Below are 72,089 nucleotides of genomic sequence, written 5' to 3' on the forward strand. Positions count from 1 at the left end.
AGCGGAATGGTTATCAGTAGGAATTTCATAAAAGTTGGGAAATTGAGCCCATTCGCCAGTTTAAACCGTATTAGCTGCTCATGCCACTCTGAACTACCAGGAAGCATTGTGAAATAGCTTTTATTGTGGCTCTTGACTTTGTTTTTTTTTACATTTGCTGGCATGCATTTCATATCTGACATTGTCATTTTGGTAAACTGAAGAAACGAGTGCACATGTCCCCGTCTAAGAGTTTGAATGCTTGTCAAAAGGTCACTTCGATGTTTGTTTTTAATGTTGTCGACTATGTTCCCACTGCCAGTTGACCTGAGGTTACAGTGCTGGTTTATTCTCTGGATTTATACCAAATGTGATTCTGTCCACATTGTATTATTTTTGTATAAAATGAAATCAGTCTTTTAAAATCATTATTTATGCTTTACGAAAAAAAGAAAGTAAAGTTTTTTTTTTCTCAAGATTGAGAATTGCGGTCTGTCTCTGATTTCAGACGTAAAAGTAGATCATATTGTATGAATTTCCTCATACTAAATTTTATACTAGTGTTTGCCCAACTATTAAGCAGTTTTACTGTCTATTGCATCATTTTTCTTTTCAAGATGATTATTTCTCTGACATGGGTTTTACTAGCCGTTCCCTCCTGCAACAATAAATCTTGTTAAATCATGTAAACCTAAGGATGAAGAGCTTGTGGTAATCTCAAGCTTAAAGGTATAGTTCACCTAAACATGAAAATCATCTTCATTTCTCATTCCAAACCTGTAGGAGTTTCTTTCCTCTGCTGAACACAAAAGAAGATATAAAAAAAAATGTTGGCAACCAATCTTTTAAAAAGCAGACGGTACCCATTGACTTTCATTGTATTTTTAATATGCAAGTCAATAGTTACCGCCAACTGTAACATTCTTCAAAATATCTTTGTTTTCAACAAATGAAAAAAATTCACACAAGTTTGAAACAATGTGAGGATGAGTAAATGATGACAGAAATTTCATTTTTGGGTGAACTATCCCTTTAATAGTCCATTTTAGGAATTAATTTTAGGATTTTTTTATATCCTGGGGATTAGGATCATGTCAGGATTGAGTCTGGGAAAAATGCTGGATATTTCATTTATTTTGTGTTGTATTTTCTTCGGCAGCTCGAGTGAGGATAAAGAGCATGTCTGGAAGAAAACCTCCCTGTTGCATTTTCTTTTCCTCCTACAGGTCTGAAACAACAGTTTTTCAAATTCTCCACAGAGAATTAGCTATTACTAAACTTGGAGGATGAGCTGCATATTGTTAATGGGAATGAACTCAAGCCAATGCCACACAGTGAGAGTGGCCACATTGTTGGGGTGGAAGAGTATGCTGGGAAAACATGGCTCCCTCAAATGAATTTACCTCATTCTGCTCAAAAAAAAAAACACACAACATTTGCTTATTATACAAGAGCCTTTTTAATAAAACTCTATTTTTATTTAATTAACTCCATATTCAAAGTTACACATTTTGTCTGTGTATATAGAAATTACTCAGATTTTACTGTTGACTCTTTTGTCTTTCTAGAGGAAATTTAATATTCAGCTAGCATTTATTTCATACTTGTGAATACATACAGCTTGACTGGAAATTATGCTCATAAAAAAATCCATACAGTAATAATATTTTCTGATGTTTCCTTTCTTCAAACTTCACATCTCACTTAAACTGTTTCCTTTTTAATGAAGTCTACTAACCATTCAAAGTTTGTCAAGACAAATGTGGGACAGTCGTATATTTGTTTTAAAGTCAATATAAATCCGTTTTATACAATACATATTAAAATAGTTTGGGTTGATTTTAAGGGTTAAAAAATTAATATGTGTGTACGAGGTCTTTGAAAGTATAAAGTAAAATAAAATAAAAAGTTAGAATAAAAAAACAATCTGTAACTAAACTGAGTCTGTTAGTTGTAATAATCAGTCAATAGCACATGAAAATGACTGAAGACACATCCAGAAGCATATTTTGAGTAAATCAGTTAGCTTGATGCTAATGCTGATCGCAGCTCAAGCTGTAGCCATGTTACACTTATTCTGACTTTAGAACTTTGTTCTGGGCTTTTTTTGTCTTCATTTGAATGTGCCTTAAAGACACTCAGAGTTATGAAAGAGAGCGTCCTGCTGAGTATACACTTGTAACCCAATGATGTTGCCCTGTTTGGTTATCAATGAGGCCTTTGATTTTGCTCCCAGGGAGCCACTAAATATCTTACTGCTGCTCTCTTTTACTGCACTGCCCTTAAAAGAGCAGAGAGAGAGAGAGAGAGAGAGAGAGAGAGAGAGAGAGAGAGATGCTCATTAGCATTCTGAGGAGGTGCTGAGTTAACAATGCTACAACAATAATACAGCAACAACAATGATTATAACTATTATTTGAATTAAATTCAAGGACAGCACTGTAAATGGAGGCCTGTAATTCTTGTATTTAAATAAGACTAATGGCATAAACACAATTAAGTATTAATATTTGCAAAATGATTGACCAATATTCTGCTGTTAATTACTTTATTCAGCACATGATTATTTGTCAGATTTTTGTCAGTCAGTATTATAAGCGCTTACACACAACTGCAGTGCCTGTGTGGAGGTACATCTTTCTTCAATCTCAACATATGTATTTGTTTTATAAGCAATTATTGAGAAAAAACAACAACCTTTTTTCATCTTCCCATTTCTTGTAAGATATTGTATGATTCAAGTGACACAGTGGGGAAGGACTGGATTTGTGCTTCCGGACAAGACTCAGAGGTCAACATGAGAGTGAGACGGACACACAGAGAACAGAGAGAAGGGACAGAAAATGGAAGTTACAAGCTGAATGTAGCTGTGTGTTTAGTGGTCAGAAGAGAATGGGCACTACATCAACTCCAGCTGGGCCCCAAACGGGTTTTAATGGACAGGAGAACCCAGCAGGGGTCAGAGGTCAGGAGGCCAGTCTCTGCCAGGACTAATTGGTAACACTGTTTCAAACTGAGATCAAAATTAGCCTTTGAAGTGTATATTTTTTCATAAATATATACTTGCATATGTGAATATTTATATACACATAATAAATACACACAGTACACACATATATAATGCAAACAAAAACCTTTATTTCGGATGCGATTAATCATGATTCATCATTTGACAGCACTAACACACACACACACACACACAGTATGAATATATGTATATATTTACATACATATAAAATTCAAATAATACATTATAATACAATGTATATTATATATTATATAAAATAATAATATACATATATTAATACACATATAAATGCAAAATATACACACATATGTACATGTATATATTTTTTCAAATTACTGACAGATATATATATATATATATATATATATATATATATATATATATATATATATATATATATATATATATATATATATATATATATATATGTTGTGTGTGTATTATCATTGTATTTTGTGTATAGTGTAACAGTGTATAGATAGATAGATAGTCCAATGTCAAATAGTTCACAAATCCCACTGAATTCACACAGTTCATAAATATCTGAAAACACAGTCAGTGAAATGCATTGACATCTTGACAGCGTTTGGAAGACTTGAGACAAATGAAACAGAGAGGAATAAAAATGTCATTATTAATCACTCATTGTTCCGGGTCTATGAAGAGGAAACACACTGCATTCAAATGAAATCCTTACAGCTGAGAAACTGTATGTAAACAGACATTTTCATGACCCCACAAACTGTGTGACGGAATTGATCATTCCTGCCTTCGTGACACTTTGGTAGTTTATTGATCGATTCTCTACACAGACACGCATAGTGGATTCTGGAATGAGAATGGATCCATTCGGGCTTTGTGTCTAAATGGGAATGAATACATTCGGCCTTTCAGCTCAGAGACGGATCATACTGTAAAAGGCAATCCTGACAGATAGCAGTGTGTTCTGGTGCTGGAGCTGGACCTGCTGATTTATGGTGATTGGTGGGATGCTCTGAGTCAGTCATGGGTTAATGTTCACCTGTGTCACAGAGCCACTGCTGGAACCTGACTGTATTCACATCAGACCCTCTGACAAGACCGGCCTCAAGCTAAACCCACCGCTCTCAGCAGGGAAACTGCGTCCTTCATTGCTCCTCAATGGATCCTAATGGTTATGTAAGGTGGCTATTCAGAAAGCTGAATGGACTTCAGTGGAAGAGAAATATCAATCTTCTCCAATGCATTAACATCTAAGATCTATCTATCTATCTATCTATCTATCTATCTATCTATCTATCTATCTATCTATCTATCTATCTATCTATCTATCTATCTATCTATCTGTCTATCTATCTATCTATCTATCTATCTATCTTTGAAATCAAATGTGTTATTATTTTTATTACTCAAACTTATATTTAAAATAATAATAATAATAAAATAAAATATAATACCTAATTTATTTTTTGACCATATAGACATGTTAAAAATAATATCCTTATAAAAAACCTTATAAAAATGACAAAGCACACCGAAATTGCTAAAATTTTAAAACTAAAATTAAAATGGAGACGAAAAATAAAAAATAAAAACTAATTTGAAATATGAATAAAGCTATAGTAGTATTTCAGTGACATTAAAATAACACTTGTTGAAACAAATCCGAGTTTTTAGAAGTGTTTCGTCACGTTCCACATTTTAGTAACTGGCTATTTATTGAAACCCAAAGGTAAAACTTTTCAAGCCCCATTTTAACTCTGCTGGTGGGAATTATTTACAGTGTTTCGGAGTCGCATTGGTGAATTTCTCGAATTATCCTTAAAATTTGCAAAAAAGTATGTGCATTTCTCAAAAAAATTCGTACAAACAGCACCACAATGGATTACCTGCAAAAGCCTGTAACTTACTCAAAATCTTTAGTTCATCCAAAGTAAGTATCAATGAATATATCAGTGCCATCAGAATGAAAAGTCCCTCTGTCACTGTTCACAAACAAGATGCTTAGTCGTGTTGTCGATATAACAGTGGATTTTTTTAGTATTACCTGATGTAAACTATAGCAACATTTTGGATGACATTCACGAACAGTATAGATTATAAGATTAGATTAGATTCAGCTTTATTGTCATTGCACATGTGAGGGTTTACATGATTATGTATTCCATTTGCTTTTGATGCCATTATGTATGCCATATATCCATTTCAAAAGTACAGATTTACACATTACTGTATGTGGGATATTAATTGAAAGAGACTGGATAGAACTCCCAGTTACACTTTAACTAGTGGTCTGACCAAACAAAAAAGAAGCAGAAGAAGAAAAAAAAAACATTTCAATGTCATTGTCATATAGAAAAGGGAAAATAAATGTGGGCAAAAGATGAAAATAAAAAGAAGTAAATTTTCAGAGTTTGTTATTCTTGTTACAAATTATACAGCTGCTGTCTATACAGTATATGATTTCCAACTAAAGTTTCATATTTCCTTCCTTTTTCAGAGAAATGTTTTATCACTGTTTGATCTACTTACTCTTCATTAGTCAAGATTCACTTGCACTATTAATTATGTTTAATAATGTGCAAAAAATGAGCTTGACAGTTTATGACAACTAAATGAACTATTTTGGATTTAAAGACTTATAGATGAACTGAAGACTAGATGTTTTGAGACGTATTGCACAGAAACTATATAATACATTTTGAGCAACATGACATTAGCAGCTGATAATGGAGGAAACTGCAGATATACACATAATCAATTGCATGAATGTACAAAAGCAATCGCAACATGTTCAAAAGAATGAGAAACTGCTTTGTCCACCCCGGGGACAAACTAGAGCCCATTTAAGATCTGTGGGACAAACACTACAATGGCGCCACCACCTGGGCGATATAGGAACTACATCACCGCACACTGTGCCATTCACAAAACATCGACATGATAATAACATGTAAGATACACACAGTATAATGACTCAAATCTATGTTTACAACTTTTTTATAAAATTGCTATTATATTAAAAAATGTACAACCAATTCCTATATAAAAGGTACTGAACTGAATTGTATCAGTTTAGATGCTTTCCATTATTTCAAGTCACAATGAAACGCTGTTGTAATGGAGGTGACGCAGCTGATGGCGTGACCCGGAAGTGGCGCAGAGCTCAGCTCTCCTCCCGGATGACGTCACTTCATTGAGTTGTTTAAGATGGCGCTTCGGCCCGGATCAGGGGGAGGTGGCAGGTACAGAATTGCACGCTTTAACGCTCCTATATCTATTTCTGTGTACATGTATACACCTGCTAAAGTCAGTATTTGTTAATTCACGAGGCTGTCTGATAATCCAGCGGTTGGTGCCGCGCGGGTTCACTTTATTCAGAGCACCGCGTCTGCTGTGTTAATGGCTGATGCTGGTCAGCTGTGATGTGATGTGACGTTTGTCATACTGCATCGCAGCGATCAGTCGTCACGGTTATATTCCTTTATATTCCTTTTCTTTCCTTCCTTTGTCATACACGGGAATGCATAGCGATTTGTATGGTCAAACATTATTATAATACCGCTTGTGAACCGGCTGGCGACACCCAGAGAAGTGCATTTGTTCTGTCGATTTGTCCTACCCTGTCCGATTTCGTTACCTCCCATTAAAACAGTGGGTAACGTTAGTACAATCCGACAGCCAAAAATGCTACGTGTGAAGTTATGGTTTATTAACCCTAAACTTATTCTTACAATAATGTAAATACAGTATTTGTGTTTCATTCGAGGTTGTAGCTAACGTTATAAGTGGTAAAGTTACAGTTACAGGAAACCAACAATAAATATTTAGTTCTACCTATTAGATTGTGTTTTATCAACGTCTACACCTCCCCCAACCCCAAACCTACACTTAGAGTAATGAAGATACATTAAATATTGTTCAGCATGAGAAAAAAACCATAGACTAGTCTGTATAAGGAAACAACCTGGTGTCAGAACCTGGTGTACTGTCTTCATAGACCGTCTTTTGGAATCCTTGTTTGAATCTTCTTGTTTTTTTCCTTCCAAAATATTTTGTAGTCCTGTCCACCTTTCCCTATACACACGTAGATGATACACATATAAAAACCTACACATAAGTGTTCAAGTGTTTTAATATATATTTTTTTCTTTTATTGATATCATTGCAGTTATCTTTAACTAAATATTTTCATATGAAAACCAGGTTCAGTATCAAGTAAGGATAACTGCCTGGTTTAAGTTTCACAAACCCTAAATATGCAAAATTTTCTGAGAATTTGCGGTTCGTTAAGTCATGTTAATTTATTGAGTTGGTTTAGTTGATTATTGCTAAGAGTTCTGTAACTGCTAATTGTGTGTGTGTTTTCAGAGATTAATTAAAATAAAACTGGTTTCGTAAGAGTCACTTGATCACCAATCGGACTTCACTGTTAGCGCAGTATATATACATTTTTTTCATGCATCTGAGGCACCACTGTGAATGTTCTAACATGTCTAATTCAATTGATTTCCAGAAAATGGAACCTTTCAGTGGAATCCATGCTTCCAAAAGCTTGATTGTTGATTTACAAAAATTTAATTTAATTCAAAATTGTTATATTTATATAACAATATTTATATTTTTATTTAATATTGTTATATTTATTTATTTTTATTTAAAATTGTTTCCTGGTAGATGATGAACATTCATCATAATTTTATTGTGTCATATTGAGGTTAAAAGGAATGGTAGACCAGACCAGAGTCACCCTGACCGGCATGATTTATGCTTGCAGATGAGACTGACTGTGATGTGGATCTTAACAGCTCCCAAATATATTCATAGGTGTACTGTAACTGCAGTGCTGCATTTCTTGTTGCATATATAATTAACCGTATCATCGTCGTATCGCCCTCATGGGTGTCACTGAGCTTACAGATTTTAATATCGGGCCAGTAGGGCACTTTGAATGTTCCAAAGTTTTCATGAAGTAGACCACACCTGTCAGAAAGGATCGATAGGCCAAATTCATGTTTTATTTACCCAAAGGGCTTTAGTGTCTGCTGAACATCTTGAATAATGGATGTCTAGTTTCAAACGGCGCAGCAGCAGGTGATGATGATACCTGCCGTGAAACTAAATGACCACAGGGCTCTACCTAGAGCTGCTTTGTTTTGGAATTATAATAAAAGTTCAACAGCATTATCTGAATTTACATGGAAGCACTTTGGCACTTTTGGAAATGTTGTGGAGCATGGTCATGTGAAGTCAGTGAAAAATTGAATGCTGTTTAGCTGCTAAAGCTGTTTATTAAATGAGAAAAATTGCAAATTGTTTCTAAGAATGAATTTCGATGTAGTTTTTCAATAATTATGTAAGAGGATTTAGCAGTTTTAGTCCATGAAGTTATGATAGGCATTTTCCATATGGTTGCGTCTCTCAAACAGCTGCAGTGGAGGGCATAGGGAGTTTATAGGAACAGGTGTAACTGTATTGTTGCTGCCAACACCCTGAAAGATGCTTATTAGGTCTGAGAGTTCAGAAAAAGGACTGAAGACAGCAATGTCAGAGATGCAACCTGTTATTCTTTTTGAAAGTCACTATATAAATAAGCCTGCCCACCCACATGGAGCCAACACAAAGGTTTTGACAGTTCTCATATTCCCATATCTAGTGCTGGAAGGTAAGAGCTGATAATCACCGTGAACATGATTTAGGGACTCCTGCGTTTACTATTTAGAGCTTTGTTTGATAAAAAAGTTGAATATTAAGTATTTAACGTAGGCTTTAGTGTTGGGCGATATGGTCATTTTTCAAATCGTCATATCATCACCCCATGAGATCGACGATACACTATATTATCGTACATGGGTGGAGCAAGAGAGAGACTCTTTGTTCTTGTCATAGTATAACTATTTGGTGTTTTAAACCGCGCAGGTTCGCGAGAGCCTGTTGAATCACCAGTAATCGAAAAAATATACTTTCAAACATACTGATAAACTAACGTTAAATATAAAAATTCTGTATTTAAAACAGCTAGTTCATGTATAGTCAGACACAACTGTCATATCGCGCATCCTGTGACAAATTTGCCGCATCTGTGCACGGAAGTTATCAGTCTAAATGTTCTGCAAAATCAGTCAACGGTGAAAATCAATAGTAGATTTCTTTTAAAGTCCAACAGTTTAACACTAATATTGGAGATAAACGTACGTGTTAAATATAAAGTATTCAAAACAGGTAAGTTGATATATTTGGAGTAAAGTTGAATTGAACTGATGCATCAGTCATACAGCACTTAGCTTTTTTTGTATGGTGTGCATGAAAATAATAACAAGGCGTCAGAATGAACTTATTATCCATAGTGGTTCTTACGTCTTGTTATTATTTTGTCTTTACTTTATTTGTAACGCCAAGAAAGAGTTAATCGCTCATGTATGAGAAGAGTGCGTTGCCGGGTACCAGCCATTAAATGTGTGGGACACCAAATCCTCGTTTTCTTTCTTTCATTTAATTGATTTAACGAATTATCGGAGTCAAAGCATTGCAACTTCACAGACTACAGGCTCTAATCCTCTTTTTTGCATGCACGCTGTGTGTGTGTGTGTGTGAAATGCGGTGCTGAAGTGAAATAGCTGGGCAGTTTGATAGCCGAATTATAATTGGCCGCCTAATAAAAATAATAATAGTTAATTTAATACATTAATAAGGAGAATGAGGCTAATATCGTCTTGACAACCGAAAGAGACATCTGCTTACGTCAATATCTCTGACTATCGTTGATACACGATACTATCGTCTATCGGCACAACCCTACTAGGGTCTTTGGAAAAAAATGTCCCTCTATCTTAAATTTAGCAAAATTCCCATTTACTGTAGTTTTTAGCTGAAATCGACATTAGAGGCAATAAAACGGCAACCACCTCTATTGCTTTTCATACAAATTGTAATCACATGATTGGATTATTTTTGTGTTTCTTTGCAGAACATCAACATTTTGTTTTGATGATTGCATCACAAAACCAGCTCTATATGTATAGCCAACCCGATTTCACACGGATTTCGTACATATATTACGAGGTGGCTAATTTGTACAAATGCATACCACCTCACTCGTACGAATTTGTATGTTTTTTGCTAAATCGTATGTATTTTATGAGTTCCCAAATGTTTATGGATTTGTACGAATGAATTACCCCTACCCCGCTCCATAACTTACCTGTCACTGGGGTCTAGACAAATCATAAAAAATCGTATGAGTGAGGTCGCACAAATTTGTACGAATTAGGGCTGCATGATTAATCGCATTCGATTGTCATGTGTGTCTCTTTAGTAAAGCTGGGTCTGTGATTAGTTCTAAATATCCATCACCTGCTGACAAGCTACACAATATCGCGTTCATAATTGCAGATGAATCGCATTCGGTTATGAACGTGATATTGTGTAGCTTGTCAGCGAACTATGGCTCTGTGTAGTAAGTGCCGCTCGATTAATCATGCAGCCCTAGTACGAATTATCCATCTAGTAAAATACGTACGAATTGGTCATGAGATAGCATTGTTATGGCTGGTCTGATGTAGTAAACTTGCTCGATACCTCACCTAGTAAAGCACTGCGCTTGCGATACTCTAAAATATAGAGTGAATTATGGTTTGTGGTCAGTCAAATTTGTCTTTTTTTTATGCAGAGAAAGTGAGTGGGAAAAAAATAGTTCATAAAAATTAAGGAATAGTTCAACCTGAAATTCTGTCAACACCTTTGTTATGGATGCATATAATTTTATTTTTATCTTTGTTTTTTTTTAATGATAAGATATTTACGCATCTGCTACCATTATAATGTAAAATGATCTCCATAAAACTTTTGTCAGCTAATATTGATATGATTGATTTTATTTGATTATAACTAATGGATTGACTTAGTATTTAGTAATTAATAATAATAATATATTAAAATTGATTATGTACACGTATAATTAGATTTAAGAGCTGTGATGAGAGGTAGTCTTTTTTGATACAAAAACATATCAACATTATAAAGGCTCTGCTTAAGTGTTATGGAGCCATTAATATTCTGTATCAAATCTGCTGTTTATATGTGTTTCTCAAAGACAAAGTTCTGTCAGTTAAGCTGATTCTCAGGTTTTATAACCAGGTTTGCTCATGGATGGATTGCTGGATGGATGTTGGCAGTAACAGTTTAAAATGGTGGCTAGACGTGATCTCCCCACCCTGATGTCACAGCCCATCTCTCTTTGAATGTTAATCTGCCTTAATCCACTGTGTTATTTTTTTTCTTCGCCTTCTGTTGTATCTCAGACAGTCTCTGTGAGCGCTGCAAAGCTGTGTGCCTGCAGGCGAACAGATGCAGCACAGACAGACACATCGACTCTGAGCCAGAGAACCTCAGTGGAGTGTTAGCCCACATTTCAGACTATTGGCAAAGCAAACAAAACTAGGCTAACTCTGGATCAGTTGCTTCTGCAGTTAAGACGCCGAATGTGAAATAATGCAAGAGTTTCAAGTTGCAATACAACTAGAAATCTGTATTACGAATGTTTTTTTTTAAAGTTCTTAGTAGTGCTTTTTGAAACATTGGTCTCTTCAATTTATCAGGTACAATATACCATAGTAATACCGTGGGATTGTTTAAAGTATTTTTTATGAATATTATAATTCGGCAGCCACTAGTCAACTAAAACGACTTGATTTTGGTCTGGTGCCTCCTTCAAATTGAATGGGATTTTTTATTCACCAAGTTTATTTACCGCATCACCAGAAAAGGGCTAATTAAACATCACTGACTTAACTCCATAAGGAATCTATTCTATTGAATATTGTTTTTACCTATGAAAGCTGCCAATATTGGAATGATTTGATTTCCACTGCGGCACAATGACTTGAAGTACCTTCTAGAATAATGGACTTGGGCTGTTTCATAAACGTTTTCTCCGTTGTATGATTGATTGGTTGCCTTCGGTCAGAATTTTCCTCCGTCTCTTGAATGCGGAGGGCAGTAGTGTAAAGACATTAACTTCACACTGAAATGAGCTTCAGGGCTTTGAAATGGGCAGCCTGGTAAATGACTATAATATTGAGTGTGTCTGTCTTTTCTCTTTTAGCTTTATATACCCTGTAGGAGGGGGCGTTGGACCACCGCAAGGTAAGCAGCTGACATTTTGTCTGTATTTAGCCTCTTTTTACATTAGATCATTTTGTTGAATAGCTTTCTCCAGTATAACATTTAAATGGAAAAACAATATTTATGTTCTTAAACTTGTAATTTTTTAATGGCAGGAATGATGCCCATGCAGCAGCAGCAGCAACAGCAGCAGGGCTTTCCCATGGTCCAGGTCATGCAGCCCAACATGCAAGGCATGATGGGAATGAATTTTGGAGCACAGATGCCTGGTGCCATGCCAATACAGGTTTGATTTCTTTATGTTAGCCGTCAAAAATGTGGACACCAGAATCACTAATCTCTCATGATTGGGATGTCCCTTATTGACTTGATCTCGTGCTTCTAGGGTGGGATGGCGATGGGCATGCAGACTCCTGGGATGCAGTTCATGGGTCAGCCTCAGTTCATGGGCATGAGGGGCCCGGGGCCACAGTTCCCTGTGGACCTACAGAAACAGATGGCCGAGGAGCATCAGTAAGGCTTTATTCACATATTCACTCTGCCGTAAAGTTGTATGAACACCAGAACTCGTCTCTGATCAGTGTGTGTCTACAGAAAACGTCTGGAGCAGCAGCAGCGGATGCTGGAGGAAGACCGGAAGAGAAGACAGTTTGAGGAGCAGAAACAGAAACTACGTCTACTGAGCAGCGTCAAACCCAAAGTGAGCAAGGCAATGTGATAAAAAAATGACTCTACTTTCCAAATGATAGACCTGTTGTAATTCTAAAATAATTGCTTGGTTAGTATTATTTGGTTTAACCATGATTATTGTGCAGTTTATTTTACAAGAATATATTGGCATCCAAAAAAGGTATTTGGTAGGGAATATAAAGGCAGGTTTATTAAAGTAATATTGAGTTATTATTGCTGCTTTATCACTGTTTGTCTTACAAAGTGTTATTTCAATATCACTGAGATACTATTATAGTTTTTCCTAAATATTTGAAATTAGTTTAATTTTTTTCTGTTTTTGTTTTAATTTCAGTGAGTTTAATTTTTTTTAACATTAAATATTTGTATCGTTTTTTTTAATTAATTTCAATTTAGTTTTTGTAATCAAAAATATAGTGTATAAATATATTTAAATAATATACAAATACATAATATACATTTAAACTAACATTTAAGCAAATAATTTTTTTTTTTTAAATATATGGAATAATATATATATGGAATATAGGGATTTTTTTGTTGTTTTAGTATTACGTAACTATAATAACTTTGCAATATATACTTTTTCTTGCATATAAGCTTCACCAAACTCAACTAATCCAAAATTGCTATTTTTGTACAGACTGGGGAGAAGAGTCGTGACGATGCCTTAGAGGCCATCAAAGGAAATCTAGACGGGTTCAGCAGAGATGCCAAGATGCATCCAACACCATCTTCACAGTCTAAGAAACCAGGTACATCCAGTGACACTGCCTTCAGGCCATTTGCATTTCAAGTCCCTGCTCATGACGTCAAGGGGTGGCCCAGACAGCTTTTGACAAGGCCACGGTGACTGGCGAGCGCTGAAGGACATCACCAGGGGTGCACTCACACACTGTTAAAGGGATAGTTCACCCAAAAATAAAAATCCTGTCATCATTTCATCACCCTCATCTCTGAATTAACTAGAAGGAGGATTTGAAGAACTTTACTGGATGCTGTTTTCTGTGCATTTTCCTACAGGTTTGGGCTGACATGAGAGTGAGTGAAGGATGACTATTTTATTTCTTCAGTGAACTATCACTTTATATTGTTTCTATTCCGTCTCAGTGCAAACACGTCACATCTTTATCACATAGCTGTTTTATTCCCAGCAGCCACCAGGAGGCTCTCCAGATGTTTCCTTATCCTCCATGTATTGGAAAGAAAACTAGTAGTCAGGGTCCAAAATGTATTTGTTGCCCCCTTTGCCAATCGCTGGTGAATTGAGGAAATTGAACTGATAATAAATATTTATTACAGGCTATTTTTGTTTTGGTGGCTTCATGTCAAGTTTGGGATCAGTAAGTTTTTGAAAGAAGTCTCTTATGTACATCATACTTCACTTATTTGATCAAAAGTTCAAAAAAGAGAGAGATTGTTAAATATTATTGCAATTTTAAATAACTTTTCTATTTAAATACATTTTAAAATGATGCAAACTGAATTTCACCATCATTACTCCAGTCTTTAGTGTCACCTGATCCTTCACAAATCATTCTAATATGCTGATTTGCCTTTTTGGAAACATTTCATATTATTATCAATGTTAAAAACTGTTGTCCAGCTTAGTATTTTTATAAAAACTATGATACTTTTTTTTTCAGAAGGAATCAAAAGAACATCATTTATTTGAAATAGAAATATTATGTAGCATTACAAATGTGGCTTTTAATATATTCACACGAAAAATAGTACTGACCCCAAACTTCTATATGGTAGTGTAGATGGGAGAAAGTATTCTATGTCTAATACAAACCTCTAACGGTACCTTTTGAAATGTACCATGTTAAAAAAAAAAGGTTTTAGATTTGAATCGCATGTTTTATCAGTCGGAGGTCAGATTGTCATTCTTAAAATTGGACTTAAACCATGTAATGTTGCGGTTGGTTTATACCTGCCAAATGGCAAGTAACTTTATTCACTCACCAAAGCCACTTAACCTCCGATTTGGTTTAAACGTACACATCTTGTTTAGGGATGCACGATATTGGATTTTGGCCGATATTCGATATGCCGATATTTTCTAAATAATTTTGGCCGATGCCGATACCGATATCGATATATATACAAATATATACTGATAAATTTAAACTTTAATTTTACTGAAGAGAAATTCATGTATCTCTTCTGTACTGATTCTACCATAAATTTATTATTTTACAAATGTAGACAGACATTCACATCTGAAAAACAGGTCAATTATTTCACTTGGAGAATATCGGTTTGGCTCATCGGCAGAAATATTCATATCGGCCGATACCGATGATGGTCATTTTAAGCTTTTATCGGCCGATACCGATGTTGTGCCGATATTATCGTGCATCCCTAATCTTGTTTTACATCCATAATGCCTCATTTTTTAGCAAAACAAAATATAAAAAAAAAAAAATGTATGGATGGTAAGGTATGGATGTTCCAAAGCTGACTGCAGTCATGAATGAGAACGAGACTTTGCTCAAATAATGCTTAAATAGTGATGTTAGCAGAAAAGAAAGGACAAGCATTTCTTAGTCAATCATTCATGTTATGAACAGAAAAGAGTGGCAAGTAAATGGTAAAAAAGGTCAATTTTGTTTTCATGTTGACTTGAATTTATAGAAGTAACTGAAAAATGTATAAACAAGTACATTTCCATTGACATTTTCATTTAAAGGTTGCTTTTGTTTCTTTATGTAAAATAGCAGCCCCACACCTAATCAAATTCAGTACCCTCCCGTTGTTCTTGTAAAGCTGTTTCTCATTGTTTCAGTCTGTCTGTGAGGTCATATCTCATAATGTGTGTTTTGTCTGTCTCACTCTCTTGTTTGGTTTTTGCAGACTCATCGCCATCTCATTCCTCTGTCACCTCTCATACCCTTCCTCCTGCTTTCCCTGAAGAAGACGATGAGTTTAGTGACTTTGTGCAGGGCCCCGTCGATGCCTCCTCCTCGTTCCCCTCTTCATCCCTCTTTCCATCCTCCCCTCACACTAGCCAGCCATTAGACACGGGGCCTGGCCAGCACCCCACTTCCTCCTCTCTCCCTCACTCTGTCCCTTCATCTCTCCCTGTCTCACCTGCCATCCAACACTCTTCTGTCATCTCCAGCTCCCAATCTGCATTCCAAGGTAACGCCCCCTCACGGTTTCTCACTTTGTCATGCCATCACTTGTTAGTACCCATAGTCAATGTTTAGATGCCATAACTACACAACTTAGTGTGCAAAAATTGTTTCACTAAACTGGTAGATTCGGTTCACAAACTAGTTGTAATTTTGAACAATGAGTTACATTTGAAGCTCATGTAAGAGAACCAAAGCTAGCCAAGCAACTCCCATTGACTTGAATGTGAATGGTAAAGGATACCTTTCTTCAGATCTGTTAAACCGTTTTGCCCATAACCGCTATCTTGCTGTGTAGAGTCTTTGACGTAGAGTCAAAAGTCTGTTGAGGTTTGTGATTCAGATATGATGGTCACCATCTGTGAGATTTGCACAGTGAATCTGACTCAACCATCACCCTCCACCTCTCTATGGATTTGTCAGGTTGCAGATTGCATCCCATATGCTCTTAGGATTTAAGCTGGAGTTCTATCAGCATGACAGCACATGCACACTATGGCGATTGTGACAGCGTACTGATAAGGAGCTCAGAGTGAAGCCTGCATGGAAACGTTTGATCGATAGTGTTACCGGTTCAAGTTAAAAACATTTAGACAGAATTTATGCCGTGGTGTCTGTTACCACAGGAAAAAAAAAAAATTGAACTAGAACTTAGAGATGACGCTTTCTGAGGGACATCTACCACTGACTGTGACTCATATTTCATACTTTTAACATACTGTCACTAGAATAAAATGCAAGGCTTTAAACTACTCGTACAACATTTATCAGCCAATTATCTCATTCCTAAAAAATCCTGTTCCACCAAGAGGTCAGTAAATAGAATAGAATTGTAATAGTTAATTTATTGTTATAATATTGCTACATTGCAAGTAAATCACTCACATATGCGACTAAATTATGTCTACTCTAGTGATCTGTACTTTTCAGTTCAACTCAGTGGAAGCACAGTACACCTGTATTTGCCGAACTGTAAACTCTTTGTGAATGCGCATGACTCGCCGTCGCTTTGTGATTAATATTCATGAACCCAGCAGCTCATCAATCCATAGTGCATTGTATATTGTTAGTATGGTTGTAGAATTAGTAGTAGTATTATCTTTTAATAATAATAATTAATATGATCTATTCTTTTTTTTTTTTTTTTACAAAAACCCTCAATGACCAAAAATAACAAATAAAATAAAATCATCACCACCAGTCTTAAGTTCAGTTAAAATGACAAATATGAATTCATAAATGGTTATCAAGTTTTAGTTCTAATCACTTAAATTCTATCATTAAATATAATATTAAAAACATAATATAATGCTTGACTGACTGAATACGAAACGTTCCATAAAAGACTCAACTTACTATTTATTCCAGAAGAGCATCTTGTTAATCTTATGCTCTAAAAAGTTAAATGTATAATAAATTACAAATGTATTTTTAATTAGTTTTTATTTGAATTTAATATTTATACTTTATTAAATGACATTTAAGTATTTATATATTCCGAATTTTCTTGACTTTGTCCTCGATTTTGATTGTTTTTTTCATAAGTGTTGTCATCCTTTATTCTTGGATTCTGTATTATATTCTGTGCAAAGGGAAGCATGTAGTAATGTCTTATTTTAAAGGCAGAATAATGTTGCCTACTTCTTGGAAAAGCTTTTGCGTCTGCATCGCAACTTTGATGCATTAAATGCAATTGGTTTTGGTCTTGTACATTCACATAGTCATGTTTGGAACTCATAGTTAAAATATAAACTACTACAATTCAATATGAACTCTGTCCCTAACTGATTCAGGCCCATCTCTGGAGGAGATGATGTTCACATCTTGTGATTTGACAGCTGATAAGAAGGCCCATGTTAGTTTTAAGCCTCACCAGGCTCTGTCTGAACTGAGTCCCAGAGTTCATGTCACAGCTCAGTTTCACAGCAGCACCAGAGCCCGAAACTGGGCCCAAACTCAAGATGACTTCAATTCAGCCTTCATCTTAGAGACGGCACCTGAGCCTCTACCTGCAACTCAGGCTCCCCCTGCAGCAGATAACCCACCTGTCCAGCCCACTAGCACCAGCGGTGAGAAGAAAACATCTGTGATTTCAGTCACGTCTCTTTTTCGAGCTTCTTCAAATTAACACAACACGCAGCTCGAGACTTCCTGCCCTGCCTCTATTTGCTAATCATGAGATACGCTTGCTTAAGAAGGGCTGATTTCTTACCTGGTTCTTGTTTGAAAAATCTTAATCTTGACCTGATTATATCTAACACTTCTCAATGTATATCCAAGTAACCAAATCTGTCCTCTTACTTCAGCTGTCTTTGCTAAAGCTTCATCCAAGGCATTCATGGAAGAAAATGCATGGGCCTTGAAGACGATGTGCTCTTGAGCATGAACAATTTTCAAAGTTGAATGGAAAAATAGACTAAGATGAAGATAACGTAATGAAAATCTCTGCTGTATAAAGAAATGCCTAATTCAGATCTCCTGCCTACTCTCTTAGAAACTCTTATTTTCTGTCCTGAACATCTGAAATTATCTGAATTTCTAAAATATGTGCATGTTTGGGATATAACATGTATTTACTAGTTTTGATTTGTTTACATGTGGTGCTCTATCAATTCTTGCATTCTCGCACATTTTCCAATGTCTCTGAAATGATGGTTCTGTTTTTTTTTTTTTTTTTAAGTCTAGGGGTGTCCAGTCAATGGAGTGCCACCGTTCTTTAGGATTTGGCTTCCAACACACTTTCCTAGAAATTTCTGGTAATCCTGAAGACTTTGATTATCCTGTTCAAGTGTGTTTAATTAGACTTGAGGCAAACTTGGTAAGAAGGTGGCCCTCCAGTATCAAGATTCGACACCCCTGGTATAGTCTGTCTACTGAGCTCATTGGTGTCACTAAAGGAAGGATCAATTGCATGATTCTCTGCTGTTGATGCTTACTTGGAGGTTTAATCACCGTAGCCCCATTTTAATCATTTGCCTAATTTATTTCTCCACAGGACTCACAGTTTTAGCACTGATTTCAATGTACACATTGGCAGTACATGTAATGAGATGAGTGTCAATGCCAATACAAAGCAAAACTCTCTTCTCCGTATGTTGTCAGTCTGTTTATACTATAAGCCCACAAGCTCTCGGCTCAAGACAGCTGAGCTTACGGCAGAAGCCGTGGGAGTCTTTAGTGTGTCTGTGCATGGTGTCAGTAGTACATCTGTACGGGGCTTTGCTGTCAGCAGGTGTGGGGGACGTCTGACTGTGCAGTAGGCACATGGGATATATGCTTGATCAAGCACTCTTAGCATAAGAGTCCACAAACATCTCACTGTTTCTATGTCCATCACCAACAGGTGTGGGTGTCTACCCTCAACAAGACATGCAACCCATGGTGCCAGCCTGGTTGTACAATGACTCGCTCATCCCAGGTATATGCTCTTGACGTCACTGGATTTTCATCATTTCATAGTTCTGTTTTTCACGGTATCTAATGATTGCAATGGTTGCTCTTCACAGAATTGTTCATGAAGGTCCTTGAATACACCATGACACCAACAGGTATTGACACAGCCAAACTCTACCCAATTCTGATATCATCGGGTCTGCCACGGGAAGCTCTCGGACAGATTTGGGCCTTGGCCAACCGCACCACACCTGGCAAGCTGACCAAGGAAGAGCTGTACACCGTTCTGGCTTTGATTGGAGTCGCCCAGGTAGATTTTGCAATTTCAAAAATTGTACATATTAACTTTTAAAGAGTATGTAGGTTTGCAGTGATAGGAAGTTAGGTGCATCTTTAGACCAGAGGTGTAGGGATCCTATCATATTCCCTTGCTGCTCTTGGCAATTACAGTCCTGTGAGTAGAAACTGGAGCTTTTCCAGCAACTCATGGGACCCTTTCAGTAATAACACATTTGTTATGCAAATTGAAAAGCTCAATGAGGAGCCACTCTTCCAGTGCTTCAGTTTTGTAGAGCTATAAAGAAAGGAAAAGCTCTGGAGAATGGCAGAAATGGCATTGAAAATGGAAGTTGACTTTAATGAATATTTTAGGCAAACAAATCAGACAGCCTCTTGGTGGAAGGGGATAAAGACATCTGGATGGAGAAGAAGGTCTATTGTTTGACAGGCCTGCTTTTTAATTTAGTTTCCTTGATGAAAGACGTGTCGTAAATTCAATGTTCCTGCACAAGGCGTGTTGAAGCGCTATTGTCTAATAGTACACTAAATCATTGTTATGTGTAGGGAGAATGTCAGTTTTAATTGAGTGTCTTATGTTTATAGCAGTGCCTCATCTTAATGACTGTCAGTAATCAGCGTTTATCAGTCAGCTTTCAAAGATCTGTGCTACTTGTTATGGTCGATGTTATCATTCTGCTTTAACGCTTCGCTTCTATAGCTTCTCTTTAAAGATATTTGGTTAACAAGGGATGGTATGTTGTTCAACTCCAGTCCTGGAGGGCTATTATCCTGCAGAGTTATGTATCAATGCAAATTTATCCTGGCCACTGGCCTTCCAGTACTTGAGTTGATGAGTCCTGGTTAACTGGTTAAAGATCTTGGCTTGTATCTAATAGCTTTTAGTTAAAATTTATTTTAGATCCATCTACTTAATGAATAGTTCATCCAAAAAATTTAAATTAGTCATCATTTACCCCTACCTCATGTCTTTCCAATTCCACGAGACTTTGGTTAAAGGGATACTCCACCTCAAATTGAAAGTTTTGTCATTAATCCTCTTGATTCGATTAACGCTTATATGCGTTATGAGGCATTTTCTCCTGATAATCCCGATAATAACTTAAATTACACTTTCAGTTTTGATCGTACAGATAAGAGAAATACATCAATCGAATCTGTAAAGGGTCTACTTTTTTGTATACAGACATAATAACAACAAAACTTTGTGCATTTATAAAATAAAGATAACAAACAAGGTGTGCTGTCTGCAGCCTTTGTCTGCGTTGATCTTCATTTACAAACGGGTCATTAAAATGAACTCAGTGAATACTCAACGAAGAGACATGAGAGATGCATCTACAGAAAGCCTGACATGTCTACTTTTAAACTAAACAAATGCTGCCAAAAAAAAATATTCTGTGGTCAAGTAATCCATATGAAAACAACGCGATGTCCGTTTTTTTCACATCTCCCTTCATTATCTTCTAATGTGAATACACCCCCGCGCTGAACACTATTCAGATTCTAATGATTCACTGAAGCCCGCGGCTTGAATACGCCCACACAACTGAAGACAATGCAATGAGACTGGGGGATAGTTGACCCAAAGTGGAAAATTCTGTTATTAATTTCTCTCTATTAATGTTGTTCCAAAGATGTAAATCCTTCGTTCATCTTCAGAACTCAAATGAAAATATTTTTTATTTAATCCGAAAGCTTTCTCATGGACTATTTTAACAATGTCCTTACTACTTTTCTTGACCTTGAAAGTGTCAGTTGTGTTGCTGTCTGTGCAGGGCCAGAAAACTCTCAGATTTCATCAAAAATATCTTAATTTTTGTTCTGAAGATGAACAAAGGTCCTACAGGTTTGGAACAACATAAGGTTGATTAATCAATGACGGAATGTTCATTTTTGGCTGAACTAATCTTTTAAATGACTTACCCGTAAATAAACCACTCTGTCTAAGTTGCATATTGTGGTTGTATTCTCTAGAGTGGTCTTACAGTCATGAGTTTGGACATCTTGAGTCAGTTCCCCTCTCCGCCTGTGCCCAATCTACCTGCCATGGCTATGGCTATTCCTGCTGTCCTGCCTCAGCACCAGCAGCCCATCATGACCCAGCCGCCCGTGTCCATGGCCATGCCGGTTGCTGCACCGCCTGTCATGGGCATAACCCCAAACCCGCCCGCACAACCACCGGCCAGCTTCATCACCAACTTCCCTCCTGTCCAGGTAAACATCAGACACTTTATTATAGATAATAACTGCACTTTTATTGCTCAGCTGATTAATTGTTTTGTTGGCTTGCGTTAGGCTACGAAGGCTGATGATGACGATTTTCAGGACTTCCAGGAAGCCCCTAAAGCTGGCGCTGGAGATGACTCATTCACAGATTTCCAAGGAGAAACTGGAGGAGCATTTCCCAGCATGACATCATCATCCCAAAGCAGGTACGAGTGCAGCTTTTCGTCTATGCGTCATGGCATATTGCACGCCTGCAAAAGCATATTTTTTTATGTAATGCAAACTGCTTCGAGAAATGCATCGTAAAGCAGCATCCTGTCATCTCTCATTAGTAGTTTCTGATATTGTTTTTATGCTTCGTTAATTCCTCTAGACTCGGTTTGCTCATCTGGAGCATGGAATCGTTCTCCATTTTGTAATGGCTTGTAATAACTTGCCCAGCGCAACAATTAAACCCCTGCCATCTTTTCTAATGAACCCATTTCAATGGACAGCTGATAAGCTCATTCCATTTTATTTCTATTCACATCTGCTTGATTTTATGCTCCCAGGGAAAAATGACGAAAGGCAATTATGGAAAGCAGGGAGTGAGAGGTTGGAAAGTATATTCGCTGAGTGTCACGGCCTTTACCGGTCGATCAGCTTCACCGAGCACAAAGGATCCTTTGTTTTAGAAGAATATTTTGGTGCTTGAATGTGTCAGATTGCTCGCTAATTAAATCAGTGAAAATGAGAAGTGTTGAGAATAATACAGGTAGTGAGGGTGAGAGCAGAGGTTTTCTTCTATGCTTGGAATATTGCTGTTATGAGGGAAGTGATCCAAGACGGAGAGAAGGGGAAGAAAGAAACATTTGTTTAGAAAAAACTTGAGCTAAATTTCAAGTTGCAGATTAGAACCACACACTGAAAGTATGTATTTTGCCAATGTGACCAGGAAGATTGTTTTCTTTTAAAGAAACTGATGCTTTTCCCATTTCTTACCAACCTTAAACAACTGAAATTCTAAAAAAACAATGGGATACAATATATTTGTCCAACTTTGGATTTCTATTTTCATTTTAGTTTAAGTTAGTTTAGTTTTAAAATGGGACGCACTAAATACTAATCTTGCACTGTATTGCAGGGATGGTATGCAAATTAGTATTGTGCCTCAGGCTTTGTGTGTTTAGTCTACATTTAGGAGTATCAAAGAACAAAAAAAAGTATCTCAAAACTAAATATAATGTTTTGGCTTGTTAACTCTTTGTAGCTTGTAAAGCACTTTGATCTGTTTGGGCTAACTGCTGTATGTTTTGTCTGCTTCATGCAGTGTTCCTGCCATGCTAACTCCAGTGTCAGGGTCTTCATCCTCCTCCTCCTCTGATAAATACGCAGTGTTTAAACAGTTGTCAGTGGAGCAGCCTGCAGAGCCCACACCTCCGGTCTCAGGTAAAACACACGCACACATACCCATTTGGCTCTATACACCTCATTAGCCCATTGAGGAAGGCAGATCTCTCAGAAGACTGCTTTCATATCGGTTTAACTTTAAAGAATGATTCTCTTGTCTAAATGCTTTTGCGATAAGATTGTGTGGCCCACAGATGTGTTTAGCATAAAATTATCCTGCTATTTATCACATTCCTTCAGCTCCTACCATTATTATGGTCTAGTTAAAAAGCACACTTTACTGCCTCTACACTCAGGCATTGTTTACTGTTTTGTTCCAGATTCAGGCGACAAATACAGTGTTTTCCGAGAGCTTGAGCAGCCTTCAGACAGAAAAACAGTTGGTAAGAAGATACATGTCTGACACAGCATGAACACATCAAGTACACAACCCAGATCAGCTTTTTACAAGATTAATTTAATACAATTGCACCAGGCTATAGTGTGTTAAGTTTATTGAAGGGCTTCGTACACTGATGTAGGCATGTGTGCGTGTCCCTGTCTCACTAGAGCAGAGTCCAGTGAGGACAGCTCTGAGAGGGCCAGTAAGTCAATGGTTGCAGTGATCTCTTCTCCAGAATTCCTCTAGTTCTGTTCTGTTCTGTTTTCTCTACCTTTGATTCCTTATATAGGCTGCAGCTGAAATAGAAAAAGTTTGTCATCTGTGTGTCATTCACTTCTAGTGTTTTTTTTATTGGCCTTTATTAAGAGGGCACAGTGGTTAATGGTTGATATATTGCTGGTATTTATGATATAATACAATTTAGTCAATGCAAAATTGAATTTGAAATGTAATATTGCATAAACATTTGTAATGCAATGTTTAATAATCAATTTAATATTTATTTCACAGTAATTTGTGTTTGATTTAAGACAGAATATTACTGACTGTTTACGTGAACACTTTCCAAGATGCAAATTTTAACAATTTAGTGTGTATTTTTGCATTTAAGTGCAATCTGCTGCGAAAAAAAACTGAATCCGCGATTGCATATTGTCGTGTAATTGACACATTTATTTTCTTGGCTCATTGCACTCAATAATGTTTTTTAACATCAAGCACATCCCTCATTTATTTTTTCAGTAAATAGTTTTTCATGCATCAGTTGTCAGTGATTTTAAGCAGTCCTACACTGCACTGAAACATTTACATACCGCAATATACATGACAAAAGGAAATTCAACTTTTCACTTCACTACAAGTGAAATCAGAATTGATTGTTTGTGGATAAACTGGATTGTGTTATTGTGTGCAGAAACTGTGTTGTATTCTGTGCCAGGTTGATTTATATCTTCACACTAAAAGTATTCTGTTCCATTGTATCACCTTTTAATTTCAATTCAGCAGTCAAACGCTGACGCGTTAAGCACTGCTAATCCGTTTTTCTCTTTTTAGGCCCATGAAATTTGAGCTCTGGGCAACTTGTTGGCAAACTCTGCTTTGTGCCGTGCCAGCTCTCTGTTCTTTGTTGTTTTGGTGTGAAATGCAGTTCGCCTTGCCCTTCAATTGTTTTCTTTTTGTTTCTCCACAGGGGAGGGATTTGCTGATTTCAAGTCTGTCAGTGCCGACGATGGCTTCACAGACTTTAAAACAGCCGACACCGTCTCTCCACTAGACCCACCAGACCAGGCCAAGTTCCAGCCAACTTTTCCTCCTCCTTTCTCTTCTTCTCAGTCTCTGTCCCATTCGCAGCCAACCTCTCTGGCTCAACCTAGAAATCCTCTCAACATGGCAGACCTGGACCTCTTCACTACAATGGCTCCTCCTGCTCCCACTACCACTGGTGACTCCAAACTCAACCTGTTCCCTTCAGCGCCGCCATCCCTGGTATTGCCCTCAGTTACAAAACCTCCTAGCATAGGGGGTGATGATTTTGGCGATTTTGCTCTTTTTGGCTCCTCGGCGTCCTCCGAAGTAGCTCCCACCACCTCTACAGTAGGGAGAGGAACTGGGATGGCAGTTCAGGACGACTTTGCTGACTTCATGGCGTTCGGGAGCTCGAGAGATCAAAGAAACGAGACCAGCTCTGGAGACGGGGGTGGAGAGGCCCAGACGGAGACGTCCCAGCAGAGGCAGCAAATCGGCACTGATAAGTACGACGTCTTCAAGCAGCTTTCACTAGAAGGTGGCCTGGCCTATGACGATAACAAAGAAAGCGGTGGGGGCTCGTTCTCGTCACTCAAGAGCGACAATGACGACTTTGCAGATTTCCAGTCCTCCAAATTCTGTACGGCGCTGGGCGCGTCCGACAAGAGCCTGGTGGACAAAGTGGCTGCTTTCAAGCAGGCCAAAGAGGACTCTGCCTCCGTGAAATCCCTGGACCTCCCGTCCATTGGGGGCAGCAGCGTGGGGAAGGAGGACTCGGAGGATGCGCTCTCAGTACAGCTAGACATGAAGTTGTCGGACATGGGTGGAGACCTGAAGCATGTGATGTCTGATAGCTCTCTAGATCTCCCCGGTTTGTCATCCCATCAACCCCCTGCTGCAGGTGAGGAATTAGTACGCTTGCTCTGGTGAAGTCTGGCCGACTCTGTCTGTCACCACTTTCTCTCTTTCACACGTGCTCCGAACACTCAGGCCTCTCAAAGGCTGAACAACCGCTCTATCAGACGCCTAGTTGGAACACAGTATGTGTGTTCAGTGTGGCGGAGTTAAAGTTACATATCAAAAACTTGCTACACATCATATCATGCATTCATTCCCATTCAAGTTATATACATTTCCAGTTGAATCATGCACAGTTGTAAACCTACAGTATTTATTGTTGTTTAAATTTATTTATTTATTTATCTATCTTATGTATTATTATTTTTTACCAGTCAATACTTGTGCTTGTGAATTTGAATCTCATGAGATTAGTATTATCGCTAACAGCACAATAACTGGTATTATTAACCTCTAGTGTTATCAGGTGATCAGGCAGTTACGAAAGCACATTTATATACAGTATTTAATTATAATAGCTTGTGACTTGGTTTTCTCTCCAGTCGTCTATCTGTTTGTGTTGTCATTGACGTCATCTCTCATTGGTTACCCTGTTTTAATTTTTAGGTCAATGTATCTGAAACACAAACCAAAGCGGCACGTATTAATGGTGGAATGCACAAAAGCTGTTCGCACAAAAGCTGTTCGCACGGAACCTGATTAATTTCTCCGATTTTTAGAACTGACTGTCCACACTGACATTTTGCAACTGATAAAATCAGATCCATTTGTTCAGTTGCCACTATAATATCTAGATCACTTGCCGTAGTAATGTCAGCCTAGTGCCAAGAGATTGAGAATAGCTGGAATGATAATGTGGAAGAGAAGAAATTAGTTTTAGTTTGAAATTTGGCTTCTCTTGTTCATTATTTACATTGAAGTAGAAAAAAAAATAGCAAAAATGATTTGGACACAGCTGTCAACTTTATTGACATTATGTACACTTCCCAAATTCCTACAAAAAAAACAAACATTTAAAACGATAATTCACACACAAATAAAAATTCTGTAATTAATTACTCACCCTCATGTCGTTCCAAAACCCGTAAGACCTTTGTTCCACCTTGAAACACAAATTAAGATATTTTATTAAGAAACTACCAGAAACTAATGACATGACATGAAACTAATGTGACATCAGTGGTTCAGCCTTAATTTTTCTGAAGCTAAAAAGAATACTCTGTGTGCAAAAAAACAGACAAAAATAATGACTTGATTCAACTATTTGTTCTCGTCTGTGTAGGGGTGTGCGATATGACGATTTTTGATCGTGAACAATAAAAATGTCTCCCAATCTGCTTTTGAAGAGATATGATAGTATTGTGCTACAGCGCACATTCCATCAGTTACAGTTCTGGCGCCTCTTTCTCAAGATACTGTACAACGCCACATGCATTCACTTCTGTGTTAAGACACCAGTAGAGTTACTCTCACGGGACACTGCACTTATTCACAATCACAAAAGTACATTATTTGCATGTGCTTTAAAGCCTTGCCTGTTAAATGTTTAATTTGCGTGCTTTTTTTTCAACTTTTAATTGAGTCTATTATATTTATATTTTTTGGGTGAATTATTCCTTTTATGTTAATAAAACACAAAATCACTTTTTTATACATTTGCTTTAATAGGAATCAATCTATATAGTGTTTTGTTTTTTATATTTGTTCATTCAATTTCTTGAATGCTTCTGCTAAATACACCTACTGAACCTGAAAAAAGTTTTATTCAACAAATCTTTATTTTCGTCCACTTTGGCGTAAATAACCATCCTATTGCCATTCTTTTTTTATATTTTGTTACCTTGAAAGGCTTTGTCTTTATAATAGTGAAATTAGTTTGGTTGTAATGCTCAGACAACAAGCAAAATAGAAAATCTGCCCCCCCCCCCTCACTTCTGTGTCAGTCATTGGACATGCGTGAGAGAGTACCACATTGCATCGTTGAATAAAGCCATTATTTTAGTTTTCTTTGCACACAAACGTATTCTGGTAACTTCATAAAATTAAGGTTGAACCACTCCGATGTACCAAAGCCAAACTTTATAATGATCACATTTGACTTGATAATGTCGTGATTAGATGATTATGAGAAAGCTTAAATATTTTTGCTTAAGATGGCATTGTTCATTTAAATTCTGCCAACGCGACACATCTGTCAGATTTTTGACTGAGCCATTTTGCGCTCATCAGAATTACAGATGGGATATATAAACAGCCAGATTAATATGCTAATGATGCAGAAGTCTTGGCTGTTTTTCTTAGTGCAGGTGACTAGATTTGTCTAAGCATGATAAATGATCCAGACATTTCTGTCCTTTATTTGATCTACAATTCCACCTTAATATCAAGTCATGAAACGACCTTTCTTCATGTAGCCAACAGGTGTTGTAGTTAATATCGTTCTGGTCCCATTTGTTTTGCATGTAACCGTTCATCCGTTCATGTGATGGTTAGCCGTATTGCATGTGCATGGAGAATCCTCAATGCCGTGCCTCAGTGCTTACATGACCCAAGTCATATCACACACACGCATGAATCAGCTGCCCTGTATTTGAGCTGCATAAAACAAGCATCAAATTCCAGTTTACGCCGAGAAATCTGAGAGCACATTGGGGGGCCAAGTTATTGAGATCTTCTACTTGGAGGACTCAGTAACCCAGGAGCTCTTGATGGGTCTGTTTCTAAGTCTTTTCCAAATTTCAGTCACCCTTAATTTACACTCGTTCTCTGCTTCTCATGTTGTCGGTTCTGCATGAAAAGCATCATGCAAGTGTGTGTGTGCTTGTGTTCACTTTATCATTCATCTTCATCATGTATCAGGGTGAGAACACAGTCACAGTATTTCACATAGTCATCGTCAGCCATCGTATCAGCCCTCGTGTGCGTAGACTGGTTGGCATTGAGGAAGCACAGTAGGAAGAGTTCCCATAAACTTGTGTGGTCTCACCAGAGCCAACAACTAGACCAGTTGATACCATCACGTATTGTCAAGAATTGCCGCAAGTTTCCCACTAGTAATTACGCATTTTGACTAGTAAAAACCATTTTCTTAAATTTCCAACTTGGTATGACAAGATGGACTTAACGCATTTGTCATTTGTCAAAGCTTTGACTTTTCAATCTAGGCTGTTGTACCATCATGTGAAAACCACTGAAATGGCTGCAGATTTAATAGTTAAAGCTGCTAATATTGATGCTAATTCTGACATGTGAATGAAACAAGGCTGTGAGGGATGGAAGTAGTTTAATCAATATGTTGTGTTCTCTAATAGAGACGACAGTATGTCAGTTATCGTATTATCGTTTTTGTGTACTTATCTGTCAGGAATCATTGGATATTTAATTGACTAATTTAAATTACATTTGTTGTTACATACTGCTTACTTAAAGGAATAGTTCACCTAAAAGTGAAAATTTGAAACATTTGTAAACAAATATTTGATGTTAGCCTTGGACTTCCACGCCATGTTTTTTTTTCATACTATGGCTACCGTCAACTGTTTGGTTATCAACGTTTTTCTAAATATCATCTTTTGGGCTCAACAGAAGAAATAAACTCATTTATGTTTGGAACAAATTGAGAACTTAAATCTAAAATAACATTTTATTTTTCATTAAAAAAAGTCACATTTTATTATTGGCTATTAATCATTTTTGACACTTTTGTGTCTGCACGTCAATCATCATATCAACTAGAATTGTAATGTTGGTGCATCCCTTCTAAATTTTACGACCCGTGTTTTAAAACCCAATAGTTTTCTCCAGTTTTCACTCTCATTCTCTGAAAGTTCAGCAACCAGATATAAGATTACAACACGAATGAGCTGTAATTCCTTCCCTCACAGTCTCATATTCATTTACGTCATACTAAACATGGTATCCATTTCGATTGAGGTCTATTGGAATCCTTTTGTCTTCTTTCCATAGTAGCTTCAGTGAATACTAACATTACCTAAACCTTGTCAAACACTGTTCTGGTTACATCTTATACAAATTCCTCTAGTTCGGTTATTGGACGCCTCTAGAGCCCAAGCGTAAATATTGTAGCAGGTTGAGTGTGTTGGGTTTCTCAACACTTGCACTATGCCCCTGGATGTGTAGCTAACCACCCTTGAGTATCTTTTTTCCAGGCCAGAGCCACTTCTAGTGGTCCTTCCACGAGAAGGTGACATTGTTTCAGGTTTTTTGCGGTTCATCTGCTCTCGTAGACCACACTAACATTTGAACTCTTTCTAACTTTGCTTTTCTGTTCGCCAGTATGTGCCAGCCTTCAATTTGTGAAATTGACAAGTATTTACACGCAGTACGCAATTAGTAGGATTAGTCCATGTTTCTGGCATATTTACAAAATAGGTTGTTTTTATCAAGAATGGAAATGTATACATGCAAATTTAATAGTGTATTTTTATTACAGGAAAATAAACTCTTATTTATTTTGAATATAGATAGACTTGATTAGTACTGCTGATTGTGTTAATGCCAGAAAGCATATTATTTGTATTTATGAAGCGGATACTGCTTGCCATGATATGAAATTGGTAACCTTTTGACTTGTGTGGGTCAAAAATAGCTCCAACTGAGATGTACAGGATGGCGAGAGAAAAAGGGTACTATCTCTTTTTGTCATTCTTTACCTGTCACTCAAACCAATAAATGCTCTAGGATAGATTTCTCTGTTTTCTTTTAACCCTTTGAGTACCTAATAGCCTGATGCAAACCCTGGTTGATTTGGAATTGGATTGAATTAGGCTGCACTATTATAACAAAAATAACTGTCGATCATTTTCCTTAATATTGAGATCGCAGTTATCAATTTTGATTGATAGAATATAATAAGAATAATTTTCTGTGGGGAGACTGCATGCCATATGAACTGTTTACTTAAATGTATTAAATTTATTTATTTTAAAATAATACAATTATAATTATAACATTTTTAAAATTAATTTAATAAATGGAATAATACTTGATTAATTAACTTGGATTTAGTGCATCATTTGTTCGCAGTTTAATGCCATCTGTGATTGGTCACAATGTTCAGTGATATTAACACCAAATAAACACTTTAATTGATGTTTATTCATAATCGTTTTTTGGATTAATTGTGCAGCCCTAGTTTGAAGTTTTGATGAGCTATAGGTCGGCTTGCAAATACATTATTCAAAATCTCAGAACAAGTCTCTCCAGGTTCTCAAAGGGTTTTAATAAGCCGCATAAAACCAATATTAGGATCACCTTGGTCTTTGCTTAAATGTTCTGTATCACTTTTCCTTATTTCTGGTTGCTTTTTCCTTTTATAGTCTGACTACAGTGTGTCTTTGACCAATGAGAACTAATCTAATCTTAATCTGTGAATGTGCCTTCTCAATGCTGGGTTCTGCATCTGGATTTGGGATTTTCTGTCCTGTTTTTGTTTTCTTCTGACATCTGCTTTTTCTGACTTTGCATGCTCTTGTATTCTTAAAATGCAAAAAAAAAAAAAAAAAAAGCAACTCTTTTTAATTGTTAGTTTGGCAAGACTATTGTAATGAGATCTTTCATGGAATTTTGTGTCCTCTCTCTCTCTCTTTCTCTCTTTGCCAATGTTGTCGTAATAAATATGAATAATGGTACAGCAGACATGCGTGCCGTCTTGATTTCTCTCTCCATCCTTCAGTCTTGCTGTCCAAAGCAGATTTAGTCATCAGAATTATCACACTGCACTGGTTCCTTGTCAATTTCACAAGTTGATAGATTGTGTGAACAGTCGTGCCCCACTTAACTGTGAGGGAAGTAGGTATTTCAATGCATATGTGAATTAATCATACTTATTTTTATTATAAACATTATGGCCTCTAAATGAGGCCATATATATTTTAAGTAAGTTCATGCAGTAGCTTTAAAGAGCACAGCACAATGCATCATTGCAGTTTTTTTTATCAGTCTGTCACTGTGGTTGATTGTGCGAGAGTGTGAATGATTGCACGTCAACACTTTCTACACTGAAAGGCAGAAAATTGTATCTCTTGGTGAGTCACAGCCCAGTTGTGATTTTCAGTCAAACACTGATCCATTTTAGAGAAATGAAAGCTGCAGAATGACATAGTCATTTTGACCTTCAAAATGAGGATATACTTCTAGTAACAAATCTGAAAAACGGTCATCAGTCCACACATGCAGATGTCACTCATCCAGTCTAATCAATAGACATTGAGTGTTTCCTCCCAGCTTCAGAATGACTTCCGCTTGAAGATAAGGACTTAGGGATCATTAGAGTGGCTTTGTGCCAGAAGTGTCTAGGTAATAAACCAGGGCTTCACTGTATGAAGATATCAGGAACAATTAATTATGAACAAGAAGCACTTGAGACACATAGTGACACAAAGTCATCCTGATCTGTACCATCAGTAATAGATTAATAAAAAAAAAGTCCTCAGTCATGTCTACGGGTTTTCACCCATTTGTAAATGTACACATACAGGTGCATCTCAATAAATTAGAATGTAGTGGAAAAGTTAATCTATTTCAGTAATTCAACTCCAATTGTGAAGTAGTGGAAGTCTTTGGTTCTTTTAATTGTGATGATTTTGGCTCACATTTAACAAAAACCCACCAATTCACATACTCAATTCAATCTCAACAAATTAGAATGTGATGACATGCCAATCGGCTACTCAACTCAAAACACCTGCAAAGGTTTTGTGAAGCATTCAAAATGGTCTTTCAGTTTGGTTCACTAGGCAACAAGATCATGGGGAAGACTGCTGATCTGACAGCTGTCCAGAAGACAACCATTGACACCCTTCACAATGAGGTGAAGCCACAAGCCACAAAGAAGCTGTTCACAGAGTGCTTTATCTAAGCATGTTAACAGAAAGTTGAGTGGAAAGAAAAAATTTGGAAGAAAAAGATGCACAACCAACCAAGAAAACCGCAGCCTTATGAGCATTGTCAAATATCAATTCAAGAATTTGAGTGAACTTCACAAGGAATGGACTGAGGCTGGAGTCAAGGCATACAGACGTGTCAAGGAATTTGGCTACAGTTGTCATATTCCCCTGGTTAAGCCACTCCTGAACCACAGACAACATCAGAGGCATCTTACCTGGGCTAAGGAGAAGAAGAACTGGACTGTTGCCCAGTAGTCCAAAGTCCTATTTTCAGATGAGAGCAAGTTTTGTATTTCATTTAGAAACCAAGGTCCTAGAGTCTGGAGGAAGGGTGGAGAAGCTCATTGCCCAAGTTGTTTGAAGTCCAATATTAATTTTCCACAGTCCATGATGATGTGGGGTGCAATGTCATCTGTTGGTGTTGGTCCATTGTGTTTTTTCAAAACCAAAGTCACTGCACCCGTTTACCAAGAAATTTTAAAGCACTTCATGCTTCCTTCTGCTGACCAGCTTTTTTAAGATGCTGATTTCATTTCCGACGCAGGATTTGTCACCTACCCACACTGCCAAAAGCACCTAAAGTTGCTTAAATGACCATGGTGTTGGTGTGCTTGACTGGCCGGCAAACTCACCAGACCTGAACCCCACAGAGAATCTATGGAGTATTGTAAATAGGAAAATTAGAAACAAGAGACCAAACAATGAAGATGAGCTGAAGGCCGCTGTCAAAGAAACTTGGGCTTCCATTCCACCTCAGCAGTGCCACAAACTGATCACCTCCATGCCAAGCCGAATTGAGGCAGTAATTAAAGCAAAAGGAGCCCCTACCAAGTACATGTACAGTTAATTAACATACATTCCAGAATGCCAACGGCTCACTAAAAAAGTTTTTTTAATTGATCTTAAGAAGTATTCTAATTTGTTGAGATTTGTTGAGAATTGTGGGTTTTTGTTAAATGTGAGCCAAAATCATCACAATTAAAAGAAACAAATACTCAAACTACTTCAGTCTGTGTGCTTTAAATTTATTTAATACACGAGCTTCAGAATTTTAGTTGCATTACTGAAATAAATGAACTTTTCCACAACATTCTAATTTATTGAGATGTACCTGTACTATCTGTCTGTCTGTCTATTGTGTTCTGCAATGCACTTACAGTTGAAAAATATGAGGCAAAACTACATACTTTACAAAACTCACGTACTTAAGCCTGAAACTAGTTATACAACGTCAGTAATTCTCGATGCGGTTTTAATCCAGTTTTCTGGCTGCTGATCATGTAAAGCTTGTAAACATGGTAAGTTTCATGATACCTGCAAGGATACCAAAAAGGGCTTTTAGATCAGCGGTTCTCAACCTTTTAGCCTGTTGTTCAATACAATATCCAAAGTCTCTCCACTATCTGTAGCTTATTTCCATTTTCCATTATGTCAGAGATGTTTTTTTTTCTTCAAATATATATATATATATATATATATATATATATATATATATATATGTACTGATACACACACACACACTAGAGGCTGACACAGGAGTGGATTTTCAAATCTCTCCTGTCCCACCCACTCCAACAAAAAAACTGGGGAAAAATCCTTTCCCGTTTCAATCCCGGAAGAATGACTCCCGTTCCCTCCCACTCCCGTGTTGTATTTTTTTTTTTTTCCAGAGTCTGTCACAGTAAAAAAAGAAATACAATACAGATCACAGCATGCCCACTTTTATGGTATTACATTTGGTTCCGAAAATGTCAGCCTCTAATACACACACACATATATATATATACACCGCAATGCATAAAAACAGTATAGGTCATTATTATCAGTAATTATGTCCCCACTGGAACAAATGCTTAGTTTGTAATGGGTTTTATTGGTTTTGTATCGTTGCGCTGGGATACACGGCATCACAGTATGTTAAAAAGCGTAACATTTTCATCACGTGCTTGAGGTATTTGGCCAATCAAAACGCACTGGATAGCTGGCCAATCAGAGCACACCTCGCTTTTCCGACCTTTGTAAAAATCTATGCGTTTCAGAAAGGAAGGGCCATAGAGGAGAAACAATAATGTACAGTTATGTGGAAAATAATGTTTTTTTTTTTTTTTTTTACCTTAAGCCGCATAAACATTGCATTTGCATTACACCAAACACTCAAAATAAATGCTCTTTTTAGCAACATCATATGACCCTTTTAATATAATCCCTCTAGAATTCCTTGCCTCATAGACTTTAAAAAAAAATGTTTTACTTAAAATGCTACTTTAACAACTGATGCTCTCAGTAGAGCTAAACTTTCATTGAACCCAGAATATCCTGTACTACAACAAAAAATGTATTAAATTGAATGGGATTTTCCATGTTGTCATTACAGAGTCTGATGATTTAAAATTTGACCCCTTTGGTACATCCGCCGTCAGCAGTCTTGGCAGCTACGACTGGTCCGACAAGGAAGATCTCTCGTCTGGTCAAGGTAAGAAGCACCAGGGAGGACTGCCATCTTCAGCTGTCGTCCAGAGGAAAGAGACGTATTTCGGGAGCTCAGAGAACATCACCCACACCACAGTTGCCAAGGTGACCACCTTCCCAATTGAAGATGGTGGCTCCACCACCGAAAGCCGGTTTGATGCCTTCGCCGACTTTGGCTGCATTGAGCAGGCCGGTCAAGACGACAACGATGACTTTGGAGACTTTGCCAGCACAGTTTCTGAGAAATCCGACTCCCCTCCTGGAACCACAGAAGCGGAGGGCAACCAGGGTGAATTGACAGATGAGTTTGGAGCCTTCCAAGGTGACAAGCCCAAATTTGGCAAGTCGGACTTCTTGAAAGCCAGCACGCAGGCCAAAGTGAAATCCAGTGAAGAGATGATCAAGAACGAACTCGCCACCTTTGACTTGTCTGTGCAGGGTAAGTGTCGTTGCAGTATTTAATTCTTGGATATTAACAGACAAATGGGTTTCTTTCACTAATATGCACATATCTCATTTATAATAATAATTGTACAGTACTCAGAATCCATTAGCATTAATCAAAGTTTAAAGACCAATTCATGTACATATACACTTAAAATATAAGGTTATCAGTACTCATATATGGATTCATCTCCATGATTGTTGCTGAATGAGCGTATTGTATCCAATGCATGTCCACAACTGCATTTTCTCTGAAAGTCAACAGATGGCAGAGTGGCGTCTGAAGCACACGGCAATGTCAGTAGATAAACACTGCCACCCAAATCCCTCCTCACTCTCCCCTTAGATTTTTCATCCTCGTTCCCCCATAATGCATTAGCACTTACTCAATAACATAAAAGCGTATTTGCCGCTTATTGATCCCCACCCACATCCACTAAATTTCATTTGTTCAAACAAAAGAGGGTTTACTCCTCTGCAAGCCTCCTATCAGATGGTTCATCTGAGGAGTGGGGTTTGTGCAGGAATGGATTAGCGCCTGAAACCATGCAGAGACTGATGTGCTTCCAAGCGGGGGTGTGATTACCTGTCGCTGTGTCTCTTGAGTCTGTCGTGCCGCTGTCCATCTCATTGCTTTTTGCTCATTGTGTGCATGGTGTGTATTTGTGCCAGTTTGACTGTGTGGTGCCTGATGAATAATGCATGCATGTATTACTTTGCTGCTCTTTTGCACATAATTATAATTTGTAGCAAATTAGGTGTTTGTGGTTTGTGTTGTGGCCCCACATGGATTAGCGACAAAACAGTTTGAGTGCTTCGGGAAGGTTTTAATTATACAGCAGGATCAACAATGAACAATTAAAAATTCCACCCCAAAATGAAAATTTTGTTATTAATCACTTACCACCATGTTGTTCCAAATCTGTAAAACCTTTGTTTGTCTTCGGAACACAATTTAAGATAATTTGAATGAAAACCGGGAGGCTTGTAACTGTCTCATAGACTGCCAAGTAAATTACACTGTCAAAGTCCAGAAAAGTATGAAAGACATTATCAGAATAGTCCATCTGCCATCGGTGGTTCAACTGTAACATTATGAAGTGACGAGAATACTTTTTGTATGCAAAGAAAACTAAAATAATAACTTTATTCAACAATTCATCTCTGTGTCTCAATACATCACTGTAGCACCATTTTGGAGAACATCCGCTGAACACAAACTGAACAGAATAAGCGGTTATTCTCCGTATTAATAGTATTTATTATTTAAGACTTGGCTCTTGTTTTTATGTATATTTAAAATTTTATTTTCATTTAAGTGTTTTGCTATGTGCTTTTGCCATTGTTATTAGGTTTAAAAAATATTGAGTAGTCTTTCCATTCTTTTCTCTTTCTCTCATTCTTTGTTTTATTGTTTTATTTTATTTTAAATGTATTTAAACGACTGAATTCTCTCTCTCTTTATATATATATATATATATATATATATATATATATATATATACACACTAGGGGTGTAACGGTTCACAAAATTCACGGTTCGGTTCGATACGATACACTGATGTCACGGTTCGGTTCGATACGTTTTAGATACAGCAAAATGTAAAAACATCTCAACTTTTCAGAATGCCGCAAGCGCACCGCGGGTCATGTGACAAGAACCAACCAATCAGCTTCATCCTTTCCCGTAACAACGTTGAGAGCTCAGCCAAGATGAAGGAACAGCTGATCATAGTTGTATATGGATTGCAATTTTGAAATAAATTCAGTAGCAGAGCTACTGCAAGCGATTTTTAGAGCTGCAAATCCATTTATCCTTCGCTGAAATTTCCGCGTCTCATGGAGAGAGCACGTCATTGTTGCTTAGCAAAGACAGACGCCTCATGAGCGCTTCTGCCCGAGCGCTTTGGAAAGGAGGAGAAAGACGCGCTTAGCGTTTTCCATGCGTTTTTAGGCACGATATGTGAACGGCCCCTAAGGCGCTCGCTCACTCAGCACGCGCTGAAGGCTCGTTGCAAAATGTCTAATGCATTTAACAGACCAGAAATATAAGATCCTAAAATAACCAACAGGTCTGGTGTTTGGGTTGGATTCCCTGTAAGCTATAGTGTCTAAATGCTGCAGGGATAGTTTGCTGCGTGCATGTTTCTCCTTTTTTTCGTCTTTTCCCAGATAGTACTGATGCATATATCCCAGATATTCCCGCTGGTTTTTTTTTTTTTTTTTTTGTAATCCCGCTGGTGTACCCTGTCATGTTGCAGATGCGACATACCGTTGTTTATTTATCCACCACTCTCTTGCCATCACCATTATAGCTTAAAGGGAATCCAAAGTGCACCCAAACACCAGACCTGTTGGTTATTGGAGGATCTTCTCATTTCTAGTCTGTTAAACGCATTGGCTATTTTGCAACGAGCCTTCAGCGTGTACTGAGTGAGCGAGCGCCTGCTGAGTAGCCTAACATAAACATATAAGATGGTGTTTTTTTCTTCTTCGGGAGTGTCAGGGGCGTTGCCTGTTACGTTGTTTGGGTTATTGGGCTACCTTGTTGAACGCATATCATTATATTTCTTTCTCTCTCTTTTTTTTTTTTTTCAAATATAATTAATTACTCCAACGAACCGTTCGGTATACATAATGCGTACCGCGTACCGAACCGAAAGCGTCGTACCGAACGGTTCAATACGAATACGCGTATCGTTACACCCCTAATACACACACACACACACACACATATATAATTAATCGAAATTAATCGCATTTTAATCGCAGATAAATATTTGACCTGAGAACAGTGAGAAGTAATTTTTTTTCACATGGATTTATAGTATACCATTGAATAATGACTGAATACATAAGCTTAAGCAACAAAATATTGTTTATTTTTGTTCAACCAAGTCTAGCAGACCAGTGCAATTTTTGCCATTAAGTGTAGCAATAGCATATTTAGAAACAATTTAGAAATAGTACATTTCAGAAATTCAGGAAGCTTATAGGTGCTGGAACCTTCTGTAAAGCATTTTTTTTATTTTTTATAAGTAAAACACAATACTGTCAATTACATTCAGAACATTGGAAACCCTGACTATTAGAAAACATCTCTCTATTGCTTCAGAGGCCATAACATACTAAGTCCAACTCTCAATAACCTTGGCCAAAACAATAAAGAGTTTAACATAAATTGTTGCACCAACAAAATAATACATAGTTCAACATAAAGTGTAAAGTCCACGCTAGCTGCTATATGTTTTGCGTTTAGGTGATACTTGAGGCTCGATGTGCTGCGTGATATGCGAACGCTAGTTGGTGCTCCAGTATAATCGGTCCGCCGAAACTCATCCAGTGAGAAACGTTCCGCGGTGCAAAAATAAGTTATAAAAAATGCGGGAATTTTTTTTCTGTAATTAATTAATCTTAGTTAACGTGTTATTTTTTGTGTAATTAATTAATCTCAATTAACGCGTTAAAGTCCCGGCCCTAATACATATATACATATATATATACATATATAAATTTGTTAACAATAAGAACATACCAAAAATACTTTTTACCTTAAAAATATATAAGAATCTTTTTTTTTAATAATAAAGATATTTACGCTTCAACGGTGCAAGGGAAATTTTTATTACTTGGTAGTTACACTACTTGATTTTACAGTCATTAAATATAAAATCTTCATAAGTTTTATATTATAAAAGTTTGTAATTTAAAAAAATATGTATTTAACATTTTGTTTTTTTGCCCTTGTAAATCTAACATAAATATGAAAAAAATGTGTTTAAGAACTTGTTACACATTTTTAAGATTTCTTTTTCTTTTTCATGGACACTCCCATTTATCATTGACCCATTTATTTGTGCAAAGGATCCCATAAGCGCAGCCACAGTCTGGGAGAGAAAGAAATTGTCCGGTCCATCCCCTCTCCTGCCCCTGAACAGCCCTTCAGAGACCGATCCAACACCCTAAATGAAAAACCTGCGCTGCCGATCATCCGAGACAAGTACAAGGACCTCACAGGAGAGGTGGAGGTCAGTCACTCGCTCTCTGTTCTCTCTGCTACATACACAGACAGGTTCTCCTTGTCGAATACAGCCTGAGGTTTCTCAGTGAACAAAGCTTTCATTCTGTTTCATCTTTCTTTTTCTCCCACTGTCTCCTGTCCAAACACTCGTGGCAGGAGAGTGAGCGATATGCGTACGAATGGCAGAGGTGTTTGGAGAGTGCTCTGCAGGTAACATATACCTCCACACACACATACATATAGAGCTTTGCAGACACATTAAAACTGTTTTAGATTATAGAAAGCCTCAAAAGGCTGTGATCATGATTACATGATACCTTCTCTAACATAAAACAATGCAAACAGATCACTGATTCAGCATTTGCTTGTTATTCAGCAGGCCATTCTACCCATTTCATAAAAACATTTTTTATTTGATTTTACTTATACAATTTTTAACAGTATAGTAGCAAAAGCTGCCTGGCCGTTAATATGCAGTCCCAGCCAGTCAAAACTTATTTAATGTTTAATATTTAGTTTAATGTTTAAGATTTTGCACCAATGAGATATCACTGTGGGAGGAGCAGCAATTCAAACTACCGTGTTTTTCGGACTGTAAGTCGCACCTGAGTATAAGTCGCATCAGTCCAAAAATACGTCATGACGAGGAAAAAAACATATATAAGTCGCACTGGACTATAAGTCGCATTTATTTAGAACCAAGAGAAAACATCACCGTCAACAGCCGTGAGAGGGCGCTCTATGTTTTCACTGTAGACTACAGGAACACTGAGCAGCATAGAGCGCCCTCTGGCGGCTAGAGACGGTAATGTTTGCTCTTAGTTCATTTTTTTCTTGGTTCATGTCAAGTTAATTTTGATAAATAAGTCGCACCTGACTATAAGTTGCAGGACCAGCCAAACTATGAAAAAAGTGCTTATAGTCCGAAAAATACGGTATTTATTTTGACGGACATGGCAGTAGAGCTTTTATTTTGAAGGAAAACAGACAAATCTACAAATCTAGTGAAATGCTGTTATCATCTGCCACGAAAATAAAGCCTGTTACATTCTCAAATGCTCGCTTAAATCACAGCATATGCAATAAACGAGTTCACTCCATTCATTCACAGTGAACCGAGCCGTTCGATCACGAGCTGATCGCCTCAACAATGTGTGTGCTTTGCTTTAAAACACGCAGCAGGAAAAGAGACGATGAAGTGATTAACCCATATTGTGCCAAGATGGCTTTCTCCGCCACTAGTTTTTTGATAATGGTTTGGTGTTTAAGGGCCTCATTTTCTGCGAAACACAAAATAAGGTATTTTTAAAAAATGGCACTGCAAGTGGACCCCATTGACTTCTATTGAATAGAATGTCATTTTATGTTTCATCAGCAAATGTTGATATATGAAATTAATTATTTCAGGAAAAAAGTACAAATACGATTTTAAAATATGCTCACTTTACAGCTTTCTTTTTATTTTGCAGGTCATCACCACCGCCAATAACACCCTTAATGGCATCAGCAGCTCCACGGTGTGCACAGAGGTCATCCAATCAGCACAGGGCATGGAGTACCTGCTGGGTGAGACTACGACTGCAGTCACACTTTATTTACCCATCATACCCAACATCCATAAAAGTCAAGATCAGCCCCGTCACACAATCTCTTCATCCACATTCATACCTGCTCCTCGTGAGTCTTCAGTCAAACAGACAGGCCAGGTGTTCTGGTTATCTGCTTCCTATTTCTGTACTCACTCTCTCTCACCGAGCGGCTTTAATGAGCTGTACGTGGTCAAGCCCACGGGAGCGGAGCACAGGACGCTGTTGGAACGTAGAAAGAAACCGTTAAAGCTCTTTGATCCGGCTCTAGAGATTGTGACTGGAGACCGAGCAGGGCATTCTGGGTCTGACCGGAGGAGGCTAGTGTTACAAAGCAGAGTGACTATTCTGGGCTGCTCTAATGGGTTCAGTGTAACTGGGGATGCTGGGAATGGCACCGCTGGGTTATTGTTTCTCCTGTTTGGTTCTCTCAACACACACACACTGGCTTTGTTTGCACTGCAAACAAATCCAGTTTGGTTTCCAAATCTGATCTTCAGAAGTCCTTACCGAACCATTTGTTCACATAGTGTTATTAATATCCATAATATTTTTTACTTTGGTTACTATAGAAATGATGCCAAGAGAAAACTGGAAATACTGTTTCCACAACAACTGACTCATTCACTTATTCAACACGGTAGATGTCACATATGAAAAGACATAAAAATAAATTAGTGACAATATTCAGACAATATTGCATTCGTAAGCATTGCATCCCAAAATGTGACTTGAAGTCTGATTTAAAAAAAAAATAATTAAATAGGAGTTTTGTTAAATGAGTAGTTCACTGGAAAATTCCTAGGCCATCTTAGGCCATCTCGGAGTTTGTTTCTTCATCAGAACAGATTTGGAGAAATTTAATATAACATCACATGCTAAGCATTGGATCCTCTGCAGTGAATGGGTGCCGTCAGAGTCTAAACAGCTGATAAAAGCATAATAATCCATGCAACTTTTAATTGTATATTGTTTTTATATATTTACAATTTTTTTGGTATATTGTGTATAGGTGTGGTGGAGGTGTATCGTGTGACCAAGCGTGTAGAGCTGGGGATAAAAGCCACGGCCGTTTGTTCCGAGAAACTGCAGGAGCTGCTTAAAGACATCAGCCGCGTGTGGAACAATCTGATGGGCTTCATGTCACTGGCAAACCTCTCTGTGAGTTATGAAGTAAACACTACCACATCTTTAGTAAGTGCACTAGTATTTCTATTTCAACAGACAGTCAACTAAGACACAGACTGCTTAAAGCTTAACTGAAATATGGATCTATCTGTGGGATTGTTTATAATTTAAAATCTGTGCTACGTAATCATGTAAACATTTGCATGCGTTTTTAAGCATTTTTGCGAGTATCTTCAGAAAGACAGTAGGTCTAAAGTAAAATCAAAAAGTTGAGAGAAAGAAAACATGCGTAACAGTATATTAGATCAGGGCAGCTCTTAAAGTCGTTCATGTTAATCAAACAGAAATCACTAATCTTGACTAAATCACTTTTGGACCTTTAATAAGAAGAAATATATAATGTACACAGTGTTTTTATACATTTGGTTACTGTATACACCATGTAGCATTTCTCATTTAGTTGTTCTACTGCAGTTTTTTGCTCTGTTGCAGTTAGTTTCTTATTCTTATTTGACAGTTTACTCTAGCTTTTTTTTATTTAGGCTAGTATACGTTTTTTTATGATATTGATATTGGTGACAAGAATTATGAAATTGCTAAGGTAACAAAAATGTGATATCATAAAGTCCTTATTTAAAGAAAAAAGAAAAAACCTATATTACATTATAGACAATAAGTGCATGTTATTTTTGGAAAGTGCAGTAGTACAGAACAGATTGCTGAGTGCTGAACAGAGCTTTGTCATGCAGTGTACTCATGGGAGAATATCAATGCCAGCAGATAATATTAGAGTTGTGTGGACAGATAATATCAGCTTGGGAGAATGAAGTCTCGGCACACTGCCGTAAAACCACAAATGCTCTGAAGCATAATAAAAATGAACACGGTTAGAGCGTCGACGGGTTCTCTCTCCCTGAATCCTGCTGTTTTGGACAGATTCTGTAGCTGATGTATTGATCTGAAGAGCTAAACAACCGCTGTGAGGTTCAGCGGCCTCTGTGAACTGAAGTTTGACTGACAGCCAGGGATTTGTGTGAAGGATGGAAAGGAGTCCCGATTGCTTTTTAAGAACTGCGTTCATGGTGTGTTTGTGTGTGTGTGTGTGTGGTTTTCTTTAGCCTGATGAGAGCTCACTGGACTTCTCCTCCTGTATATTGAGGCCAGGCATTAAGAATGCCAAAGAGCTGGCGTGTGGAGTGTGTCTGCTCAACGTGGACTCGCGCAGCAAGGTCTGTACACACCAAACACACACACATATCTGCATACGCACAAAAAAACCCCCGCAAATATATTGCATATTAAAAGAGATAGTCCACCCAAAAATTTATTCTATTTATTCAACCAAACTTCTTTGACCAGATTTCCTCTGGGGAACAAAAGGTTATTGTTGCTTTTTTCCATGCCATTACTGTGAATGGGTACCAGAACTTTAATGCTTCAAGAATTAAAGGATATAAAGGCACTATAACAGCATTATAAACATAATTTAATTCTTTATTCACAGACTATTCACATTGCTCCATCTTTAAATTAGGCAATCATAGGAGTAGCAGCGATGTCCAATTTGTACAACGTTTATTCTATTACAGTTTTATTATTATTTTGAGTTGGCTTTAGTTTTATGATAATTATATTATAAGTAGTAGTAGTATTAATTGTCTTTCATTTGAATTATATTTTAATAGCTTTGTACTAATAGCTTTTTTTTTTCAGAAATTTTTTTTGTATCGTTTGCTACAGTTAAAAACATTAACCCCTGATTCGATTCAAGTTGGATTGTTGTCAAACAAAGCTATGGAAAAAAACTTGCAATGTAGAGCGTGAGTCATAAAGCCCTTTCACACATACAGACTTTTCCGGAAAATTACCGGTAAATTGCCCTAAAGAGAGCATGTGTGAACAGGATCTTTTCCAAAAATACCGGTAAATTCGTTCTGGCAATTTACCGGTATTAGAAGTTGTAACATTACCAGTAAATTGCCGGAATTCTGCTGTGTGTGAACGCAGAAGGAAAATTACCGTTATGAGACGTAAGACGTCTACGCCGGGCCAATCATAACAGTGTGACGCATTCATGCACTGTTTAAGAAAATAAAATATCTAATTGAAGCGACAGTGAAATTAAAGCGCTTCTCCTTATCCGGGCGGATGAAGAAATTTGTCGTCATCTGAGAGAAACTGTTAGTGATGCAGTAACGTGTGATAAAATAACTGTTAACTGTCTCTGAGAGCAATGCATTCACAGGACAAAGTCAGGTCATCAATAAACTTAAAACATTGCGTCTTAATATCAAAAAAAAATAAAACAAATAAACGACCATCACAAACGAAGTAGTAGTGGAAGTATTTCTTGTTCCTATAATGACTTTTGTTAATCTATTTGGGGGTCCTGCTACTCCACAAATCCCGTAGCTCTAAACCATTGGCTCAACCCGCTGTACGTCATGAACAAACTTAGATTTACAATCACAACTTCATTGTGCTATTAATCCTTTCAAGCCAATTTTCAATAAATTGGTCAGCTCCCGACAGCATCAGGTGTTTTATTAATGGTGAGAATATTTATTTAAACTAGTCGTCTATTACGATGTCTCCATAACAAAAACAGTTGCATGAATACTAAAGTTTGAAACAAAAATGAAACCATCAAGAGAAATACTGAACACGTACCATCCATGTTTAAAAATACAAGCACAGCTGTTTAGAGGTTAATGACGTCACAGAATTTACCGGTATTTTGGAATGGATGTGCGCATGGTGCTTTTCCGGAAAAAAGACGAAATGACGTTTTTGAAGTCGTTCCGGTAATTTTACGGCAATTTACTGGTATTGCTGTGTGAAAGAGGCTATATTGGGATACTTTTATCGAGCTTTTGCTTTTGTGCTGCATTTAAAGCCTCAGTCCTCATTCAGTGTAATTGCATAGAAAAAGTTTGGGTGAGCTATTGCTTTAAACTATTGAACAAAAGATTAATTTAAGTTTCCCTTTGAAAAACAAACCAATACCCCCACCCCCCACCCTTCCCCAAAAAACATCTTTCCTGACTACTTTTTATTTTCACAATTTTACAGAAGAAAGACGAGAACACTTTTGGACGCCTGTTTAAAAGAGTAGGATTCACTAAACTGCCTCAAGCCCAATTAGCAGCTTGTTGCAGGGGTCAGATGGGCAATCACACTCGTGTTGTGCTGCCAAAATGACCAGAACTCACCTCTCGCCACTCGTCTCCTTACAGACGGCTCTAAGAGGTGCATGTTCTGACTCATGCATCTAAATCTACAGACGCTCGGTCGAGGCCACGCTTTCATTCAACTAGCTTTAGGTGTTTAATTTGGCTACGAGCTCTTAGCTTCCACTTTCTCAGCATTTACAGAAATATTTCATGATGAGTTCGCCTAAGCGATGAGTAAGTCTGACTGACGGCCGAAAGGCTTGAGGCAGGCAGCAAATAGGTGAGGTATTCGTCATTTTGGCATCCCAGGGCGGTGGAGAACAAATCTAAAAGTGCTATGTGGTAAAGGAAATATCATAATAAAGGGAATAGTTCACACAAAAATAAAAATGATGTCATTTATTTACTCTAGCAGAATTTCAAAGTTGCTCTTTTCCGGACATTATATTTATTAGTAATTTTGTATTATTGTAGATGCATTGAGATGCTATTTTATAGTGTGTGTGTGTGTATATATATATATATATATATATATATATATATATATATATATATATATAAATTAGCTTTTATTTTTGTATTTTTACTTTAATGTTAGTTAAAAGTTTTAGTAATTTTTTTGTATTTTTTTTATATTTCAATTACATTTTTCTTAAGTTTCATTGCATTCAGTTGCATTCCATTGATGAAAAGTGATCAACGAATTTATAATACGAAAAAATATTTTTGATAATAGACATCAGCATATCAGAATGATTTCTTGTGTAGTTTTTATTATGTCAGTTGCATTTTATTTTCAGTTGTAGTTATTTTAGGACATCGAGTTAAACTAAATGAAAATTTGAAATGTTGCTTTTCTCAACTAGCGGAAATTAAACAACTGCTTTATTTCAAGAAACTTTTTTTTTTTTTTTTATGATTTGAGTTTGTTAACTATATTAATCCTGCTTAGAACCCAGCTAGTTTAGACAACCGTAACTTTGAGTAAATGATGACAGAATTAAAACGTTTGGGTGAACTATACCTTTAAACTCTCCTAAGTATAATCCAATCCCGCACTTGTTTAAACACGTAATTGTCATATTGCCATTCGCCTCGTTAACCTACAAGTGTCCAATCCTCTCATTAAGATTCCTCATCTCACTGAAACCCTCCTAAATTTCCCTTGTGTTAATGCAGCGGTCAAGATTTGCTGATGTAATAGGGGTGTAAACACCGCTCGTGGTGCTCTAGATGCACTCAGGGAAGGAGGGGCTCAGAGCAGCAAGGAATCATGGGATGGATGTCTGAGGAGCAGATGCAGCTCAGTCATCAGTCACCGTGACCAAAAACACAGGTGCTAATAGATCCGGCGAACACATCCAGATTAATAGAGCTGTTTCCGTCTGCTCCTGACATCCGATTAATATCCCGCTTTTTAATGACGTTTTTGTTTGGGGCGACTGAAATCAGGGTTCTGAAGGTGGAGCAGCATCTCTGAGAGGAGATGTGTTTAAAGGTGGTGGTGTTGGGCTACAGGTGGAGATTTCACTGGGGTGTCTACTGTTTCTGGATGGGATCCTCCTGTGTCTGCTAACAGGATTTGTCCGCAGGAATGGGCAACGGTGTATTAACTTAACACTGCATAGATTCTCTATTTAACAGAAATTAAATTGTATAGAACTACAATTCAAATGTTTGGGGTTGGTGTGTGTTTTTTATTTATTTATTTATATTTTTTAAATGAAAGAAGTCTTTTATACTCCCCGAGGCTGTAAAAAGGCAGTAAAAACAGTAATATTGTGAAATATTATAACAATTTAAAATCGCTGTTTTCTATTTGAATATATTTTAAAATGTGGTTTGTTCCTGTGATCAAAGCTGAATTTTCAGGATCGTTCCTCCAGTCTTCAGTGTCACATGATTCTTCAGAAATCATTCTAATGATATTGGTATTTTGACATTATAAAAGGGCATACTTTAAGTCGGTTAAGTAGTTACAGATTCTCAAAAGGCATTTTTGTTTATGCAGTAAACAGCTGTTATAATGACTGTTTACTGTCCAGATTTAATGTGAATTAATGTCACGCTAATGCAGAATCCTATTAAAGGTCCACACTCTGTGAAGTGGTCGTCCATGTTAAAATCAGATCAGATGCCAGGTTATTTCATCAAAGCACATGTAGCTCAGCTGGATGCAGCTAACGTGGACAGACAATAACAAGTAACAGTTGAAAGGAAGCCATCAGGATTGGCTTGTTTATGAGCTGGATCTACTGAAGCAAAGTCATCCTTTCTCAAATGTAGTAAGAAGCCAGTACTACATGTTTTATCATATCAGTCTTTGGGTATTTAGGTAATTATGCATTATTGATTTTCTAAATACATAATGGCTGTTAAAAATATCTCAATAGGTCAAGTCAGGTGACTTCTTCACACAAACAGTACTGTAGTATTGTAAAGAGTACCATTTCAGTCTTGGTTAGTTTGCACCCTTGCATCTAATTAAATAGAAGTCTTGGGCAACAAAGCATGCATCCTGTTAAGTTTTGATTTTACAAAGGGATGCCAAAAACATAGACAATAGTATAGTGAATAGTATAGTGAATCGACATATTTAGTTATTCAATGAAATATTTTAGAGCTGCATGATTTTAATATTTATATTTATATTTATATTTTCCTAGCTCCATATATCTTATTTGTGCATATACACTACTGTTCAGAAATGTGAAATTTCTTTTTTTTTTAAGCGGTTAATGCTTTTATTGTGCAAGGATGCGTTACATTGATCTAAAGTGACAGTAAATACTTTAATAATAATAGACAATATTTTTGATAATAATAGCACTAAATCAGCATATCAGAATGATTTTTGAAGGATCATGTGACATTAAAGATTAGAATAATGGCGGCTGAAAAATTAAGCTTTTCCATCACAGAGAAAAATAGCATCTTTTCTCAGATAAATGCAGCCTTGGTGAACTTAAATCTTATCAACTTTGACCAGTATTATATTCATTTCTACTGCTTGTTTACATGCTCAGCACAACTCTTATTTATGCTGCAAATCTGTGTTTGATGATAGTTATGAACTCTAGTTGCATGTCATTATTTTCATGTCCACAGTTGCCCCTTCTTGTCTCCTGCCGTGGCTAATTTGCAACAAGCTTCTGCCTTTACATGGACACTTTTCTTCCAGTGTGGGTTCTCTGGTGCTGTAATTTTGCTCATTAACAAAAACTGAAAAAAAAAAACCTTAATGCTGATGCTGACTTGTTTGTGCTACTTGCAGGCACTGACAAAAGACAGTCGCTCCAAATTAAGGGTAAATATTTCACTGTATTTTTCACTGTAGTGAATGTAGGTAAAGCTAGAATGTCCCTCGCTGGCCTTCAAACGCTTCAGACTCTGCTCGTAACAAGTGTTGTCATCTTTGCAGGTAGGATGCACTCTGTGTTTGCAATCAGATAGTAATTAACCTTTCCGCCAGCTAAACAAGGTCAGTTGAATTAGGATGACCTTTTCAGTGACTCTGAGCCACCTGTTCATCTGCAGAAAAACAGAGCTTGTGCTGCAGCTGCCGCCCCTCACACACACACACACACATGTACGCGTATATACCACCGGATCAGATGTTTCATCACACAACATTGTTCAAATTTCTTCTCAGACACACATCTTTGTACTACAACAACAAGGCAAGGCTGGAAAGAATTGAGAAAGTGTAAGTGTGTAAGAGAGACAGACAGATAGACAGGGAACTCTAAATCTGATGTTCTCTGTGATGCTTTAAAATAACTCTTGACCAGGGTTTGGTATCGCCAGCAACCATACAATACAGTAGATATTAGGTTATGTTTACATGCAGTAGTTTTCCTCAATCCAGTTCAGTTTCAGATTCTGAAAGTTTTCTTTATAAGAACCTTAAATTCTGCAATCCAGTTTGTTTTCTTTGTGCATTACATGTATTTAAAAACAGATTTCAGGAAGAGTAGGGTTGGGGATCGAAAATCGATTCAGATTCCAGAATTGGATACTTAAAGGAACACTCCATTTTTTAAATCTGTGATTATGAAACAAGTACATCTTAAGTCATTAAATAATTTATTCATAAATGACATGTCGTTTTGTTTAGTTGTCTAATGTGTTATCTTCAGACTGATAAGAGATCCCCAACTTCCAGTTTATCCCGAATCATGTAATTCTATTTTGCACACAAACAGCTCTTAAAGAGTCCAGTTTTTATGTAGCCTGTTGATTTTTGTTCATGGTATTCAGCTCCAATAAATGGTTTGCAAAAAGGAGACACAGGATAAATGTTTCATATCGTTATTTAATCACATTGGAATCAAAAATGGGAACCGAAAGAGAATCAGAATCGATTAGCAGAATTGGAATCGGAACTGATAAAATTCAAACGATACCCAACCCAAGCAAGAACGTTAAGAACCAAAGAAATCACAATCACAGTAATGCCATCAGAGCTACTGCATGTATGACTGTTGTTATTGCCCTGACTGTCAGAGGAATATTTGAGCAAATATTTTCTCTTTTACAAACCAGTTTGTAAGACATGAGATTTAAATAAACATATGCGCATTTGTAAGACGTATAATATATGTAAACCTATGCATCATGGCATTGTGCATCTGTGCGAGCCGTTTTTAAATCCAATTGAGCAAATAATTAGATTTAAGTATTTGCATGTTTAATTTTTTGCCATTGATCAGATATTTTTAGGTCTACACAGATCCTTATTTAAATGTCAAATTTTTATTGAGCTCAATTCTGTAGTTTGAAGTGTTTACATGAAGGATTTTTAGACCGAGTTAATTATAAACAGATTAATTTGATTACATTTTATATTCCATAATTATTTTTAATTATTTATTTATTTATTTATTATTATTATTATTATTATTATTATTATTATTATTTATTTTTAATCCCACATTTTTAAAGATCACAGACTGAGAAAACATAAGACGAGAAGTGATACGAGAATAAAGTTTAAATATTTTAAATAAAGTCAAAATGTTGCATACTGTCCCACATTCTATGATCTTCTGCTAATAATCCCACATATGTTTAAATCAGTTCCAGTGGCCGGTCAACTTCTCCCAGTGCTCCCAATCCCCAGTGCTTGAATGCACAATATAGGCTATATACGCACAAAAAAAATTATGATTTAATGATTTATGTGATTTAAAAATTGAAATTTTGACTTTATTATTGAAAAATGTTGACTATTTTCATAATAGTAACTTTGTTGTCATAATATTTCAACTTTATTCTTGTAAAAAAAATGTTTTTATGTGGCATTAAAATGCCATCGTAGAACTTGCGTTGCGATTTATAACGTTGCAATTATTAAAGTCGCAATTGTTAAATTTAAAGACGCACTATGAGACAAAGTTGCAATTACAAGAAGTGAAGGCAAAATTGTTACTCCGGGAAAGATACAGACCTCATTAGAGAACTGTAAGATAGCAGTGTGCACACAAATAGATACAAACATCAAGATCCCCTTGTGATTTTAATGTTGCTTTTTTAACAAACAAGAGAATTTGAATGATGTGAGTATCAGTGTGGGAGAGCATGATTCACACATGAGTCATTTCTCCTTCCAGCATCAGCTCCGATTTTTCATAGGAGCTTCCTTCTGCATAACATCCATATCATCACTGCCTTATCACAAATGCACGAGTACAGCTGTGCCGTTCAGAATGAAAGCACACTCACACGCTGCACATCGATGTATTGAGTGAAGTTCACCGGGTTCTTGTTTCGCTTCTCTGTATATAGGGTGTATGTGGGTGGATTGCACACTTCTTTTTCTCTATTGATCCTACAAATGATGTCAGTCCGGTGTTGGACTCTCATCTCTTCTATAGAGTGATGAAATACCACACTGCAGTCAGATATGACTAGATAAATGTGCTGTCTAACACGTAGTTTAGAGACGCAGGTTGAATGTAGTATTGTTGAGTCAAGTCGGTGACTAACAGAGACCCTGCTTATTGTACTGAAGCTGAATCTGGGTTCAATAGATTTTAAGTTTTAATTGGCAGCATCTGTGACGTGCTGCGAGTGGCCGAAAGGTAATTTCAACATGTCCTTTCAGAAACACACGAAAGCAGGTTGTGTTTAAATGCGTTTGAAATAACCCGTTTTTGTAGACTAAAAATCAGTCCCTCCAAGATGTAAATGAGTTTGTTTTTCATCAGAACAGATTTGGAGAAATGTATTATTACATCACTTGCTCACCAGTGGATCCTCTGCAGTGAATGGGTGCCGTCAGAATGAGAGTCTAAACAGCTGATAAAAACATCTCAGTAACCCACAAGTAATCTACATGACTCCAGTCGATCAGTTAATGTCTTGTAAAGTGAAAATCTGTGTGTTTCCGAGAAACATCCATCAAGATGCTTTTAACTGTAAACCGTCGCATCTTGCCAAAATACCATTATCCATAATAATCTCTTCCACAGTAATTCGATATTTCTCCAAATCGGTTCTGAAACACACTCATGTACTGTACATGTATGGCCTGAGGGTCTATTTTGAGCAAATTACTAATTTTATTTTAAGTATTCCTTTAAAATTTGAAATGAGGTTTTATTGTTAGATTAATATAAGTTTTTTTTATGTGTATTTGTTACCGATATTTTTATGTAATAAGCCAGTGTAGTTTGTAATAAGTTTTAGTTATTTTACATGAAATGAGAAATGTTGCCTAACAACTAAGTGAAATAAGTTTAAATACTACTTTTTGTTCATATACATTTTGTTTAGGTAATTTTTATTTCATTTATTTAATTAATTAGTTATTAATTACTGATTAATGATAAAAGTGGATATGAACTGAAATTCTGGAGTACAGGAGTTGAAGTATTTTATTTTATCAGAGAAAACTGAAATGATATTTTACCACATTGACAAGTATAATGTAGATGACCTCTAGCTAGGAATATTACAATTCTGGCCGATACAGATAATCCGAAAACTCATAAATGGTTAATATTAAAAAATTATATAATATTTTGTCTAAATAAAAAAATAAATACTAAAAACCAAAAATATTTATTTTTAAATGCTACAGGATTTTTTTTTTTTTGTAAGATTACATTTAACAGTAAAGTTAAATTACTCGTTTTACATCTTAGCCTTACCTGAGACTGCAAAGCTAGTTTTAATGTAAAAATAGGTTGAAATGAGAAATTAAATGTAATTTATACAATTTAACAGTTAAACACAATTCATAATCTAAACAAATAAATCCATAAAATATGTACAATTTCTAAATTCCCCAAACCCAAAAAATTTTCCTTTCTAATATCATCCAAACATTGATATGGTATTGATATATTATGTTAAAAAAAGCTTAATTTGTATTGAACTTGGAAGGTATTTTTAAAAGCACCTTAAAACTGAGTCCCAGTAGTTCAACCCCAAGCCTCCTCCCTACAGTCAAATCAGTCTTTATCCTTTTGATTAATTTTTTTTCTCACCTTGTCTCGCACAAATCCTCTGCAGGCCTTTAATTCGGAGACGGACAACTTCAAGCTGATGTACGGCGGTCACCAGTACCACGCCAGCTGTGCTAACTTCTGGATTAACTGCGTGGAACCCAAACCGCCGGGTCTCATCCTGCCTGACCTGCTCTAGAAGCGAGCGCTGAAACATCATGAACTCTTCAATCACTTTAGCTGTTTATCGCTGTTTGCCTATGAACCGGTACAGCTCTCTTCACTTGAATTTGGGACGCAACTGTCTAGTTCTGCCATTGTCTGTTGGGAGATCAGATAAATGATGTACTACTGAATAATAGTTTATTTAAAAATTGTAAATGTGTCTTTGTCTCTACCTTTTTGGATCTGCTTCTCTTCTGCACAGAAGTGTCTGGTTGGTTGATTCTTTGCTGTTGATTTCTCTACCATGTGAAGTAAATACTGCAGAGCTGTTCTGCATGTTACGAATAGCAGACTTGTAATATAAAGTCCATAAAACAATAAAGGTAAAACATTTGAAAGCATCAAGGAGTGTAGCAGATATTACTTACAAGAGAGAAACATTTAGACATGGGTATCTTCTTTTATGTCATTGTTTTTTTCTGTATGGTTGTGCTGGAACACAAGTCACTTTTGTAGTGGGTCTGGAAATGCTTGCGATTTTCTGAGAATCTTTTATTAAGCCTGGAAGATGTTCTTAAACGCTGTGATATTCCGTATTCTGGATTCGGACGTGACTCTTTTGAAGGACTTTGTTGTGTGAAGCTTTGAAGGAAATTCAAAAGGCTGGGGAAGCAAGAAGTGAAAAGAAAATCCTTTTGCGTTCTTCCAACCCAAGCAGTTATCATAAGATTCTGAGTTCAGTCCTTTCATTGACGCACTTGTAATCAAGCTACGAGAATACAACTGAGATTAAACAGCTTTGTGTACATGTTGGCCTTTGTCAGTGTTTTACTGAAGACTTACCATTGTATTCATTGTTGTCATTATATCATCTACTTCATTTATGAGAGATTTCTATTAAAATGGTCCTTTTGTGTCTGTATTTGTGTTTATAATTGAAGTCGGTAAGTGCAAATAAAATTTTTAAATGTTAGTATTGGATGCAAATGGGAATTATTTTGTGTCCCACATTGGAGTGATTACCCTGCGATTCTGTAAAGTCAGCCTTCATCTGTTTCGGTCAATGTATCAGGGCCAGCTAGAGACCGCACTTCCCTCACACTGACTCAGCGCTAATAGCTGCCATTCACAGCAATATTACCTTGGCAACCGTTTCCAAGGATACTGGACTTTGAATTTGTATGATTGTCGAAAGACATCACGATTTAGTCCCCATCTGTATGTACAGAAGAGGAGGAGTGGCTTCTGTTAGATCAACTTTTCCACCCTGTTGATCATTTACATCAAATGTTAAATTTTTAAAGGTAAGAGTAGTTTAAAATATGGATTTGAGTTGGCTTGCAGTTTTGACGGGCTGTTAGAGTGGATAATGGTCCGCCCTTGTCTTTATACACACGTGACTATAAACCTTTATCCACCTTGTCTTCGCTGAACAGCAAGGATTAGATTAACAAAGACTTCCTGCTTCATATTAATCCAGACTTTCTACAATGCATAAGAAGATTTAATACACAAGGAGGTGAAATGGTGTTCTCTGACATGATCCTACAGAAGCTTTCAAAAGAAGGTTTTTACAGGAAAGAAAAAAAAACTTTTGAATTGTCTAAAGAATCTTCCTAAAAAAATGTCTTAGAAAGTTTTGTGGAATGGAAGGATTCCATTGATGTTCAAGGTTCTTCATGGAATCATAGATATCAAAGAAAGACCTTTTATTTTAAATAGTGACATCCATTAAAAACATATCAACCCATTATACAACAGCCTATCCATCAGTCAATTCATACAGTAGGAATTACTTTTATTGACAAGTATTTAGGTATTTTATTATTTACAAATATTACTATGTAGCTTCACTAAAAAACAAAAATAAAAAAATAAAATAAGCACAAGGAATACGTTAAAATATTTCACCCTTTATTCATTTAAACACTAATTAAATTAGAACTCTTTTACATGAATTCAGTTAACACAAATTAGTCAAAGCTTTGCTAGGAGTGCTCTGGTTATAATTAATTTTTCACTGCAGAAAACATATGAAAGAAACATCTCGAGTCAAAAATTAAAAACTGGATAGAATTGCAAAAGGACCAAATAGACAAAATAGAATTAATTTAAGAAAAAAAAAAACTACTGCCATGTCTATCTTTGTACTTCTTGTGAAACATCCTGTTTTGTAGGAGCACTGACATTACAAATGCCAATACCGTCCTTCATGGAGTTCAATAAAATTTACATACATAAATCTGTTAAACTTTGATAATATTGTAACGTCTTTCTGTTAAACATTTTGTCACTTCACAAAACCTTCCAAAAATCTTTTTTTTTTTTTTTTATACACACACAAGTTTAATTACACCTTGGAATATAATATTTTTAATATATATTATTTTCAAATGCTACCAGTAATCGAAATCAGACTGTTGCCTCTCAACAAAGAAGACCGCCGAACTGAAACAACATCCTCACAATATTACGTCTTAACCAAGGACTGAATTCCTGATTCTCAGCAGCACACTTGGTTCCCAATGTGCTCCTAAACCCAACATTATCATCGCAAAAATTTATTTCAGCACTTTTTTTTTTTTTGTCACTTTTGACCTCATAAAATATGCACTCAAAGTGACTTTTTCCATTTTAAAAATGGACATAAGCACTCCCATCTGGCTTTATTCTCTGGCAGGAGGGACTTGTGGATGTACGGAAAGAGGCCGGAAGACAGTGGAGTCGAAAACCGCTTGGCGGGTGAACCAAAGTCCAAACCCCTCTTCACAAGCCCCAGTAAGGTGCCAAGTTCCTGCGGTCTCTCTCGTACACGTCGGGAATGACCCCGTATGGTGTCTGGATCATTTTTACAGAGTTCCTGCCAAACAGTTTTCTCTCGTACTCAATGAGCTGTCGCCAGAACCCTCCATTAGGACGAATGATGGGTCGGCGGGATTTGACCCAAGCATGAGCCTCGGCCAGGGAAACCCTGTGGTACTTCATGAGGTAGGCCAAACAGAGTGAGGCGGAACGGCTCACCCCAGCCGCGCAGTGCACCAGCACGGCTCCCCGTTTCCGGCCCACGCTGTGGATCTTATCAGCCACGCTGTCAAAATAAAGTGAGATTGGAGAATGAGGCATATCGGCCAGTGGCACTTTCACATACTCCATGTGTGGCCAGTTGAAGTTGGGCAGCTCGATGGTGGCATTCACCACACAGGTAATCCCTTTGGACAGGAGGAGGCTGCGATTGGATGCCACATTCCCCCGGCTGAGGAACAGGGAAGGAGTGATCTGGGCGATGCCCCCCAACAGGCTGCTGGTCTCGGGCAGCAGTCGGGGGATGGCTGTGGGCACCACTGAACTGCGGTGGTGGTGGTGGTGATGATGGTGGGGATGGTGATCTTGGAGGTGGAAGAACCCCTGACTTCGGGAACCCATAGAGGAGCGGAGGCAGGAGACAGAGAAATAGAAACCTTGAGGCGGCGCCAGGGTGTCTTTTAGTTCTCCTTGGTCATCTCAAAGTGAATGTTGATATCAGACAGATCATTGGGTGCACCTAAAACAAACCAAGAGTCAGTTTGCTTGAAATAACAAGTAGAAACTTCTGGTTATCCAACAGATTTCAGATCCAACCCCAATCAAACACTTAACCAGCTAATCAAGGTACTTGATAATTACAGGCAAGTGTGTGTTTGAGCAGTGTCAGAACGTAAGTCTGCAGGATGGTACAGGAACAGATATCCAGGAGCAGGGTTGGAGACCCCTGGTTTACCACTCCAGGAGCCTCATTTATAAAACATGTACAACAGGATTTTATATTTAATTGACCATTCACAAAGACCTGAATGCGATTGACCCCGAGTTTCAAAATTTGAATCAATTCAACCAACTGCTTTGCAAAATAATTTACTTTTTCAAAGTCCTTGAAACGGCACATACTAGTGACGCCTACTGCAGAATGAAAACACCTTTTATATTCCAACTGCAAATGTTTTGCTTCAAGAGTAACCTCTTAAATGCAATTAACAAATCCTCTAATACCAGTAAATAAGAAGCGTCTGGTTTGTAATTTTATTCATTTGTAAGGCTTTTTTTTTTTTAGACAGAGAGAGCTTAGTTACAAAGCAGTGTTTTCAAAAGTGTCCATCAATAGCGTCCATAGGTAGGATCATTCTATCTTCTGAACTTCACCCACTATGCCATGGAAACAAGTACTCTATGTCCATTTTAAACTGAGAACCTTTTCAGAGTCCAGTGAGGTGCTTTATAAGAGTCGATGACTGAAGCTTCCTCGTTGGTGGTAAAAGACAACATTAGCATGGCTGAATTCTGGTTTAATGGACTTAATTACTGTATGCACCCAGCAGATGTGCCCTTCTGTCAGACTCCCATCCCTCGAGCTGTGCATGAGAGTGTGGGGGTCATGTGGAGCAAGTGTTTACTGGAGCCTGGAGAACCCTTATTAATCAAACCAAGAACAAAGCTTGAAACCTGTTATAAGCAAACTCACTTGGTCAGACAGAAAGCTTGATGTATTACACAGAGCAAGAGGGCAGCTCTCTGCCTGTATTCTCGAAGAAAAAAACATTTTTTTTAAAGTTCGATTTAAAAATAGGGTTGTAAAATTTGCTCTGACTGATTCAACTGAATTATGATTCTTTAAAATAAAAAGTAAGGTTTTATCAAATAAAACAGAGGAACAAAAATGTATTAACTGATAAATAATATATGTTACATGTTTACCAAACATCACACAGATGGAAATCAGTACAAAGCATACTTGGCACAGTAATACTAATGTATTAGTTGACAGGTGTGTGTTTATATAGTATTTTACAATGGCTTTGAATACAGCTAGGCCAATCATAATCAAGGTCCGAACTTTTCATTTTATAACTTCCCCTTTATAATGAATGTATAAAACGTATACCAATTCTTATAAAAAAAAAACTTTACTTGAGAGATAGTTTTTATTTTATTAAGAATTCAATAACCGCTAGCTAACCTGGCAGCGAGACCAAGGTTATCCAACTTTTTCTTCACAGAGGGAAAAATGTCATTCCCATCACATTATACCAAAATCCTCCTGAAGGTTGAACCAAGGCCGTGATCAGATATTTATTCAGGGATATCCAATAAATGTTTCAACAGATGAAAATCAGTTTGAATTATTTTTTTCTTGTCAAATGTGCCCGTAATTGAAGAACCATACTATTTCATAATTGATGCACTTTGTAAGACTGATGCATCACAATGCATGCATTTTAACATACCTAGTTAAAAGCCATATGCGATCCATATTCACATCACACACACCAGTAATGTATACAATTTCTTCTAGTACATGCCAAATACTTAAAAACTCTTCGTCTTCTGGAGGTGTGACTAAAGCACCCAGCTGAAGGTTGTGTTCTGGACCCAATGATGTTCTCAGGTAACATGCTCGTTCAGCCATTAATTTTGGCCCGCAGATGCCCCTGTTGATTCCAAGTGTGCTGAAATCTGCTTCCTCCAATTACTGGGAGTCGAGTCGCTTGCAGGCATGAAAGAACAACTGAATGTACAGCATCTGTTTTTGTCGCATACCTTTCACACATCAGCATGTTTTATTGAAGGACAGACGGTGTGCTGTTTGTCGTTCCCCATCACGCCTGAGGGCTCTATATCATTCATTCCTCTCAATATAATGCATGGGGCCCTGACCCCTATTAGCATGCCACAAATATCAAACCAGTCATGTTAAATAAGAATTACATCTGATGTGTGTGCAAACAGCACCTCCTTCTCTGCACAGGTACAGCTGGCTCGATGCTCTATAGCAACATGTGGCCAGACCTTCTGTATGTTTCTCCATGTGTATATTTCTACATTCTATTTATTATTAGTTCATTTGAAATAATAAATTGCATTTAATTAACATATATAATCTACCGTATCCCTGTTGTGTATAAAGATTTGGCACACAGCGGCAAAAGGACCATCAATTTATGGCGGTGTCCTTGTGCCCAGTAGTCTGCTACTGTGTTTGCATTAATAAAACCCATCTGCCCCAGTTTGTGCTGGCTGTCTCCCCGAGCCTTCCTTTAAGTCAATGATAAACAGCCCGCCTGCCATTCTCACGGGACTCTGATCGCAATAACATTTACAGTCTCTAACACCCTTTCAAACATGGCACAAAATCTCTCTCTTTCTGGCTGTCAATCATTTTTCACACTGAAATTTCGGCGTTCGGATGCCATGTGTGGTGCCTCACAAACTCTTCTTCTCAGCTTGTGGGCTTGTTAACACAAAAGGGCAGTCAGTGTCATTGGGACTAAGTGCTCTTGGGAAAATTGGTGTGCAATCCACCTGGCTTAAAGGAATAGTTCACCCAATAACTGTAGATGTTCAGATCAAATATATAGTGGCATGGTCATGTCAGTTCAGATGGCATTTATTCTTGCATATCTTGTGAATGAAATTAAGTGTCATTGCGGCTTATTGGTGTTTTTCCAAAATGTTATGACTTTCTTTCTTCTGTGGAACGTAATAGAAGATATTTTGAGAAATGTGTTTTTGTGTGTGTTCTTTTTTTTATTTTTTACAATTGAAGTCAGTGGTAATCAGATCTATTTAGTTCCAACATTCTTTCAAATATCTTCTTCTGTGTTTTACAGAAGAAAATCATAACAGTTTGGAAAGACATCAGGGTGAGGAAATGACAGTATTTGAATTTTGGGGTGAACTAGCCCTTTACGAACAACAGTGGATGGGAAAATTTTGTGAAAAATGTGTTAAAAGATTCATTTCTGGTGCGGTGACCCGGTGGCTACTGTAGGTGTTGAGGAATAAAGGCTTGATATATAAGAGCAAAGATAAACCTCAGCAACCCGAAGTGCTGATAGAGTCAAAGGCCTCACTGCTGACTATCACAGCTATTTATACAAGTGAGTGAGTGGAGAAGTGGGAAGAGAAGAAAGAGAGAGGAAAAGAGGGAACATCAGAGACTTTTTCTCTTGTGTGTGTGTGCATTGCTTCTAAACATGTAGCATATATCTTTAGGAATAATAAAATGTTTTCACAGTCTCACGTCATTCCAAATCCATATGAACGGATTTCAGAATGTTTAACACAAAATAAATTTGGAAAAACTACACAATCAATAATGTAAAGCTACTAGCTTCAAAAAAAGAAGAAGAAAAAAAAACAAGCTAAATTAAAGCTGCAAGCAGCGATGAACGGGCCCTCGCACCCGGGCTCACCGCCATCGTGTGGCTTTAGTAAAAAGGTGAACGGTGAGAAATATGCATTTCAAATCGTAAATATAAGTGGAATATATCAAAGTCATTTATTATGTGCCAATCTCCCTGTTGCCAACAGGTGGCGCTATCATTATAATGGAATATTGGCTTTCAGATGTGTTCAGGCCAGGACTCTTATCAAACATGTGAAGTTTGGGGAAGATTGAACATTTTATGCTTGAGTTACAACAATTTCTCTTGCTGTGGCAAGACATCAAATTTTGTCATGGCGCCATGGAAACGCCCTTTAACAAAAACTCAAGATCTGCAAAAGTTAACATTGCACAGGCCTTTAGATTAGACTGACCACAAAATATATGTTAATCTCAAAAAAATTATAGGAGTAGTTTGTCGCAGCGTAAAACATGTCACTTCCTGTTGCCAATAGGTGGCGCTATGACTATAACTGAATGTGGGCATGTAGATCTGTTAAGGGTAGAAGTTTTATCTAACATGTGAAGTTTGGGGCAGATTGGACATTGTATGTCTGAGTTACAGCAACTTCCTTTTTCATGGCGAAACATCGAAATTTGTCAGGCCGCCATGGACACGCCCTTTAACGAAATCTAAAGATCTTCGCAATTTAACATCGCAAAGGGCTTAAGATTACACTGACCAGGTTTGGTGTTGATCTGAATAAATCTCTAGGAGGAGTTCGTTAAAGTACAACCCCTGAAAATGGCAAAAACAACGCCAATTTTGCGGAGAAAATTCTAAATAACCGACTTCCTGTTGGGATTCGGATTTCGTACCAAGAGACTTTTTTGTAGGTATTGGTGTGTTACATGTGTATACCGATTTTTGTACATGTACGTGAAACATAGCTCGAGGCGCACTCCGTTGAAAGTGTATAGGTGGCGCTATCGAGCCATTTTGCCACACCTGATGGAATTTTGGCCTTCAGATGTGTTCAGGCCAGGACTCTTATCACAAATGTGCAGTTTGGGGAAGATCGGACATTTTATGCCTGAGTTATAACATATTTTATTCCCATGGCGAGACATCGAACTTCGTGACGGCGCCATGGACACGCCTTTTAACGAAAACTCAAGATCTTCACAACTTAACATCGCAGAGGCCTTTAGATTAGACTGACCACAAAAAATACATTGATGTCATAAAATTTCTAGGAGTAGTTCATTGCAGTGTAAAATATGTAACTTCCTGTTGCCAATAGGTGGCGCTATGACTATAACTGAATATGGGCATGTCAATCTGTTCAGGTCAGGAGTCTCATCAAACATGTGAAGTTTGGGGCAGATTGGTCATTGTATGTCTGAGTTATAGCAACTTCCTGTTTCATGGCGAATCATCGAAATTCGACAGGCCGCCACGGACACGCCCATTAACGAAAACTCAAAAGCTTCGCAATTTAACATCGCAAAGGCCTTCAGATTAGGCATACCAAATTTGGTGTTGATCTGAATGAATCTCTAGGAGGAGTTCGTTAAAATACAACGCATGGAAATGACAAAAATGACACAAAATTTGCTCATAATATTAGTAATAACCGACTTCCTGTTGGGTTTCGGATTTTGCTCCAAGAGACTTTTTTGTAGGTATTGGAGAGTTACATGTGTATACCGATTTTCATACATGTACATGAAACGTAGCTCGAGGCGCACACCGTTGAACGTGTATAGGTGGCGCTGTTGAGCCATTTTGCCACACCCACTTCTGAAACCCATATCAGACGTAAATTTTCGCCAGTTCTGAGGTGTGTGCAAAGTTTCATGACTTTTCGAGCATGTTTAGGCCCTCAAAAATGCGATTCATTTTGGAGAAGAAGAATAATAATAATAAATATAGCTGCAAGCAGCGATGTCGGGCTCAAGCCATCAGTGCAACGCCATCCCGGTGGCATCGGGAAAACTGTGCCCAGCGGGCATAAGCATTTACAGTAACCCTCTGACAATCAAGTTTTAAGGAATGCGGCAGTTAAAGGGTTAATCCGACCAATCTAGACTTTGAAATCACATACACAGAACAATATATATAACTTTAGTAACACATTATTTTTATATTTATAAAAAAATGTATAAGGTGTGCATTATAGCTGACACCTATATGAACACATTACAATTGTTTTGTGACTGCAAGTCTTTCTTCTCAAATGCTATTGAGCTTCAAATTTGCATTTGAGCCCATGTGAAAAAGTAGCAAATTTACATATGACTTACAGTTTGTTGTAATAAATATCAAACATTCAAATTAATTGTGCATTATAGCTGTCACCTAGATGAACAATTACAGTTGTTTTTGTAAGTAATTCTCTTCAAATGCTACTGACGTTAGAAAAGTGTATAACAATATCACATGTAACTTTAGAGACCGTCCCTAAATTTGAGACTCTTGAATGTCCAATGTCAAGACAGCTTTATGCCTTTTTTTTTTTTTTCTTTAGTTTTCTTTTCTCTGTGTCGGATTGCTGATGTCCTATACCCAGGCATAGATGTCCATCCATCAATTACGAACGGATGGGAGAATGGCGCATGTTTTTTTTTTTTTTTTTTTTTTGAGCAACTGGGATGGTGCCCCCTCTGGGAGTTGGTGCCCTACGAAGACTGCATACTCTGCATATAGGGAGTGGTGGTACTATCTGGAAGATATATTCCTCAAACCATCGTACAAGAGGAGGTGATGCTAATCCTTGAAGAATCGCTCAAAAGCTATTTAAGTGTACAGTTTCCTTTTATTGCATCTTTAAATAAATATTTCTGAATTCTGAATCAAACTGGGTTGGGTTTATTTATTTATTTTATGAGACAACTGAGACTTTAATCTCCTTTGTAATATATGTGCTTTTAATTAAACCAAGAACAATTTATTTATAGATGTATTACTGCTTAATAATGACTATTATTAAGGGAAAAGGCTTTATAATCATGAAATATTTACTAATGCTTAGCTAATGAGTGCAGTTATTATAAAGTGTTACCAATGCATTTACTAATGTTAACAAATTAGACATTATTTTACAGTGTTACCAAATCCTTAAATAATTTATTAGTGTTTTGTAATGATTTTAATTACCTATAAGCATTTGTGAAATAGTTTTGCTTGCATTGCAGCTTTATCTGTCAGTTGAAGAGTTTTACTGTTACATCCATGAGATTAATAAATGTCATGTCACGTCACAGGTTGTCATAGGTCAGTATCAAATGAGTTTGAAATTATTATTTGCAGCACAAATAAGGATTATTAGGATGTTTTTAAATCCCTAAAACTGTCAGAAAAGGATAAGGCCTAAGAGATTTCTTAACCTGTAATGAAAGGAAAAAAAACGCCACCATTAGCAACAACAAAAACAATAACAATTTAAAATACAGATTTTTTTTCCTGATTATTAAAGGGATGATTAGGTCTCTCTCTCTCTCTCTCTCTCTCTCTCTCTCTCTCTCTCTCTCTCTCTCTCTGCCAGACAGCCCCTCCCTACAATCCACACACACTGTCAATCACCAAAAATTCACAGTCACCAACCCCCACCCACCACCAGGATGGTCCTGTCCTTACCTTCCGGGGGGGGGGGGGGTCTGCTGCGCCCCTGCCTTCGTCTTCAGGCAGGAAATGCAGATTCGCTACCCTCGGATTACGAACCATGGACGGGGCCTTCCGCCAAAGAAATTTATATTTGTGCTCGCTGAGCTGTCAATAAATGTATGCTTCGTACATTCCTCTATCTCCCGAGTCTTTCTGGTAGAAATATAATGATATGCGTTCAACAAGGTAGCCCAATAACCCAAACGACGTAACAGGCAACGCCCCTGACACTCCCGAAGAAGAAAAAAACACCAACTTATATGTTTATGTTGGGCGACTCAGTCAGGCGCTCGCTCACTCAGTACGCGCTGAAGGCTCGTTGCAAAATAGCCAATGCGTTTAACAGACTAGAAATGAGAAGATCCTCCAATAACCAACAGGTCTGGTGTTTGGGTGCACTTTGGATTCCCTTTAAGCTATAATGGTGATGGCAAGAGAGTGGTGGATAAAAAAACAACGGTATGTCGCATCTGCAACATGACAGGGTACACCAGCGGAAATACAAAAAAAAAAAAAAAAAAAAAAAACACCAGCGGGAATACTTGAAACATGTCAACTCATTTACGCTGACATCACCTTATTGTGTCAGTATCTGGGAAAAGACGAAAAAAAAGGAGAAACAAGCACGCAACAAACTATCCCTCCAGCATTTAGACACCGGTATTATAGCTTACAGGGAATCCAAAGTGCACCCACACCAGACCTGTTGGTTATTTTAGGATCTTATATTTCTGGTCTGTTAAATGCATTAGACATTTTGCAACGAGCCTTCAGCGCGTGCTGAGTGAGCGAGCGCCTTAGAGGCCGTTCACATATCGCGCCTAAAAACGCATGGAAAACGCTAAGCGCATCTTTCTCCTCCTTTCCAAAGCGCTCGGGCAGAAGCGCTCATGAGGCGTCTGTCTTTGCTAAGCAACAATGACGTGCTCTCTCCATGAGACGCGGAAATTTCAGCGAATGATAAATGGATTTGCAGCTCTAAAAATCGCTTGCAGTAGCTCTGCTACTGAATTTATTTCAAAATTGCAATCCATATACAACTGTGAACAGCTGTTCCTTCATCTTGGCTGAGTTTTCAACGTTGTTACGGGAAAGGATGAAGCTGATTGGTTGGTTCTTGTCACATGACCCGCGGTGCGCTTGCGGCATTCTGAAAAGTTGAGATGTTTTTACATTTTGCTGTATCTAAAACGTACCGAACCGAACCGAACCGTGACATCAGTGTATCGTATCGAACTGAACCGTGAATTTTGTGAACCGTTACACCCCTAATATATATATATATATATAAAAATTCAAGTGTACAGTTTTCTTTTATTGCATCTTGAAATAAATATTTATGAGTTCTGTGTTTGTTTATTTTATTTATTTTATTTTTTATTTTACATTTTTTTAGGAAGATTACAGCCTTTAATCTCCTCAAAATAAATGTGCATATAAACCATGAACAATTTAATTATAGCTGTATTTATAAAATGCTTACTAAAATATTAATTTTGGGAGAAGGCTATATAAAGCATGAACTGACTATTTACTAATGCTTAGCTAAGAATTGCAGCTATTATGAAGTGTTACCAATGCATTTACTAATGTTAACAATTGAGACATTATTTTAAAGTGTTACCAAATCCTTAAATAATTTAAAAGTGTTTTGTTATGATTTCATTAACCTATAAGCATTTGTGAAATAGTTCTGCTTGCATTACAGCTTAGTCTTCATCTGTGAGCTGAACAGTTTTACTGTTACATCCTTGAGATTATGTAAATTCAAATAAATGTCATGTCACAGGGTGTCAGAGGTCAGTATCAAATGAGTTTGAAATTATTATTTGCAGCACAAATAAGGTTTTTTAGGATTTTTTTTAATCCCTGAAACTGTCAGAAAAGGATAAGGCCTAAGATATTTCTTAAGCTGTAATCAAAACAGCACAATTAACAACAACAACAAAAAAATAACAATTTAAAAAACAGTTTTTTTTTCTGGTGATTAAAGAGATGTTTAAGTCTCTCTCTCTCTCTCTCTCTCTCTCTCTGTCTGTCTGTCTGCCACTCAGCTCACACCCCTCCCCCACTCACACTCACACACACACACAGTCAGCACTCATACATTCCTCAAACAGAGTGACAGAGTGAGATCAGATGTCTGACAGTTTTTTAATTTTCTTTTAATCATACAGTGCTGTAAAGTCATGAAACTATGCATATTTCCTCAGAATCACTGGTTTTCTAAATGAAAAATGTTTTTTAAAGGTTTGGAAGCTGCAATTTAAAAATAGAAGACGATTAATGTTTCACTTTTTACTGTCATTTCAAAAAATCACCACGACAAAACCGTTCAAGCTAACCAAAATCTGTTCGCAATTTAAGTTCCTCGATGTTTTTTCTTCATGTAGACAAAGTTTTGTGTGTATAGTGTACTTCCCCTGTGAGGAGTATTCATTAATTTTACAACTGTAAAATCTCAAAAATACACATTCAAATCAAAATAGCCGACTTCCTGTTGATCGTAGCTTATGACTGTGAATTAGAAAGTTGTCCGTCTTGATAAGAACAATTTATGTACCAAGTTTGGTGTCTGTAGCTAAAACTAACCCCCCCACTTTTGACAAAAGGTGGCGCTATAGAGTGCCTCTTCCACGCCCTTTTCAAAGCTTTTGCCATGGTTTAGCTATCTTTAATACTGATATCTGTTTCGAGTTTCATGTAAATCTGAGCTTGTTGTCTGCCTAAAAATCACCAGAACAGAACATTCAAGTTTGACACGTTGCCATGGCAACACTATATTAGATATCAATATCCCCACAACAGATTTTCTTCGGCCGTGTTTTGTCATTATTCTGATGAAGTTTGAAGCAAATCAAGTAAAAATAAGATGCTGAATTCAAAGCGTTTTGAAAATGATTCACTTCCTGCTGCCAGTTGGTGGCGCTATAACTTTGACTCCTAATAGTCACATATATACGATCGGTATCATACAACGAACAAACAAATTAAGTTTGATCAAATTCAGGAAATGTATGTGGATGTTATTAGACATTTCCTGTTTCTCATTTCTCGCCATAATTTCAACGCCTCGCCACGGGCAAACCGTTCGAGATATCAAAAATCTCTTCGCAATTTAGCATCCCCAATGTCTTGAGATCGTGTTCACCGAGTTTTGTGGTGAACGGGTGGAGTTCCTCAGAGGAGTATATCAAATTCCAGAGCATGTGTTTTTCATAAAACCCTAAATAGCCAACTTCCTGTTGGGCGGAGCTTATGACATGCAGTGTGAAAGTTGTTTGGTTTGATGAGTTATATATATGTACCAAGTTTCATATGTATACGTGCAAGTATGCATGATATATGGCCCTCAGTACTACAGGGGGCGCTGTAGAGCCCCTGTGCCACGCCCGTGTATCAGACTCTGCCCGGCCCTAATGGCCGCAGGTTCCAAGGTGTGTGCCAATTTTCAAGAGTTTTTGAGTATGTTAAGGACCCCAAAAGCCCCCGAAACCTTGGAAAAAAATTAGAAGAATAAAGAAAAAAAAAAAAAAAAAAATAATCCTAAGGAAAACAATAGGGCTCTCGCCCTCCAGGCTTGAGCCCTAATAATTAAAGCTGCAAGCAGCGATGAACGGGCCCTCGCACCCGGGCTCACCGCCATCGTGTGGCTTTAGTAAAAAGGTGTACGTTGAGAAATATGCATTTAAACTCATAAATATAAGTGCAATATATCAAAGTTTATTCCATATGTGTGCCAATCTTCCTGTTGCCAGCAGGTGGCGCTATCGTTATAATGGAATATTGGCCTTCAGATGTGTTCAAGCCAGGACCCTTATCACACATGTGAAGTTTGGGCAAGATCGGACATTTTATGCCTGAGTTATAACATCTTTTATTCCCATGGCTAGACATCGAACTTCGTCATGGCGACATGGACATGCCTTTTAACAAAAACTCAAGATCTTCACAACTAAACATCACACAGGTCTTTAGATTAGACTGACCACAAAAAAGACATTGATGTCATAAAATTTCTAGGAGTAGTTTGTCACAGTGTAAAATATGTCACTTCCAGTTGCCAATAGGTGGCGCTATGACTATAACTGAATATTGGCATGTAGATCTGTTCAGGTGAAGAGTCTTATCAAAAATGTGAAGTTTGGGGCAGATTGGACATTGTATGTGTGAGTTATAGCACCATCATTTTTCATGGCGAATCATCGAAATTTGTCAGGCCGCCATGGACACGCCCTTTAACGAAACCTCAATTCCTTCGCAATTTAACATGGCAAAGGGCTTTAGATTACACTGACCAAGTTTGGTGTTGATCTGAATAAATCTCTAGGAGGAGTTCGTTAAAATACAACCCCTGAAAATGACAAAAACAACACCAATTTTGCAGGGAAAATTAAAAATAACCGACTTCCTGTTGGGATTCGGGTTTCGTACCAAGATACTTTTTTGTAGCTATTGGTGTGTTACATATGTTTACCGAATTTCGTACATGTATATGACATGTAGCTCGAGGCGCACTCCATTGAAAATGTATAGGTGGCGCTATCGAGCCATTTTGCCACACCCAATGGAATATTAGCCTCCAGATGTGTTCAGGTCAGTACTCTTATCAAACATTTGAAGTTTGGGCAAGATCTGATATTTTATGACTGAGTTACAACAACTTCTACTCCCATGGCGAGACATCGAACTTTGACATGGCGCCATGGACACGCCCTTTAACGAAAACTCAAGATCTTCTCAATTTAACATCGTACAGGCCTTTAGATTAGACTGACGACAAAAAAGACATTGATGTCAAAAATTTCTAGGAGTAGTTTGTCGCAGCGTAAAATATGTCACTTCCTGTTGCCAATAGGTGGCGCTATGACTAAAACTGAATATGGTCATGTCAAACTGTTCAGGACAGGAGTCTCATCAAACATGTGAAGTTTGGGGCAGATTGGTCATTGTATGTCTGAGTTATAGCAACTTCCTGTTTCATGGCGAATCATCGAAATTCGCCAGGCCGCCACACACAGGCCCTTTAACGAAAACTCAAAAGCTTCGCAATTTAACATCGCAAAGGCCTTTAGATTAGGCATACCAAATTTGGTGTTGATCTTAATTAATCTCTAGGAGGAGTTCGTTAAAATACAACGCATGGAAATGACAAAAATGACACAAAATTTGCTCATAATATTAGAAATAACCGACTTCCTGTTGGGTTTCGGATTTTGCTCCAAGAGACTTTTTTGTAGGTATTGGAGAGTTACATGTGTATACCGATTTTTATACATGTACATGAAACGTAGCTCGAGGCGCACACCGTTGAACGTGTATAGGTGGCGCTGTTGAGCCATTTTGCCACACCCACTTCTGAAACCCATATCAGACGTAAATTTTCGCCAGTTCTGAAGTGTGTGCAAAGTTTCATGACTTTTCGAGCATGTTTAGGCCCTCAAAAATGCGATTCATCTTAGAGAAGAAGAATAATAATAATAATTAAAGCTGCAAGCAGCGATGAACGGGCCCTCGCACCCGGGCTCACCGCCATCGTGTTGCTTTAGTAAAAAGGTGAACGTTGAGAAATATGCATTTAATGTCCTAAATTTAAGTGGAATATATCAAAGTATATCACATATATGTGCCAATCTTACCGTTGCCAGCAGGTGGCGCTATCTTTATAATGGAATATTGGCCTTCATATGTGTTCAGGCCAGGACTCTTATCGAACATGTGAAGTTTGGGGAAGATTGAACATTTTATGCTTGAGTTACAACAACTTCTCTTGCTGGGGCAAGACATCAAATTTTGTCATGGCGCCATGGAAACGCCCTTTAACAAAAACTCAAGATCTCCAAAAGTTAACATTGCACAGGCCTTTAGATTAGACTGACCACAAAATATATGTTAATCTCAAAAAAATTATAGGAGTAGTTTGTCGCAGCGTAAAACATGTCACTTCCTGTTGCCAGCAGGTGGCGCTATGACTATAACTGAATGTGGGCATGTAGATCTGTTAAGGGCAGAAGTTTTATCTAACATGTGAAGTTTGGGGCAGATTGGACATTGTATGTCTGAGTTACAGCAACTTCCTTTTTCATGGCGAAACATCGAAATTTGTCAGGCCACCATGGACACGCCCTTTAACGAAATCTAAAGATCTTCGCAATTTAACATCGCAAAGGGCTTAAGATTACACTGACCAGGTTTGGTGTTGATCTGAATAAATCTCTAGGAGGAGTTCGTTAAAGTACAACCCCTGAAAATGGCAAAAACAACGCCAATATTGCAGAGAAAATTCTAAATAACCGACTTCCTGTTGGGATTCGGATGTGTACCAAGAGACTTTTTTGTAGGTATTGGTGTGTTACATGTGTATACCGATTTTTGTACATGTACGTGAAACATAGCTCGAGGCGCACTCTGTTGAAAGTGTATAGGTGGCGCTATCGAGCCATTTTCCCACACCTGATGGAATTTTGGCCTTCAGATGTGTTCAGGCCAGGACTCTTATCACACATGTGAAGTTTGGGGAAGATCGGACATTTTATGCCTGAGTTATAACATCTTTTATTCCCATGGCGAGACATCGAACTTCGTGACGGCGCCATGGACACGCCTTTTAACGAAAACTCAAGATCTTCACAACTTAACATCGCACAGGGCTTTAGATTAGACTGACCACAAAAAATACATTGATGTCATAAAATTTCTAGGAGTAGTTCATCGCAGTGTAAAATATGTCACTTCCTGTTGCCAATAGGTGGCGCTATGACTACAACTGAATATGGGCATGTCAATCTGTTCAGGTTAGGAGTCTCATCAAACATGTGAAGTTTGGGGCAGATTGGTCATTGTATGTCTGAGTTATAGCAACTTCCTGTTTCATGGCGAATCATCGAAATTCGCCAGGCCGCCACGGACACGCCCATTAACGAAAACTCAAAAGCTTCGCAATTTAACATCGCAAAGGCCTTCAGATTAGGCATACCAAATTTGGTGTTGATCTGAATGAATCTCTAGGAGGAGTTCGTTAAAATACAACGCATGGAAATGACAAAAATGACACAAAATTTGCTCATAATATTAGTAATAACCGACTTCCTGTTGGGTTTCAGATTTTGCTCCAAGAGACTTTTTTGTAGGTATTGGAGAGTTACATGTGTATACCGATTTTCATACATGTACATGAAACGTAGCTCAAGGCGCACACCGTTGAACGTGTATAGGTGGCGCTGTTGAGCCATTTTGCCACACCCACTTCTGAAACCCATATCAGACGTAAATTTTCGCCAGTTCTGAGGTGTGTGCAAAGTTTCATGACTTTTCGAGCATGTTTATGCCCTCAAAAATGCGATTCATTTTGGAGAAGTATAATAATAATAATAATTAAAGCTGCAAGCAGCGATGAACGGGCCCTCGCACCCGGGCTCACCGTTGTGTGGCTTTAGTAAAAAGGTGAACGTTGAGAAATATGCATTTAATGTCCTAAATATAAGTTGAATATATCAAAGTATATCCCATATATGTGCCAATCTTACCGTTGCCAGCAGGTGGCACTATCATTATAATGGAATATTGGCCTTCAGATGTGTTCAGGCCAGGACTCTTATCAAACATGTGAAGTTTGGGGAAGATTGAACATTTTATGCTTGAGTTACAACAACTTCTCTTGCTGTGGCAAGACATCAAATTTTGTCATGGCGCCATGGAAACACCCTTAAACAAAAACTCAAGATCTCCAAAAGTTAACATTGCACAGGCCTTTAGATTAGACTGACCACAAAATATATGTTAATTTCAAAAAAATAATAGGAGTAGTTTGTCGCAGCGTAAAACATGTCACTTCCTGTTGCCAATAGGTGGCGCTATGACTATAACTGAATGTGGGCATGTAGATCTGTTAAGGGCAGAAGTTTTATCTAACATGTGAAGTTTGGGGCAGATTGGACATTGTATGTCTGAGTTACAGCAACTTCCTTTTTCATGGCGAAACATCGAAATTTGTCAGGCCGCCATGGACACGCCCTTTAAAGAAATCTAAAGATCTTCGCAAATTAACATCACAAAGGGCTTAAGATTACACTGACCAGGTTTGGTGTTGATCTGAATAAATCTCTAGGCGGAGTTCGTTAAAGTACAACCCCTGAAAATGGCAAAAACAACGCCAATTTTGCAGAGAAAATTCTAAATAACCGACTTCCTGTTGGGATTCGGATTTC

The 72,089-nt window shown here is 37.4% G+C and overlaps 3 protein-coding genes across 13 annotated transcripts in view; 2 read left to right on the forward strand and 1 right to left on the reverse strand.

The window, feature by feature from the left end:
• Positions 1 to 253, forward strand: part of LOC113115212 (hepatocyte nuclear factor 1-beta-A-like) — a 28,748-nt gene extending 28,495 nt beyond the window's left edge. For all 4 annotated transcript variants that reach the window (XM_026282630.1, XM_026282629.1, XM_026282628.1 and 1 more), the window contains one exon: positions 1 to 253. This exon is cut by the window's left edge and continues 932 nt beyond it. The gene's annotated coding sequence lies outside the window, so the exon portion shown is untranslated.
• A 5,900-nt stretch (positions 254 to 6,153) lies between these two features.
• Positions 6,154 to 53,999, forward strand: synrg (synergin, gamma). Of its 8 annotated transcripts, none has more exons than XM_026282635.1 (24): positions 6,154 to 6,231; positions 12,090 to 12,130; positions 12,265 to 12,395; positions 12,495 to 12,622; positions 12,704 to 12,809; positions 13,443 to 13,554; positions 15,659 to 15,946; positions 17,733 to 18,008; positions 19,283 to 19,357; positions 19,446 to 19,642; positions 21,607 to 21,846; positions 21,928 to 22,064; positions 23,168 to 23,286; positions 23,568 to 23,630; positions 24,819 to 25,775; positions 35,015 to 35,548; positions 39,418 to 39,581; positions 39,731 to 39,784; positions 41,044 to 41,140; positions 42,173 to 42,321; positions 43,407 to 43,517; positions 45,361 to 45,399; positions 48,736 to 48,768; positions 52,980 to 53,999. In XM_026282635.1, the coding sequence occupies exons 1-24, from the start codon at positions 6,197 to 6,199 to the stop codon at positions 53,109 to 53,111; spliced, it is 4,218 nt and encodes a 1,405-aa protein (XP_026138420.1). In that variant the 5' UTR covers positions 6,154 to 6,196; the 3' UTR covers positions 53,112 to 53,999. The 8 variants fall into 8 exon arrangements, with proteins under 8 accessions (XP_026138420.1, XP_026138424.1, XP_026138421.1 ...); XM_026282639.1 differs by lacking the exon at positions 52,980 to 53,999 and adding an exon at positions 48,883 to 50,240; XM_026282636.1 differs by lacking the exon at positions 45,361 to 45,399.
• A 979-nt stretch (positions 54,000 to 54,978) lies between these two features.
• dusp14 (dual specificity phosphatase 14) lies at positions 54,979 to 60,445 on the reverse strand. The gene has a single exon (XM_026282644.1). It carries the CDS (start codon positions 56,498 to 56,500, stop codon positions 55,844 to 55,846), a length of 657 nt encoding a protein of 218 aa, XP_026138429.1. The 5' UTR covers positions 56,501 to 60,445; the 3' UTR covers positions 54,979 to 55,843.
• Positions 60,446 to 72,089: the final 11,644 nt, after the last annotated feature.

The sequence above is a fragment of the Carassius auratus genome, chromosome 15 (genome assembly GCF_003368295.1).
Source record: "Carassius auratus strain Wakin chromosome 15, ASM336829v1, whole genome shotgun sequence".
In the NCBI taxonomy this organism is placed as follows: domain Eukaryota; kingdom Metazoa; phylum Chordata; class Actinopteri; order Cypriniformes; family Cyprinidae; genus Carassius; species Carassius auratus.

Coding starts and splice junctions, on each gene's coding strand:
- dusp14 (XM_026282644.1), bottom strand. CDS start 56,500: ATGGGTTCCCGAAGTCAGGGGTTCTTCCACCTCCAAGATCACCATCCC.
- synrg (XM_026282635.1), top strand. CDS start 6,197: ATGGCGCTTCGGCCCGGATCAGGGGGAGGTGGCAG. Junction 19,358..19,445: donor CAATGACTCGCTCATCCCAG/GTATATGCTCTT, acceptor TGCTCTTCACAG/AATTGTTCATGAAGGTCCTT. Junction 23,631..24,818: donor TTCAGACAGAAAAACAGTTG/GTAAGAAGATAC, acceptor GTTTCTCCACAG/GGGAGGGATTTGCTGATTTC.